Below are 72,089 nucleotides of genomic sequence, written 5' to 3' on the forward strand. Positions count from 1 at the left end.
ACTTAGCTTGTCTTGGAGAGACTGGGAGCAAGGTAGACACAAGGAATCTGAAGAGCACTGAATACATTGATAGCAGGCAAGGAACTGAGTCTCCAGGTGAGCTAAATAGGAAACCAACCAAGGATAATGAACCAGCTGATGCAGCCAACCTGCAGAAAGACAACACTACACAGTACCGCTTGTGACCACTAGAGGGAGCCCAAAAATGGAATTCACAACAGTACCCCCCCTTGAGGAGGGGTCACCGAACCCTCATCAAGACCCCCAGGGCGATCAGGATGAGCCGCGTGGAAGGCACGAACCAAATCGGCCGCATGAACATCAGAGGCGACAACCCAGGAATTATCCTCCTGACCACAGCCCTTCCACTTAACCAAATACTGAAGCCTCCGTCTAGAGATACAAGAATCCAAAATCTTCTCCACCACGTACTCCAATTCGCCCTCGACCAGCACCGGAGCAGGAGGCTCAACAGAAGGAACCACAGGTACCACATACCTCCGCAACAAAGACCTATGGAACACATTATGAATGGCAAACGATGCTGGGAGATCCAAATGAAAAGACACCGGGTTAAGGATTTCCAAGATCTTATAAGGACCGATGAAGCGAGGCTTAAATTTAGGAGAGGAGACCTTCATAGGAACATACCGAGAAGACAGCCACACCAAATCCCCAACACGAAGTCGGGGACCCACACCGCGGCGGCGGTTGGCAAAGCGCTGAGCCTTCTCCTGTGACAACCTCAAATTGTCCACCACATGGTTCCAAATCTGCTGCAACCTATCCACCACAGAATCCACCCCAGGACAGTCAGAAGGCTCAACCTGACCCGAGGAAAAATGAGGATGGAACCAGAATTGCAGAAAAAAGGCGAAACCAAAGTAGCAGAACTAGCCCGATTATTAAGGGCAAACTCGGCCAATGGCAAAAAAGTCACCCAATCATCCTGATCAGCAGAAACAAGACATCTCAAATAAGTTTCCAATGTCTGATTAGTTCGCTCGGTTTGGCCATTAGTCTGAGGATGGAAGGCCGACGAAAAAGACAAATCAATGCCCATCTTAACACAAAAAACCTGGACACAAACTGGGATCCTCTATCAGACACAATATTTTCAGGAATGCCGTGCAGGCAAACCACATTCTGAAAAAATAGAGGAACCAAATCGGAGGAAGAAGGCAACTTAGGCAAGGGCACCAAATGGACCATCTTGGAAAAACGATCACACACCACCCAGATGACAGACATTTTCTGAGATACTGGAAGATCCGAAATAAAATCCATGGAAATGTGCGTCCAAGGCCTTTTCGGAACAGGCAAAGGCAAAAGCAAACCGCTGGCACGAGAACAGGAAGGCTTAGCCTGAGCACAAATCCCACAAGACTGCACAAAGGAACGCACATCCCGCGACAAGGAAGGCCACCAGAAGCACCTAGCCACCAAATCTCTGGTACCAAAAATCCCAGGATGACCCACCAACACCGAAGAATGAACCTTGGAAATAACTCTGCTGGTCCATCTATCCGGGACAAACAGTCTCTCTGGTGGACAACGGTCAGGTCTATCTGCCTGAAATTTCTGCAGCACTCGTCGCAAATCTGGGGAAATGGCAGACAAAATCACTCCCTCTCTGAGAATACCAGCCGGCTCAGAAACTCCCAGGAGAGTCAGGCACAAAACTCCTAGAAAGTGCATCAGCTTTCACGTTCTTCGAACCAGGCAGGTATGAGACCACGAAGTTGAAACGGGAGAAAAACAACGACCAACGAGCCTGTCTAGGATTCAGGCGCTTGGCAGATTCAAGGTAAATCAGATTTTTGTGATCAGTCAAGACCACCACACGATGTTTAGCTCCTTCGAGCCAATGTCGCCACTCCTCAAATGCCCACTTCATAGCCAACAACTCCCGATTACCAACATCATAATTCCGCTCGGCAGGCGAAAACTTTCTTGAAAAGAAAGCACATGGCTTCATCACAGAGCCATCAGAGCTTCTCTGCGACAAAACAGCCCCTGCTCCAATCTCAGAAGCATCAACCTCGACCTGGAAGGGGAGAGAGACATCTGGCTGACATAAGGCTGGAGCTGAAGAAAACCGGTGCTTCAGCTCCCGAAAGGCCTCCACGGCCGCAGGAGACCAATTAGTCACATCAGAACCCTTCTTGGTCAAATCCGTCAAAGGTTTAACCACGCTAGAAAAATTAGCGATGAAACGACGGTAAAAATTAGCAAAACCCAAGAACTTCTGAAGACTCTTAACAGACGTGGGCTGAGACCAGTCATGAATAGCCTGGACCTTGACTGCGTCCATCTCCACAGTAGAAGGAGAAAAAATAAAACCCAAAAAGGAGACCTTCTGTACTCCGAAGAGGCATTTTGAGCCCTTCACAAATAAAGCATTAGCACGCAGGACCTGAAACACCATCCTGACCTGCTTCACATGGGACTCCCAATCATCAGAAAAGACCAAAATGTCATCCAGATAAACAATCATAAATTTATCCAGATATTCTCGGAAGATGTCATGCATAAAGGACTGAAACACAGAAGGAGCATTAGAGAGTCCAAAAGGCATCACTAAGTACTCAAAATGGCCTTCGGGCGTATTAAATGCTGTTTTCCATTCATCTCCCTGCTTAATGCGCACAAGGTTATACGCACCACGGAGATCTATCTTGGTGAACCAACTGGCACCCTTAATCCGAGCAAACAAATCAGACAATAGTGGCAAAGGATACTGAAATTTGACTGTGATTTTATTCAGAAGACGATATTCTATACAAGGTCTCAAAGAACCGTCCTTCTTGGCCACAAAAAAAAAATCCTGCACCAAGAGGGGAAGAGGATGGGCAAATATGTCCCTTTTCCAAAGACTCCTTTATATAACTCCGCATCGCGGCATGCTCTGGTATAGACAAATTAAAAAGTCGTCCCTTAGGGAATTTACTACCAGGAATTAAATTTATAGCACAGTCACAATCCCTATGAGGAGGCAGGGCACAGGACCTGGGCTCATCAAATACATCCTGGTAGTCAGACAAAAACTCAGGGACCTCAGAAGGAGTGGAAGAAGCAATAGACACCAACGGAGTATCGCAATGAATTCCCTGACAACCCCAACTTGACACAGACATAGCTTTCCAATCTAAAACTGGATTATGAGCTTGCAGCCATGGCAGACCCAAAACGACAACATCATGCAAATTATGCAGAACAAGAAAGCGAATCACCTCCTGATGTACGGGAGTCATGCACATGGTCATTTGCGTCCAATACTGAGGCTTATTCTCAGCCAATGGCGTAGCATCAATTCCCCTCAGAGGAATAGGAAATTCCAAAGGCTCCAGGACAAAACCACAGCGCCTGGCAAACGACAAATCCATCAGATTCAGGGCAGCACCCGAATCCACAAAAGCCATAACCGGGTAGGACGACAAAGAACAAATCAAAGTAACAGACAAAATAAATTTAGGCTGTATAGTACCAATGGTGACAGGTTTAGATTTTTTTCTTAAGCGTTTAGAGCATGCTGAGATAGCATGAGTAGAATCACCACAGTAAAAGCACAACCCATTTTGACGTCTATGACTTTGTCGCTCAATTCTGGTCAGAGTTCGGTCACATTGCATAGACTCAGGTCTCTGTTCGGAAAATATCGCCAAAGGATGAGCAGATTTGCGCTCCCGCAAACGCCGATCAACCTGAATGGCTAAAGCCATAGAATCACTCAGACTTGCAGGGGTGGGAAACCCCACCATAACATTCTTAACGGCCTCAGAAAGACCTTCTCTGAAATTTGCAGCCAGGGCACACTCATTCCATTGAGTAAGCACCGACCATTTCCGAAATTTTTGACAATACACCTCTGCTTCATCCTGACCCTGAGAGATAGCCAGCAACGCTTTTTCTGCCTGATTCTCAAGATTAGGCTCCTCATAAAGCAGTCCAAGAGCCAGAAAAAATGCATCTACATTAAGCAATGCAGGATCTCCTGGCGCCAGAGAGAAAGCCCAATCTTGAGGGTCGCCATGCAACAAGGAGATAACAATTTTAACTTGCTGAGCGGAATCACCAGAGGAACGAGGTCTCAGAGATAGAAATAACTTACAATTATTCTTAAAATTTAGAAACCTAGATCTATCTCCAGAAAACAACTCAGGAATGGGTATCTTTGGTTCTGACATAGGGCTATGAATAACAAAATCCTGAATACAAGACAAGCTCTAGGGAGGTGGCAAACTGGACTGACCGCAAATCTGAACCTTTCCAAACACACTAGAAGTAGCCGGTGAACGTGCCTAAAAATCCTAGACGTCTCGAGCCAGCCTGAGGAACTAACTACCCCTAGAGAGAAAGAAAAGACCTCTCTTGCCTCCAGAGAAATAATCCCCCAAGATATAGAAGCCCCCAACAGATAATAACGGTGAGGTAAGAGGAAGGCACATACACAGGGGTGAAAGCAGATTCAGCAAATGAGGCCCACTAATACTAGATAGCAGAAAATAGAAAAGGGAATCTATGCGGTCAGTAAAAAACCCTTACAAAATATCCACTCTGAGATTTCAAGAACCCCCACACCCACTAACGGTGTGGGGGGAGAAACTCAGTCCCCTAGAGCAACCAGCAAGCGAGGAAATCACATTTTAGCGAGCTGGACTAAAAACATAATGAACACTGATAATCAAAAAATGATCAAACAAAAACTTAGCTTGTCTTGGAGAGACTGGGAGCAAGGTAGACACAAGGAATCTGAAGAGCACTGAATACATTGATAGCAGGCAAGGAATTGAGTCTCCAGGTGAGCTAAATAGGAAACCAACCAAGGATAACGAACCAGCTGATGCAGCCAACCTGCAGAAAGACAACACTACACAGTACCGCTTGTGACCACTAGAGGGAGCCCAAAAATGGAATTCACAACACAATGGCTCCCGGTTACGGCGGTAAAGTCCAGGAGCCGCCGGAGAGGTGAGTATATCCCTATTTTTTATTTTAATTCTTTATTTTACACATTGATATTAATAGCGATTCCCGATACCACAAAAGTATCGGATCTCGGTATCGGAATTCCGATACCCGCAAGTATCGGCCGATACCCGATACTTGCGGTATCGGAATGCTCAACACTAATCTTAATCTAAAATAATGGAATAAAATAAAATGTTATTTAAGCAGTAAAAGCCTATGACCCAATAGCCTAATTTAAATTTGTAATAACAAAGGATAAAAACCTTGAATAATACAGATAATAAAGTTTGATGCCAACAAAAGTGTCTCCCAAACACATTAAGATACCCACACAGTGAATTCCTTCACAGTACCTTCCACACAAATGGTATGATGACCCTACTGTACCCCCTTCCTCATCCTCAAAAGGCAAAATATTGTAACCCCATCACAGTATGATTCCCCAACTGTAATCCTCACACAACCCTCCATAAAGTATGATGGCCTCAAAAAGTTCTCCATAAAGTATAATGGGCCCACAAAGTACTCCATACAGTATAACGAGGCCCACATTGCCTTCCATACAGTATAATGGACCCACATAGTTCCCTATACAGTGTAATGGCCACAAAAAGTGCTCCATGCAGTGTTATGACCTCACATAGTGCTCCATACAGGCCCCGCATAGTGCTTTATACAGGATAATGGGCCCACATAGTGCTCCATACTGGATCATGGGCCTACATAGTGCTCTACACAGTATAATGATGCCACATAGTGCTCCATACAGTATAATGGCTCCACGCAGTCCTCCACACAGTACAGTGGTCCCACATAGTGCTTCATACAGAAAAATGGGCACTACACTGAAAAAATGCTCATCTCTCTCAGCTCCCCTCAATGCTCCGGTCTCTTCATGGTGTCTTCTGATCCTCTGCACATCTCGGCACAGGGGCACATTGTAATGACATCAACATGCCCGCTGCACGGAGGCATCAGACGTAGAGGGGGACTGATGGGAGAGGGAGTTTCACCTGATGCTCCTTCCTCCATCATTGCTTTCAACTGTATCGGCATTAAGGATGCAATACAGTTGAAAGTGCACTAGAGCCTAGTCTATTGATTTTCATGATATTGTTTGCAAACTTGAGCTGATGCTTCTTATGACAATATTGAAGTTGAAGCGTCTTCACCTTTATTCGGGCCACCATTCCAGATTTGTGTAATGTGCATCACACGGTGCTTGCATCGACTTTTGTGATCTCACTATTATGAAGAATACAAGCCACCTCCACTACCGTGTTTGTCGAGCCAGAACTGATAGACTTTGGGATGAGCCGTCTTGTTGCCTGAATGTCCACCTTTTGGCTTCTGAATGGATGGACAGACTTAAATTCATAATCTTCCAACTGTCATGGCATTCACATGATGCAGTTTGGCAATTTTCTTGGCCAAGAGACCAATGTCGATGAGCTGGATGATGCTGTTTCTCTTTTCTTGGAAAATCATTTTCATGGCTGCTCCTCAATTCAAACCAATGATCTTTAACTTGGGAATCAACCTCATAATACACTGAGCTATTAGGAAATGTGAGAACAGGTTATATTTTGTAGTATTCAAGAAGAAAAATATTTTTCCACTACCAGGAGCATAACAGTAACAATGCAGTGACATGACAAGAATCTGCATAACTAGTCATATGGCAAATAGTTGCAAGTCAAATTTATGGATTCGATAGCCATGATGATTGACTATAAATTGATGGTGGTCTCATGATCAAAGCAGTAGTGGAAGGTGAGATATGAGGCCTGAAAATCAAAAGTTCAAAACATTATTACCCTTTTGCTCTTCATTGTATGTTAAAATACTACTTTTTAAACGTTATGAGGAGTAGAATGTGTGTAATAAATGAAAAAAAATAGAAAAAAAGCCTAAAAAATCTAAACAAAATAAACGATAATGCCATTCTGAATTTACTGTTTCTCATCTCGTTCCGGGGAAAATAATGTGTCCAATATATAAAAATAATTTATATGGAAAGTACAGTAGAATGGATTTTAAAATGTTTTATTGGTCATTTGTGATTGTAAAATAAATAAATAAATGTTAAAAATAGACAAGTATTTCCTGTTTTTCTTTACATTTTCACCAAATATCATGAGAAAAAGGAATATAAAAATTGCCAATTACATGAAAATTAAGCCACTTACATCAGTAAAAAGAGGGAAATATGACACAAAGGGGAGAAAATTGCTTATTCCTGAATTGGCAAAGGAGAACCATATAAATAGGGTCAAAACTGAGGGCACATAGGCCCCTTCTCATTAAGACTGTAATAGTAAATGACAGTTTCCATGAAGGAATATGGTGGAGTAATAGGCACCCGATTCATTGCTACGCGCACGCCACATTATGAATCAGTCACATCTTAAAAGTTGCATGTGCCTCTTCGGAAGCCAACACTGTGGGTGTCAAAGTGTCAGAAACTTTGCCGCCTTCACAAAAAAAACTGGAAAGTTTTATGCCAGAATAGGGACAGGTTATCGAAGATACCAGGTATCACTCATGGCATCAGGCATGAAATACCCACTGATCCTCACGCTCAGGTTAAAGGGAATGTGTCACCTACTTTTTCCTTTATAAGCTTCGGCCACCGCCATCAGGGGCTTATCTACAGCATTCTGTAATGCTGTTGATAAGCCACTGATGTATCCTGAAAGATAAGAAAAACAAGTTATATTATACTCACCCAGGGGCGGTCCGATGCGGTCCAGGTCCGATGGGCATTGCATTTCCGGTTCCGGCGCCTCCCATCTTCATGCCATAATGTCCTCTTCCTTGTTTCTGTCGCAGCTCCTGCCAGGTATACTTTATCTGCTCTGTTGAGGGCAGAGCAAAGAACTGCAGTGTGAAGGCACCAGGAAAGGTCCGAGAAGCCCAGCACCTGCGCACTGCAGCACTTTACGCTGCCCTCAACAGGACAAATAAAGTATCGCGAGGATTGGGAATGCTACAGGGACACCGGAAGGTGAGAATAACACAATTTTTTATTTTTTAAAATTATTTTAACCCCTTCATGACCCAGCCTATTTTTACCTTAATGACCTGGCCATTTTTTGCAATTCTGACCAGTATCCCTTTATAAGGTAATAACTCAGGAACGCTTCAACGGATCCTAGCGATTCTGAGAATGTTTCTTCGTGACATATTGGGATTCATGTTAGTGGTAAATTTAGGTCGATAATTTTTGCGTTTATTTGTGAAAAAAATGGAAATTTGGCAAAAATTTTGAAAATTTCACAATTTTCAAATTTTGAATTTTTATTCTGTTAAACCAGAGAGATATGTGACACAATAACATTACCCACATGTCTACTTTACATCAGCACAATTTTGGAAAAAAATTTTTTTCTTTGCTAGGAAGTTATAAGGGTTAAAATTTGACAAGCGATTTCTCACTTTTACAGCAAAATTTACAAAACCATTTTTTTAGGGAACACCTCACATTTGAAGTCAGTTTGAGGGGTCTATGTGGCTGAAAATACCCAAAAGTGACACCATCCTAAAAACTACACCCCTCAAGGTGCTCAAAACCACATTCAAGAAGTTTATTAACCCTTCAGGTATTTCACAGCAGCAGAAGCAACATGGAAGGAAAAAATGAACATTTAACTTTTTAGTCACAAAAATGATCTTTTAGCAACAATTTTTTTATTTTACCCAGGGTAAAAGGAGAAACTGGACACCAAAAGTTGTGGTCCAATTTGTCCTGAGTATGCCGATACCCTATATGTGGGGGGAAACTACTGCTTGGGTGCACGACAGGGCTTGGAAGGGAAGGAGCGCCATTTAACTTTTTGAATGAAAAGTTGGCTCCAATCTTTAGTGGAGTGTTTTTTGTGCGGATTTCACCAGTGGATTCCTATACAGGAGCAGGTGTAAAACGCTGCAGAATCCGCACAAAGAATTGACATGCTGCGGAAAATACAGAGCGGTATTTTCCGCACCATGGGCACAGCAGATTTGGTTTTCCATAGGTTTACATGGTACTGTAAACGCGATGGAAAACTGCTATGAATCCGCAGTGGCCAATCCGCTGCAGATCCTTATCCAAATCCGCACCATGTGCACATAGCCTAATTCTAACCCTAACCATAATTGTAACCGAAACCTTAACCCTAATTGCAACCCTAATCCTAATTACAATACAACCTTAACCCTAACCATAGTTCTAACCTTAACCCTAACCCTAGTTCTAACCCTATCCCTAACCCTAGTTCTAACCCTAACCCTAACCCTAGTTCTAACCCTAACCCTAGTGGAAAAATAAAAATAAAAATATTTTCTTTATTTTATTATGTTCCCTACCTATTTTTTTTATTTTGATCATTGTGATATGATCTATCACAGTGATCAAAATGAATAAATGAATCTGTCGGCCGGCAGATTTGGCGGGTGCACTGCGCATGCGCCCGCCATTTTGGAAGATGGCGGTGCCCATGCAGAAGATGGATGGACACCGGAGGTCGGTAAGTATGGAGGGTGGGATCGGAGCACGGGGGTGGGATCAGAGCATGGGGAAAGCAGACAGGAGGACAGAGAGGAGCAGAGGACAGGATGGAAGATGGAGGGGAGGAGATCAGTGGTGGTGGCGGTGGCAGATCGCAGTCTCCAGCCATGGCCGATGATATTGCAGCATCGGCCATGGCTGGGTTTTAATATTTCACCAATTTTCATTGGTGAAATATTACGATTATTCTGATTGAAAGTGAAAGTGAAACTTCACTTTCAACAGCCAATCAGAGTGATCATAGCCATGGGGTGCGAAGCCACCCTCCCTGGGCTCAAGTACCACTCCCCCTGTCCCTGCAGGTCTGGTGAAATTTCAGTTAACTCTTTTACCCAATCAACAGGAACGCGATCCTGCCATGACGCCACATAGGCATCACAAGTCGGATTGGCACCGACTTTCTTGACGCCTACGTGGTGTCACAGGTCAGGAAGGGGTTAAACATTACATGTTTTTACTATTGATGCTACATAGGCAGCATCAATAGTAAAAAGTTGGTCCCACTTATCAAACACTATGACAAGTGTAACCAACCTGTCAATCATTTTTCCAAGCGATGCTACAGATTGCTTGGAAAATGCTAGCATTCTGCAAGTTAATTAATTATGCTTGCGAAACGCTAGTGTTAAGCAGGAATACGCATGCTAATTCCACATGCGTATTTCCCATGGCAGGGAGTTGCAGAAATGCTGCGGAAATCTCCGCGGCAATTCTGCAACATGTGCACATAGCCTAATAGTTCATGTAGGTGGGCCTCAGCAAATAACCGTGCGGTTATTAAAGGGAATCTGTCACCCTAAAATTTTCCTATAAGCTAAGGCCACCAGCATCAGGGGCTTATGTACAGCATTCTGTAATGCTGTAGATAAGCCCCCATGTCACCTGAAAGATAAGAAAAACAGGTTATATTACACTCACCCAGGGGCAGTCCCAATGCGGTCCGGGTCTGATGGGCGTTGCATTTCTGGGTCCAGCGCCTCCCATCTTCATGCGATAACGTCCTCTTCCTTGCTTCTGTCGCAGCTCCTGCACAGGTGTACTTTATCTGCCCTGTTGAGGGCAGAGAAAAGTACTGCAGTGTGAAGGCGCTAGGAAAGGTCTGAGAAGCCCGACTGGAATGTAAGAGCAGAGCACAGCGGTGACGTCACTGCTGTGATCTACTTTCACTTTACGGCGGCACTCAGTCAGAGCGGGAAGCAGACTGCAAGGGACCTGACGGACACCTGAATGTGAGTATGTACTGTTTTTTTTTTTACTTTTACGATGGTAACCAGGGTAAACATCGGGTTACTAAGCGCGGCCCTGCGCTTAGTAACCCGATGTTTACCCTGGTTACCCGGGGCCTTCGGCATCGTTGGTCGCTGGAGAGCGATCTGTGTGACAGCTCTCCAGCGATCACACAACGACTTTCCAACGATCACGGCCAGGTCGTATCGCTGGTCGTGATCGTTGGAAAGTTGCAGAGTGTGACAGTACCCTTACTGTTGCTCTTATTCATTCTTATCTGCACTATTGTAACTTTCTATTTATCAGTCTCCCTCTTACCAAACTCTCCCCTCTCCAATCTGTCTTGAAGGTTGTAGCCTGGCTCATATTCCTCACCCACCGTTACACCGATGCCTCTACCTTGTGCCAGTCATTGCACTGGTTTCCCATCCACTCCAGCATTCAATATAAACTTATCACTCTCACCCACAAAATGCTCCATGGTTCAGCACCACCCTACATCTCCTCCCTCATCTCAGTCTAGCACCCTACTCATGCCTTCTGCTCTGCTATTGACCTGAGATTAACATCCTCAATAATCAGCACCTCCCACTCCCCTCTACAAGACTTCTCACTTGCTGCACCAATTCTTTGGAATGCACTACCCAAAATAATTAGATTAATCCCCAATATCTACAGTTTTCAACGTGCCTTAAAAATGCATTTCTTCAGACTGGCGTACCGCCTCAACACATTTATTTCACTATCTCTGTGTTCCCATTCAAAATCTTCACCAAAGCCAGGTTCCTCGTATCATGTTCTCACACGCTTTATGCATTTAACAGCCCTATGTGTCTGTACTTCTACATATTCTGGCTGATAACCAGTTCATGCAGCTTTACATGAACACCCGATTTCTTACATTGTGGCTGATCCATACAATACAAGCAATTGTTACCATCCACCTTTTGTGTCTCCCCTATTTCCCCTACTCTTCTCATTCTATACACTTGGCCTGCGACAACTCATAAAGTCCCATGGATTCCAGTACCACCTTTATTCTCATGACACTCAGATCTACCTTTCTGGCCCAGACGTCACTTCTCTGCTGTCCAGAATCCCAGAGTGTCTATAAGCCATATCCTCCTTCTTCTCCTCTCGTTACCTAAATCTCAATGTGGACAAATCTGAACTCATCATCTTTCCTCCATCTCATAGATCTTCCATACCTGACCTGTCTATCGCAATTAACGACATCAAGCTTTTCTCCCTACCGGAAGTCCGCTGCCTCAGAGTAACCCTGACTCTGCCCTGTCCTTCATTTCACATCCAAGCTCTTTCCACCTCCTGTCGCCTCCAGTTCAAAAATATCTCCAGAATCCGTCCTTTCCTCAACCGTCAATCTATTAAAATGCTTGTGCATGCCCTAATCATCTCCCGCCTTGACTACTCCAACAGCTTTTTCTGTGGCCTCCCTGCTAACACCCTTGCACCTCTCCAGTCTATCCTTAACTCTGCTTCCCGAATAATTAATCTCTCTTCTCGCTACTCCTCCACTTCCCCCTCTGCAAATCTCTTCACTGGCTTCCATTCCCTCAGCATATCCAGTTCAAATTACTAATATTGACCTACAAAGCCATCCATAACCTGTCTCCTCCATATATCTCTGAACTAGTGTTGAGCATTCCGATACCGCAAGTATCAGGTATCGGCCGATACTTGCGGTATCGGAATTCCGATACCGAGATCCGATACTTTTGTGGCATCGGGAATCGGAATTGGAAGTTCCCAGTGTATGGTTCCCAGGGTCTGAAGGAAAGGAAACTCTCCTTCAGGCCCTGGGATCCATATCCATGTAAAAAATAAAGAATTAAAATAAAAAATAGGGATATACTCACCCTCTGACGCGCCCTGGTAGTAACCGGCAGCCTGCTTTGCTTAAAATGAGGGCGTTCAGCACCTTCCATGACGTCACGGCTTCTGATTGGTCGCGTGCCGCTTATGTGACCACCACGCGACCAATCACAAGCCGTGACATCATCCCTCAGGTCCTAAATTCCCTTCTAGGAATTTAGGACCTGAGGGATGATGTCATGGCTTCTGATTGGTCGCGTGGCGGTCACATGAGCGGCACGCGACCAATCAGAAGCCGTGACGTCATGGAAGGTACTGAACGCGCTCATTTTAAGCAAAAAAGGCTGCCAGTTCACAGCGGTAAGGTCCAGGCTGCGTCGGAGAGGTGAGTATATCAATATTTTTTATTTTAATTCTTTATTTTACACATTCATATGGATCCCAGGGCCTGAAGGAGAGATTCCTCTCCTTCAGACCCTGGGAACCATCAGGGATACCTTCCAATACTTGAGTCCCATTGACTTGTATTGGTATTGGGTATCGGTATCGGCGAGATCCAATACTTTGCCGGTATCGGCCGATACTTTCCGATACCGATACTTTCAAGTATCGGACGGTATCGCTCAACACTACTCTGAACTAATCTCCCGATATCTTCCCTCACGTAATCTCCGGTCCTCCCAAGACCTTCTTCTCTCCTCCACACTTTTCCGCTCCTCACCCAACCACCTCCAAGACTTATCCAGGAAATCCCCCATCCTCTGGAATTCTTTGTCCCAACACATCCGACTATCAACCACATTCGGATCCTTCAGATGGAACCTGAAAACCCACCTCTTCAGGAAAGCCTACAGCCTGCACTGACCCTGCTGCCTCCTCACCACTACCGAAGCTACCGCCTCACCAAAACAGGAGCTCCTACAACCCTCAACCTATTGTCTCCATCCCCACCATCCTGTAGAATGTAAGCCCGCAAGGGCAGGGTCGTCACCCCTCTGTATCAGTCTGTAATTGTTAGTTTGCTTACTGTAAGTGATATCTGTAATTTATATGTAAACCCTTCTCATGTACAGCACCATGGAATCAATGGTGGAATATAAATAAATAATAATAATTAATAATAGATTGAAAGATTGCAAGCAGGGCCCTCATTCCTCTTGGTATCTGTTGTTTATGTGATTATTGTTATGCTGTATTGTCTTTTATTGTCTGTACAAGTCCCCTCTAAATTTGTAAAGTGCTGCGGAATATGTTGGCACTATAGAAATAAAATTATTATATTATTATTATGTCACGCTAGGAGCTGTCATGTCACAGGAGATCAGTTGGTAGTGTAGACCAGGTAAGCTACATGGAAAAGCAGATGCTCGGTCAAGGCAAGGGTACACTGTTTATGAGTGGACAGTGCCCAGTCCCCTGGCTTTGGGCAGGTCCTTGATGGCATATATGTGCCACCGAGGTGGTTGGCCTCAGTAATGTAAAATCTATATCAGTAACTCTGGAGGAGAAAAGGTCATTCCATTAATCCAGGATGGGGCTTACAGGCAACAGCAGTTGGGTTAGCTCAGCAGTGTTGAGTTGTGTTGAAGCTGAAGACAGGTGGGCTTGTCTGATTAACATGTTTAAGCTGCTTCAACTGATATGACCTGAAATATCGAGATTGATGGGCCTGCTACATTTACCTTGTTTCATTGTGCCTGAAAGAAGGACTGTTTATGTTACTCAATTGTACTGGAGAAATACTGTTTTTTTTGAAGCTGTAAAGTTTATGATGAACAATAAATTTTATGCTGTTTTGATATAAAACCCTGTGACTATGCCTATCTAAGCTGCTACCAGAGAGCTGAAACCCTCCAATAATTGCCTCGGATAATTTAGGAGAAATAAGTCGCTACATGGTGGTGATCTAAGTGAATGGCTGAAGATGTCATATAGTCATGCTGGGTCCTCTAGAGAAATGAAGAATTTATAAAATCTGATCACGGCTGTAAAAATGACCACCAATCGGATATATGCAACCGGTTGTTTAACTGTCTGTTTAGGCAAGCCAATAGTACACTCAAAGATCATTAATATTATTGTTCTCTACATTAAGAATATTATTGCTCTAGACAACACATGTCTTGTTTAAACATTCTTTGTCATGCTTAAAAATCTTGTTTACACAGGCTGGTTATCAGGAAACAAGCGAACAACAATTTCATTTAAATGCATTCTAAAAGTTGTTGTTTGCAACTGCAATGCTTTCTAATTTATAATGGAAGGGAGGATGGTGCTCTCAAAGGGCATATGGACAAAGGTTATCCTAACTATTTCAAGAATTCAATGCATTGCAATATTTGCATGTTTCATAAAATAATGACAAAAAAAACCCACAAGCTCAACAATTCACACAATTCACAGCTTCCTGTATAATGGCTAGCTGATGCCGTCTCATTGCTACCTCCTGGTTCTATCTTAACCTATTGGAAATGAGAGCTAATCACTGGTTGAGGTGGGCCACCATTGCATGCAGTGTCTAACCAAAAAGGCATTTCTTTACATGTCCTTTTTATCAAAATGAGACCAAGATGTAAAGTCCAGATGGAATTAGTAATTTATCAAAATGGGAGCTTCGAGGAGTCAATGATGTTGAGTAGTTTTACCTATAATTTAATTTTTTTAACCAGTCTTAGCTCTTTTATAAAGAAAAAAAATATCTGCCAGACAATCCATTTAGTTCACTATGAGCTCTTTACAAATTAATTACTGATTCAATTATAAATAATTTTTTTTAACTATTCTGTATTTGGCTATACGACATCATATAGAAACCAGTTTGATTTGTTGCTTCTTTCAAAGAAGTAAACAGAATTTTTACGTCTGGTGTCTTTCCTGATTGCTAGCTATTTTCAGTTATAACATGCAATTTATCTATGTTTTAGCTCATTTTTGAAAATGGCAAAACAGAGTCCCATGGGTCACTGAATATTATCCTTTCATTCCAGCTGCCTGTTTTAAGTCAGTGAAAACATTCCAGACTTCAAAAGAAAGGTCTGCCTGCTTACACCATTTGAGGTGTCCCCCCATGGTTGGTCTGGAAGGGACTGGTTATTTGGATAAATTAATTTGTGGAGCCTGCCGGTTTTTAAAAGTCAATGATGTCTGACTACAAATTAGTTCTACCTCTTCACATTTTATTTCATTTTCAGAGTATTAGCCTGTATGAAGTGGAACAATGAGTCTAGATTCATCCATATAACACGGTATTTAAACACCATGCAAAAGACAAACAAAATAAAAAGTTAATGCATTTACAATACCGCAGCCTGAGATCAAATGTTCCTTTAAGTTCAAAGGGCAAATCTGCCCACTAATTTCTTATAACACTTACTGTGATGGGCTCTCGTTTCTATTAATTACAGAACCATGGCCTTTCCATAAAGGTCAGCATGACCTATAAAAGCCCTTGCTTTTAACCTATGAACATGACATCTCATTGATTTAGTTCATTGTTGCTTGACATCTGTGGAAAGTAAAAAAATTGGACTGCAAAAATAGTACAACAGGGAAAAAATAGAGAATTTTAGAACGGGTAAATAAAAGAGTTTGTTTTTTTCACAGTCGGCTTAACATTTACGCAGCAGAGGTGTCCATCACCACTCTCTAGATATTTCTCTCCGAATCCAGGAAGTCACACACTTAAGCTGATGCAGTGAGTAAACTGTTACAAAGTCTTCTAATGCATATTTGCACTAGAGGTAAAGAATAGCTTAGCCTTTAAGGAGGATCAGCCTTAGTGCCAAAACCAACAAACATGGCACCTCAAGCGGAACAATGGTCTCAGGGAAAAACCAAGCAAAGTAAAATAAACTTCAGGAGCAGTTTGTGTTTTGCTGTAAGGACCCTGCTATATAAGTATGGTAATTCCAAAAAGAGATTTTAACACAGATGCTTCTTTTTTTCACGGCTGCTTGAAAATGAGTGTGTCAGTACAAGATGGTGGCTTTGAGTTAATATAAATTAGACAAAGTAGAAAGGCTAAGGCTTATTTCACAATGTATGAGATGTGTCAATTACAAGATACAAACTATGCATGTGTGTTTCTGAATATTTAGCACTTACACTATGATAATAGAAATTAGTATGGTGGCCACACTTGAATCAGCAGTTTGACTAGGTTGTGTTACCTTTTACTTGGTAATTTTTGTATCCATACACAGATCAATGTTGGTTGCACCATGTAACTTTGGCAGGACCGGCCCACCGCCTCAGTGTCTCGAGTTTCAACACACATCATCCTTTAGTAGTTACCTGAAATTAGAGATATCTGGCAGTTACTCAGGACACTATCCCTTTTAAGAACACGTGGGAGGTGTAAGAGGATCTATAGTCAAACTTTGACAATCGCAGGTTCAAGTCCTCTAACAAGACTATAAAATACAGTAAAAAGTAAAAATAATGTTTAAAAAAAAAAAGCATAAAACTCTGAATGATCCCACCTTTCCCCATTTAAAATAAAGATCTTAAAAAAAGTTTCAAAATATACACATCAGGACCATACAATCATGATCTCAGGGTGCCAATGGGGTTAAAGAGGAAGTCCCCACACTCTGTTAACCATCTAGATGCTTTAGTCACTATTGACAGAATTAGCATTTAAGGGGTTAAATGGCAATAGTTGGTGTCAACACTGATTATGGCTGATGCAGCAAGTTGTCAGCTATAGTGTACAGCTCACACCTACAGGATTGTGATCCATATGAGAATGCTAGTCTCTTACAGTCTATCGCAGGTCAGTAAAAAGACTTATTAGTGGTCACTAAAAAGTTAATACATGTTTAATTCCTTGTTGCTCTTATTAACTGTTGACTCAATGGCAAACTTCTCAAGGCCAGATTATGTCATCAGTAAATCTGTTTAGTGACATCATCCTGATAATCGCTCCAGTCCCCACTGCTCAGTGGATTAATTGATTTTCTATAAAAAGACGATAATAAAAAAAATAGAAGTGCAAATCCTTATTTTACATGCCATCTGCATAAGATCCATTATATCCATCCTCCAGGCAGCTGAAATCTCAGAACTATCTGAAGGATTCTAAATAGGAAGAGCAATCAGTTATTTTTTTCATTAACCATCCATTTATTGAGAGAAAATTGACTTGCTTGAAGGAAAAATTACATGGATTAACTGTTTCCAAGATATCCCACCAATTCACTGCTATGAGCACAATCCTAATCCAGCATACCCTAAGTCAATTTAACCCAAAAATCATACTATAATATACCTATAGATGTGATATACAACTACAAAATGTATAGTAGATCACAGTTTATTGAATCATAAAAACTTCATAATACATAGTAATCGTAAATGCAAGGGAAGACAACATTTTTTGGTGAAAAAATATAGGATAGTACGGGGTACATATAATAATATACAGTAATCATGATTCCAAGACTAATGAGTCCACAAACTCCTATATTAATAAATTAAACCGCATAGGTATCATAGTTTAAGAGTATGTGGACATGGAAATGTATTAGTAATATAATATTCCCTATATTAGATACACACATTAAGTAATCCTCAAAATAATAAAATAAAATACATAGCACATATATATAAAGGCAATTGCACCATAGTATGAACGTATGATGATAGTATAATTAAAGATGCATTAATATCTAGACGAAGTGTCATTGTGCAATAAAGTGCAAAAGAGGAAACATAATGGTATACTAACCAGTGAAGGAGCCCCGTAGCAGCGCGCACCTGCCTGACGCGCGTTTTGCCTGAGCTTTAACAAGGGAATGAAGTAGCGGGGATGTGAAGTGGTATTTAACTGAGAGATGACCAATCGGTGATGTAAGCTGTGATCGATCGCAAATTTAATACAGCCGTGGCTGAACGTGTATAACACCATGCATGGTATCGCTGGCGTCAGTAACCACCCACATGATGCGTCTCCATGGATTGCACCACATGAGAGGAAGCGATGCCAGCGTGCGTTCCACCATTAGCTGCACAATAATCCAGACATGACATCAACATGCAGAGGTTAAAGGACGGGAGTGACCTACATATGTGCTCCACACTGGAACGCACTTCATGGGGACGCATAAAATACAAGAATGAATAAGTTAAGAAATGAGAGGTGAAAATTTGTGATAATAATAACAAGTGAAGCACAACAGAGCATAAAACTGGCCAAAGATAAGTAAGAAACATAAAATACATTATAGTACATGTGTAATAAATATACATTAGCATATTCAATAATTTATTCAAATATATCAATAATTATCATAAATAAAGTGACAAGTGCAATATATGACATGAAATATGTATACAAAAACACATCATCATACAGTTAAATACAATTATAAATTTATAGCAATTATATCAACATGGCGAAAGATCTGAAAAATATGTAAAATAGTAAGATAATTAATAAAATATAATAATTAATAAACAACATGATCAGAATAAAAACAAGAATAATTTGAGAAAGACTTATATACCAAATTAGTTACAAACATATCAATATAAAAATTATATGGATATCTACTACATAATTGTCTAAGGGTCACTTCCGTCTGTCTGTCCTTCTGTCTGTCTTTCTGTCACGGATATTCATTGGTCGCGGCCTCTGTCTGTCATGGAATCCAAGTCGCTGATTGGTCGTGGCAAAACGCCCATGACCATTGCCATGACCAATCAGCGACGCGCACAGTCCGGAAGAAAATGGCCACTGCTTACTCCCCGCACTCACTGCCCGGTGCCCGCATACGCTGTCCGGTCACCGCTCACACGGGCTTAATGCCGGCGGTAACGGACCGCGTTATGCCACGGGTAACGCACTCCGTAACAGCTGCTATTAACCCTGTGTGTCCCCAATTTTTTACTATTGATGCAGCCTATGCTGCATCAATAGTAAAAAAATTTAATGTTAAAAATAATAAAAAAACAAAAAACCTGCTATACTCACCCTCCGTAGTTCGCCGAGCCGCTGGCGCCGGCCGCTATCTTCCGTTCCTGGCGATGTATTGCGAAATTACCCAGAAGACTTAGTGGTCTCGCGAGACCGCTAAGTCATCTGGGTAATTTCACAATGCATCTTGGGAAAGGAAGATGGCGGTCGGTGCCAGCGGCTCGGAGGAGCTTCGGTGGATCCCAAGCGTCGGTAACAGCTTCCTGCATCCAGGCGCCAATGGAACGTGAGTATATAACTATTTTTTATTTTAATTATTTTTTTTTAACAGGGATATCATGCCCACATTGCTATATACGTGGGCCGCGCAATATACAACGTGGCCTGTGCAATATATTACATGGGCTGGGCAATATACTATGTGGGCTGTGCAGTATAATACGTGGGCTGCACAATATACAACGTGGGCTGCACAATATACAATGTGGGCTGCACAATATACAACGTGGGCTGCGTAATATACAACATGGGCTGTGCGATATACTACTTGGGCTGCGCGATATACTACGTGGGCTGCGCGATATACTACGTGGGCTGCGCGATATGCTATGTGGGCTGCACGATATACAACGTGGGCTGCACAATATACTACGTGCCCTGCGTAATATACAACGTGGGCTGCGCAATATACTACGTGGGCTGCGCAATATACAACGTGGGCTGCGCAATATACAACGTGGGCTGCGCAATATACAACGTGGGCTATGCAATGTACAACGTGGGCTGCGCAATGTACAACGTGGGCTGCGCAATGTACAACATGGGCTGCGCAATGTACAACATGGGCTGCGCAATGTACTGCATGGGCTGCGCAATGTACTGCGAGGGCTGCGCAATGTACTGCGTGGGCTGTGCAATGTACTGTGTGGGCTGTGCAATGTACTGCGTGGGTTGCGTAATATACTACGTGGGCTTTGCTATGCACTACGCATACATATTCTAGAATACCCGATGCGTTAGAATCGGGCCACCATCTAGTGTATACATAATTATCTAAACTAACATCTAAAATCTAATAACAAAGGAGGAAGAAGACACACTTAGAGGAAAGGAACAAAACTAATGGTCTCATTAAGACCCTTTGGTGTCATGGTGTCCAAGATAGTAATCCATCTTAGCTCTTTTTGTGCTATAATCTTTTTCCAGTCGCCACCACGGTTATCGATAATGACTCTATCAATACCACTAACCTTAAAGAATGAAGGATCACAATTGTGGTATAGCTTGTAGTGCCGAGGAATTGTTTTTAGTTCTGTGATGTTAGTGATCTGCTGCTTCTTTGATATCCAGAACATGTTTTCTGACTCTTCTATGCAGCTCACGTGAAGTCAGTCCTATGTACAATTTATTGCAGAGACATTTAGCACTATATGTGACACCAATGGTTTTACACAAGATGTTATGTGTAATTTTGTAAATTTTTGAGTTGGAGGAATTAGTAAAAGACTTTGTTGTTTGTTGTCTCAATATTTGGGCATGCCACGCATGACCAACAGGATTTAAAACCCCAAGGAGGTCCCTTTGAATCAAAGATATTCTTCACTTTTGGCTCAAAAATGCTCTTAACAAGTATATCTCTTATATTTTGTGACCTACGGTAGGTGATTGTAGGGTGTTTCGCAATACACCCAGAGAGGGACTCATCTATTTTCAATATGTTCCAATATTTATTCGATGCCTCCCAGATTTCACCATTCCTAGCATTGAATGTAGAGATAAACCTGACTACCTCATTGTCCTTTGGTAATCTACATTGATAAAGGAGATCGGATCTTTTTGGGAATTTTGCTCGTCTATAACCCTTCTGTATTACAGTTTCAGAATATCCTCTGTTCAGAAATCTTTGTCTGAGATAACTAGCCTGCGCTTCAAATTTAGCATTGTCAGAACATATTGTTAGGTGTCGAGTTCCCGCCTCTGCACAGGGAGAATCTCGAGCCATCTCCGCTGCGGTCTCCCATCCTTCTCCAGCTGCAGTGGAGCCTGCTCAGCGGAGACGTCAGTCCCAGCGTCTGGCTCAGGCAGATATGCTGCACCTGATTACTGCTGTTCTTCCAGGTTCTGCCATTATAGCCAGTACTGGTCAGCGGCGAGGAGTCGTTTCTGGGACGAAGTCCTGCTGTCCTTCTACTGAGAATGCCCAAGGGAGGACCTTCCATTGGAGGTCTGGGGTCACACGCTCAGGTCCGGTAGCAGCTCCCATTGGACCACTTGGAAGGTCCTTGTCTGCTGCAGCTCTATAAGGTTTGCATGGCCGCACAGCCATGTTATGCTTGCCAGCTTATGTTATGAGCTTTAGCTATTCAGTGGTCTTGTCTGCTTGGGGTCAGGGTCCGGCTGAAATAAGCCACTAGAATACCGGCACCTCTGATGAGGAGTTTGTATGGTGAATTCAGGGCTGGCGTAAAGCCATTAGAATTCTGGCTCCACCAGAGATGAGGTGTTTGTGTGCTTGCTACTCCCTGACCACTGATTGCTTTTGCTCTGTTAGGCAGCTGTGTTCCCCTGTGACGCTAACAGGGCACAACGTTTTCCCTTCTGTGCGACTCTGTGAAGTAATAGAGTTCACTTATACTGCCATATTGTGCTGTCATTTGCTGGCAGCAGGTTCGTCTCCTGCACGGTGGACCCCGTGCTGCGAACGCACCAATAATAATAACTAAATATACTCGGTGTGTTCCGCCAGCCCTAACACATATCCTCCGCATTCTAAGAAACTGTCCTGTTGGAATGCTATTAATAAGATTTTTAGGATGTGAAGATTCAGCATGGAGTAAGGTTTTAACAGAAGTGGGTTTACGATGTACATCAGTTTGTATCCAGCCAAGATCATCAAACATAAAACATCCAAAAATTCCATATTCTATCTTCCTGACTTAAAAGTCAATCAGATATTCAAGTCATTCACGTTTAATGGCCCAATGAATTTACAGAGCTCTTCCTCCGTGCCCTGCCATAGAAAAAAGATATCATCTATGAATCTACTCCAAGAAAGCACTTTGTCACTAAAAGGTATGGTTTCTGATGCTAATTTGTCCCTCTCCCATAGCTGCAGGAACAATTTAGCATATGAGGGCACGCAGGATGACCCATAGCTGTTCCCTGGAGCTTTAGGAAGAAGGACCCTTTGAATATAAAAATATTGTGAGTTAGTACAAATTAAAGTAGTTCAAGAACAAAGTTGATCATACCTGCCTCCATATTGGACATCTCTAGGAAAAATTTTACTGATCTAATGCCATCATCATGTTTGATGGAGGTGTATAGTGATTCAACATCACACACCACCATGTATCTGAGTGATGTGTTGCATGCCCAAATATTAAGACAACAAAGTCTTTTACTAATTCCTCCAACTCAAAAATTTACAAAATTACACATAACATCTCGTGTAAAGCCACTGGTGTCATATAGAGTGCAAAATATTCCTGCAATAAATTGTACATAGGACTGACTTCACATGAGCTGCATAGAAGAGTCAGAGAACATGTTCTGGATATCAAAGCAGCAGCAGAAATCACTAACATCGCAGAACTAAAAAAAATTCCTCGGCACTACAAGCTATACCACAATTGTGATCCTTCATCCTTTAAGGTTAGTGGTATTGATAGAGTCATTATCGATAACCGTGGTAGCAATTGGAAAAGATTCTAGCACAAAAATAACTAAGATGGATTACTATCTTGGACACCATGACACCAAAGGGTCTTAAAGGGAACCTGTCACCCCCCCAGGCGTTTGAAACTAAAAGAGCCACCTTGTGCAGCAGTAATGCTGCATTCTGACAAGGTGGCTCTTTTAGTTCTGGGTGCTGTAACTGCAGAAATAATCCGTTTTGTAATTTGTAAGAAAACACCTTTCTTCAGTCCTGGAGGCAGGCCTTTCCCCCCCTGCTGCAGATGCCGTACAGCCATCACTCAAGTCTTCTTGGCACTGGGCGCCGCCTCCTCAGCACAGTTTTGAAATGAGCCGGCACCTGTGCTCTTTTCTCCTGCCTTGGGCAGGCGCAGTGAGCGCTGCCCGTCTGTCCTCATATGCAGTCTAGCTGACTGCGCCTGTGCGGCCGCCCTGCCTGTGAATCCCAGCCCTGCAATGTGAATTAATCAGAAGACACTGCGGGGCTGGGATTCACAGGCAGGGTGGCTGCACAGGCGCAGTCAGCTAGACTGCATATGAGTACAGAGGACGGGCAGCGCTCACTACGCCTGCCCAAGGCAGGAGAAAAGAGCGCAGGCACCGGCTCATTTCAAAACAGTGCTGAGGAGGCGGCGCCCGGCGCCAAGAAGACTTGAGTGACGGCTGTGTGGCATCTGCAGCAGGGGGGGAAAGGCCTGCCTCCAGGACTAAAGAAAGGTGCTTTCTGACAAATTACAAAATGGATTATTTCTGCAGTTACAGCACCCTGAACTAAAAGAGCCACCTTGTCAGAATGCAGCATTACTGCTGCACAAGGTGGCTCTTTTAGTTTCAAATGCCTGGGGGGGTGACAGGTTCCCTTTAATGAGACCATTAGTTTTGTTCCTTTCCTCTAAGTGTGTCTTCTCCCTCCCTTGTTATTAGATTTTAGATGTTAGTTTAGATAATTACATATACATATCCATATAATTTTTATATTGATATGTTTGTAACTAATTTGGTATGTAATTCTTTCTCAAATTATTCTTGTTTTTATTCTGATCATGTTGTTTATTATATTTTATTACTTATCTTACTATTTTATATATTTTTCAGATCTTTCGCCATGTTGATATAATTGCTATAAATTTATAATTGTATTTAACTGTATGATGATGTGGTTTTGTATACATATTTCATGCCATATATTGCACTTGTCACTTTATTTATGATAATTATTGATATACTAGATGGTAGCCCGATTCTAATGCATCGGGTATTCTAGAATATGTATGTAGTTTATTTATGAAGATTTTAGAATAATACATTGAATACACAGGATTCGGCCGGCCGCGACCAATTAGCGAAGCGTGGTTCAAATCCCGCGGCAATTCGCAGCCGGACTGCACCTGTCGCTGATTGTTCGTGGCTGGCCATGTAGTATATAACAGGCCACGTAGTATATTGCACAGCCACATAGTATATAGCACAGCCGCATAGTATATAGCACAGCCCACGGAGTATATAACACAGCCCACGGAGTATATAGCACAGCCACATAGTATATAACACAGCCCACAGAGTACATAACACAGCCACGTAGTATAAAGCACAGTCCACGGAGTGTATAACAGCCCACATAGCATATAACACAGCCACGTAGTTTATAACAGCCCACGTAGTATATAACAGCCAACGCACGCAGTATGTAGCACAGCCCAGGTAGTGTATAACACAGCCCACATAGTGTATAACACAGGCCACATAGTGTATAACACAGGCCACGTAGTGTATAGCACAGGCCACGTAGTGTATAGCACAGCCCACGCAGTACATTGCACAGCCCACGCAGTACATTGCACAGCCCACATAGTATATAGCAGCCCACGTATTTTATTGCACAGCCCACATATTATATTGCACAGCCTACGTATTATATTGCACAGCCCACGTAGTATATAGCACAGCCCATGCAGTATAGTGCACAGCCCACGTAGTATAGTGCACAGCCCACATAGTATATAGCAGCCCATGTATTATATTGCACAGCCCACATGTTATATTGCACAGCCCATGTAGTATATTGCACAGCCAATGCAGTATATGGCACAGCCCACGTATTATATTGCACAGCCCATGTATTGTATTGCACAGCCCACGTAGTATATTGCACAGCCCACATAGTATAGTGCACAGCCTACGTAGTATATAGCAGCCTACGAATTATATTGCACAGCCCACATATTATATTTCACAGCCCACATAGTATATTGCACAACCCACGCAGTATATGGCACAGCCCACTTATTATATTGCACAGCCCACATATTATATTGCACAGCCCACGTATTATATTGCACAGCCTACGTAGTATATTGCACAGCCCACGTAGCATATAGCACAGCCCACGTATTATATTGCAGAGCCCACGTATTATATTGCACAGCCCATGTATTATATTGCACAGACCACATAGTATATTGCACAGCCCACGCAGTACATAGCACAGCCCATGTATTATATTGCACAGCCCACGTAGTATATTGCACAGCCCATGTAGTATATTGCACAGCCCACATAGTATATAGCACAGCCCACGCAGTATATTGCACAGCCCACGCATTATATTGCACAGCCCACGTAGTATATAGCACAGCCCATGTATTATATTGCACAGCCCACGTAGTATATTGCACAGCCCACGCAGTATATAGCACAGCCCACGTATTATATTGCACAGCCCACAGATTTTATTGCACAGCTCACGTATTATATTGCACAGCCCATGTAGTATATAGCACAGCCCACGTATTATATTGCACAGCCCACGTAGTATATTGCCCAGCCCATGTAGTATATTGCACAGCCCATGCATTATATAGCACAGCCCACGTAGTATATAGCAATGTGGGCATCATATCCCTGTTAAAAAAAAGAATTAAAATAAAAAATAGTTACATACTCACCTTCCGTTGGCCTCGCATCCAGGCGAAGTGGTTACCGACGCTCCGGTGACCGCTCCATGCATTGCGTGTGGTCTCCCGAGATGATGATGTAGCAGTCTCGCGAGACCGCACGTCATCATCTCGCAAGACCGCAATGCATGGAGCAGTCACCGGAGCGTCGCGAGGAGCAGGGAAGGCCTGTTTCTGATCCGGGGGCCGACGGACGGTCAGTATATAGCGATTTTTTATTTTTTTAAATTATTTTTAACATTAGATCTTTTAACTATTGATGCCGCATAGGCAGCATCAATAGTTAAAAGTTGGTCACACAGGGTTAATAGCAGCGGTAACGGAGTGCGTTACACCGTGGCATAACGCGGTCCGTTACCGCTGCCATTAACCCTGTGTGAGCGCTGACTGGAGGGGATTATGGAGTGGGCACTGACTGCGGGGAGGAAGGAGCGGCCATTTTGCCGCCGGACTGTGCCCGTCGTTGATTGGTCGTGGCCGTTTTGCCGCGACCAATCAGCGACTTGGAATTCCATGACAGACAGAGGCCACAACCAATGAATATCCATGACAGACAGAAAGACAGAAGGACAGATAGAAAGATGGAAGTGACCCTTAGACAATTATATAGTAGATTTGATTAAATTATTGAATATGCTAATGTATATTTATTACACATGTGCTATAATGTATTTTATGTTTCTTACTTATCTTGGGGCAGCTTTATGCTCTGTTGTGTTTCACTTGTTATTATTATCACTAATTTTCACCTCTCAACTCCTCACTTATTCATTCTTGTATTTTATGCGTCCCCATGAAGTGCATTCCAGTGTGGAGCGCATATGTAGGTCACTCCCGTCCTTTCACCTCTGCATGTTGATGTCACGTCCGGATTATTGTGCAGCTCAGGGAGGAATGCATGCTGGCATCGCTTCCTCCCTGTGGTGCGCTCCATGGAGACGCGTCATGTGGGAGGTTACTTAATCAACATAAAACTTAGCACTCAACTTAGGATGCTGGAACAGAAGAATTTATTTTGCAGTGTACTCAAAATGTTTCGGTTCAACATGAACCTTCTTCAGTTACTACAAAATGAAAAAAGTGCAAATTAATACAAAAAAACAAAATAACCAAAGTATGTACAAAAAGGAGAAACAATCGGTCAATGTACAATGGTACATTGGTCAATTACAATGTAATCATACATGATACTCAGCGGAGGTGAATCTGGCAGAGAATATAAGCCAAAATCCCAGCACAATCAAATATAGGTGTAAGGAAGAGAGGAAGTGCAGGACAAACGTCAGATACGAGGAGGGGTTAAATTACCTTTAGGAGAGCGAGGTGTAGGCGTGCATGCCGCCAGACGCGGAGTCCACCGCTTGTCTGGGGATGTAGACTCCGAATGGAGTTTAACCCCTTTCTGCCATTGGATGTACTATTCCGTCCATGTGGGGTGGGCTCTACTTCCCAAGGACGGAATAGTACGTCCAGAGCGATCGGCCGCGCTCACGGGGGGAGCGCGGCCGATTGCAACCAGGTGTCAGCTGACTATCGCAGCTGACATCTGGCACTATGTGCCAGGAGTGGTCACGGACCGCCCCCGGCACATTAAACCCCGGCACACTGCGATCAAACATGATCGCAGTGTTCCGGCGGTACAGGGAAGCATCCCTGTGCGCTTCTCTGAGACGATCGGTACAAGGCGATATGCTCACCTTGTACCGAGCGTCTCCTCCCTGCAAGCCCTGGATCCAAAATGGCCGTGGGGCTGCATCCTGGTCCTGCAGGGAGGTGGCTTCACAGCGCCTGCTCAGAGCAGGCACCGGGAAACATCCTTGCTGTGCATGTCAGATCGCTGATCTGACACCGTGCACAGCAAAGTGTCAGATCAGCGATCTGTCACTTTACTGTGATGCCCCCCTGGGGCAAAGTAAAAATGTAAAAAAAAAAAATTACATGTGTAAAAAAAAAAAAAATCCTAAATAAATAATAATTAAAAAAAACATTGTTCCAATAATACATTCCTTTAGCTAAATAAAAAATACAAAAAAATAAAAGTACACATATTTAGTATTGCCGCATCCGTAACGACCCGACCTATAAAACTGTCCCACTAGTTAACCCCTTCAGTGAACACCGTAAAAAAAAAAAAAAAAACGAGGCAAAAAACAACGCTATATTATCATGCAAAAAGTGGAATAACACGCGATCAAAAAGACAGAAATAAATAACCATGGTATGGGTAAAAACGTCATCTTGTCCTGCAAAAAACGAGCCACCATACAGCATCATCAGCGAAAAAATAAAAAAGTTATAGTCCTCAGAATAAAGCGATGCAAAAATAATTATTTTTTCTATAAAATAGTTTTTATAGTATAAAAGCGCCAAAACATTAAAAAATTATATAAATGAGGTATCGCTGTAACCATACTGACCCGAAGAATAAAACTGCTTCATCCATTTTACCAAATGCGGAACGGTATAAACGCCCCCTCCAAAAAAAAATTCATGAGTAGCTGGTTTTTGGTCATTCTGACTCACAAAAATCGGAATAAAAAGCGATCAAAAAATGTCATGTGCCTGAAAATGTTACCAATAAAAATGTCAACTCGTCCTGCAAAAAACAAGACCTCACATGACTCTGTGGACCAAAATATGGAAAAATTATAGCTCTCAAAATGTGGTAACTAGTGTTGAGCGATACCGTCCGATACTTGAAAGTATCGGTATCGGAAAGTATCGGCCGATATCGGCAAAGTATCGGATCTGATCCGATACCGATACCCGATACCAATACAAGTCAATGGGACTCAAGTATTGGAAGGTATCCCTGATGGTTCCCAGGGTCTGAAGGAGAGGAAACTCTCCTTCAGGCCCTGGGATCCATATTAATGTGTAAAATAAAGAATTAAAATAAAAAATATTGATATACGCACCTCTCCGACGCAGCCTGGACCTTACCGCTGTGAACCGGCAGCCTTCTTTGCTTAAAATGAGCGCGTTCAGCACCTTTCATGACGTCACGGCTTCTGATTGGTCGCGTGCCACTCATGTGACTGCCACGCGACCAATCAGAAGCCGTGACGTCATCCCTCAGGTCCTAAATTCCTAGAAGGGAATTTAGGACCTGAGGGATGACGTCGCGGCTTGTGATTGGTCGCGTGGCGGTCACATGAGCGGCACGCGACCAATCAGAAGCCGTGACGTCATGGAAGGTGCTGAACGCGCTCATTTTAAACAAAGAAGGCTGCCGGTTACCAGCGTTGATGTCCAGGGGCCTCCGGACAGGTGAATATATCAATATTTTTTATGTTAATTCTTTATTTTACACATTCATATGGATCCCAAGGCCTAAAGGAGAGTTTCCTCTCCTTTAGACCCTGGGGACCATACACTGGAAACTTCCGATTCCGATTCCCGATACCACAAAAGTATCGGATCTTGGTATCGGAATTCCGATACCGCAAGTATCGGCCGATACCCGATACTTGCGGTATCGGAATGCTCAACACTAGTGGTAACGCAAAAAACAATTATTGCAAAAAAAAGTTTCTTTAAGTGTGTGACGGCTGCCAATCAAAAATCCACTAGAAAATGCGCTATAAATAGTAAATCAAACCCCGATTCATCACCCCCTTAGTTACGAAAAATTAAAAAAATGTATTTCCATTTTCCCATTAGGGTTAGGGTTAGGGCTAGGGTTAGGGTTAGGGCTAGGGTTAGGGCTAGGGTTAGGGTTAGGGCTAGGGTTAGGTTTAGGGCTAGGGTTAGGGTTAGGGCTATGTTTAGGGTTAGGGCTAGGGTTAGGGTTAGGGTTAGGGTTAGTGTTATGGACTGGTAATTTAGGAGCGACATGCGACTATCTCTGGGCAGGTGGTAACTATACAGACCGCAGATCCTGATCTCAACACAACACTAGCAGTAGCCGTGGAATGTTCCTGTCACTCCCTGGACATCTCGCCACAGCCGGAGAACTAGCTACCTAGCTACCCCTAAAGGTAGAAAACGGAAAGCTATCTTGCCTCAGAGAAAATCCCCAAAGGATAGGACAGCCCCCCACAAATATTGGCTGTGAGAGGAGAAGGAAATGACATACGTAGTATGAAACAAGATTTTAGCAAAGGAGGCCAATTCTAGCTAGATAGACAGTAAGGAAAGAAACACTGTGCATCAGTAATAAAAACTAGAAAAAGTCCACTGCAGAGATATGCAAAAATCTCCACACCTGACTAAAGGTGTGGAGGGCAAAATCTGCAGCCCAGAGCTTCCAGCTTAGCTAAATAGATCCATACTGATAAGCTGGACAAATGAGCAAAACATAGAATGTGCTGAACAATAAGTCCACAACAAGTGGACTGCAAAAGGACAAGCAAGGACTTATCTTTGCTGAACGGGTCAGAGTGTCAGGGAAATCCAAGAGCCGTGCCTCCAAGCCAGAACAATTGGCAACTGGCATTGATTGAGGGATAAAGCCAGACTAATATAGCCGAGCAGAAAGAAGATCAGTGGACGCAGCTGCTGATGCTAAATCCAAGAAGCAGCTATACCACTCAAAACCACAGGAGGGAGCCCAAGAGCAGAATTCACAAAAGTGCTACTTACAACCACCGGAGGGAGCCCAAGAGCGGAATTCACAACAGGTTAGGGCTAGGGTTAGGGTTAGGGCTAGGGTTAGGGCTAGGGTTAGGGTAAGGGTTAGGGTTAGGGCTGGGGTTAGAGCTAGGGTTAGGGTTAGGGTTGGGGCTAAAGTAAGGGTTAGGGTTTGAATTAAATTTACGGTTGGGAATAGGGTTGGGATTAGGGTAAGGGGTGTGTTAGGGTTAGGGGTGTGGTTAGGGTTACAGTTGAGATTAGGGTTAGGGGTATGTTTGGATTAGGGTTTCAGTTATAATTGGGGGGTTTCCACTGTTTAAGCACATCAGGGGCTCTCCAAACGCGACATGGCATCCGATCTCAATTCCAGCCAATTCTGCATTGAAAAAGTAAAACAGTGCTCCTTCCCTTCCGAGCTCTCCCATGCGCACAAACAGGGGTGTACCCCAACATATGGGGTATCAGCGTACTCAGGACACATTGGACAAAAACTTTTGGGGTCCAATTTCTCCTGTTACCCTTGGGAAAATACAAAACTGGGGGCTAAAAATAATTTTTGTGTAAAAAAAAAGGATTTTTTATTTTCACGGCTCTGCGTTATAAACTGTAGTGAAACACTTGGGGGTTCAAAGTTCTCACAACACATCTAGATAAGTTCCTTGGGGGTCTAGTTTCCAATATGGGGTCACTTATGATGGGTTTCTACTGTTTAGTTACATCAGGGGCTCTGCAAATGCAACGTGACGCCTGCAGACCAATCCATCTAAGTATGCATTCCAAATAGCGCTCCTTCCATTACGAGCTCTGCAATGCGCCCAAACGGTGGTTCCCCCCACAGATTGCATATCAGCGTACTCAAGACAAATTGGACAACAACTTTTGGGGTTCAATTTACACTGTAACCCTTGGAAAAATACAAAACTGGGGGCTAAAAAATAATTTTTGTGGAAAAAAAAGCATTTTTTAATTTCACGGCTCTGCGTTATAAACTGTAGTGAAACACTTGGGGGTTCAAAGTTCTCACAACACATCTAGATAAGTTCCTTGTGGGTCTAGTTTCCAATATGGGGTCACTTATGATGGGTTTCTACTGTTTAGTTACATCAGGGGCTCTGCAAATGCAACGTGACGCCTGCAGACCAATCCATCTAAGTATGCATTCCAAATAGCGCTCCTTCCTTTACGAGCTCTGCAATGCGCCCAAACGGTGGTTCCCCTTACAGATTGCATATCAGCGTACTCAAGACAAATTGGACAACAACTTTTGGGGTTCAATTTACACTGTAACCCTTGGAAAAATACAAAACTGGGGGCTAAAAAATAATTTTTGTGGAAAAAAAAAGGATTTTTTAATTTCACGGCTCTGCGTTATAAACTGTAGTGAAACACTTGGCGGTTCAAAGTTCTCACAACACATCTAGATAAGTTCCGTAGGGGGTCTACTTTCCAAAATGGTGTCACTTGTGGGCGGTTTCAATGTTTACGCACATCAGGGGCTCTCCAAATGCAACATGGCGTCCCATCTCAATTCCAGTCAATTTTGCATTGAAAAGTCAAATGGCGCTCCTTCCCTTCCGAGCTCTCCCTTGCACCCAAACAGTGGTTTACCCTCACCTATGAGGTATCAGCGTTCTCAGGAGAAATTGTACAACAACTTTTGGAGTCCAATTTCTTCTCTTACCCTTGGGAAAATAAAAAATTGGGGGTGAAAAGATCATTTTTGTGAAAAAATATGATTTTTTATTTTTACGGCTCTGCATTATAAACTTCTGTGAATCACTTAATGGGTCAAAGTGCTCACCACACATCTAGATAGGTTCCTTTGGTGGTCTACATTCCAAAATGGTATCACTTGTGGGGGGTTCAATGTTTAGGCACATCAGGGGCTCTCCAAACGCAACATGGCGTCCCATCTGAATTCCAGTCAATTTTGCATTGAAAAGTCAAATGGCTCTCCTTCGCTTCCAAGCTCTGTCATGCGCCCAAGCAGTGGTTTACCCCCACATATGGGGTATCTGCATACTCAGGACAAATTGTACAACAACTTTTGGGGTCCATTTTCTCCTGTTACCCTTGGTAAAATAAAACAAATTGGAGCTGAATAAAATTTTTTGTGTAAAAAAGTTAAATGTTCATTTTTATTTAAACATTCCAAAAATTCCTGTGATACACCTGAAGGGTTAATAAACTTCTTGAATGTGGTTTTGAGCACCTTGAGGGGTGCAGTTTTTAGAATGGTGTCAAACTTGGGTATTTTCTATCATATAGACCCCTCAAAATGACTTCAAATGAGATGTGGTCCCTAAAAAAAAATGGTGTTGTAAAAATGAGAAATTGCTGGTCAACTTTTAACCCTTATAACTCCCTAAAAAAAAAAAATTTGGGTTCCAAAAAAGTGCTGATGTAAAGTAGACATGTGGGAAATGTTACTTTTTAAGTATTTTGTGTGACATATCTCTGTGATTTAATTGTATAAAAATTCAAATTTTGAAAATTGCAAAATTTTCAAAATTTTTGCCAAATTTCAGTTTTTTTCACAAATGAACGCAGGTAATATCAAAGAAATTTTACCACTATCATGAAGTACAATATGTCACAAGAAAACAGTGTCAGAATGACCGGGATCTGTTGAAGCGTTCCAGAGTTATAACCTCATAAAGGGACAGTGGTCAGAATTGTAAAAATTGGCCCGGTCATTAACGTGCAAACCACCCTTGGGGTTAAAGGGGTTAAGAAGGGAAGGGGCGGGACACCTTAGCCGGCAACCAATGAGTGAGGAGCCCTGGTCGGGAGTGACATATCGCTACTGAGAAGAAAAAAAATGGATACAGCAATGTTGTAGATGGGGAGTGAAATAAAATAAAACCTGGCTGGAGGCTGGCAACCGCGAATAGACGGGAATATGAAAGTAGCTAGGGGAACAGGTGACATGAGATGTATGGTGGGGACTAATAGAGCCCAATGCAATAACTCCAAGCGTATACCATTTGTACATACATTCCATCCTTTCGCGTACATCATCCACAAGGCTATCCGTAAAAATTGGTCTCTTTTGTCTACTGCACATCCGGACGTCCCGGAGTTCGGACAACCCTTCCTCCCATGTTTCTAGCGACCACCCCATATTAAAGACAACCTTGTAAAGGCCGACATTGGCCCTAAACTTCCCCGTGAGAAACAGAGTTTTCTACACAGACCCAAAGTAGGGACCTTCCCGTGCTTAGACTGTGCCCAGTGTATCAATGTTCTCAAAGGGGAGAAATTTATACATCCCCTATCGGGCAAAGAGTTCAGTGTACAAGGTTTCTTTACTTGCGACTCGTCTTTTGTTGTCTATCTTATCAAGTGCCCATGTGGCCTGCTGTACGTGGGGGAGATGTCTCAACCCATTAGAGACAGAATTTCCAAACATAAAAGTACCATCAGATGTAAGAATCTTCTTCTCCCTATCTCGCATCACTTTATCACCAAGGGACATAATATCTCCCAGCTGAGATACCAAATTATTGAACACGTGCCACCCCCACGCAGGGGTGGTAACAGGATTCTTACTTTGAAAAAACGTGAAGCCTTCTGGATACACACTCTTGACACCATGAGTCCAAGGGGCCTGAATAGGGAATACGAAATATCAGCATTTATTTAACATGCTCTCTCCTTTGTTGTCATTTTGGTTATTTGTCATATTGATTAGGTGCTCTCTTTACATGCTTAATGCTTGTTGTGTTTGCATACTAATATATTGTTCTGTTCTCTACTAGGGCCGCTTATATTAATATGATTGGAAGTCACCAGCACAAATTTCCTCCTGCACGTCTACAGCATTGGGCACAGCTACTCCTCTCAACACCTGGATATTAGTTTGCACCTAGTTTCACCTCAGCAGACTATGGGCACTTCTTTTGCTATTCATGGTTCACATTTCTCCATAGAAGTGTATGCTCCGCCCACCCTCTTGCCCACAGCTGCACCCTGCAACACCCCTCTCACTTTGTCCCCACCATACATCTCATGTCACCTGTTCCCCTAGCTACTTTCATATTCCCATCTATTCGCGGTTGCCAGCCTCCAGCCAGGTTTTATTTTAGTTCGCTCCCCATCTACAACATTGCTGTATTTATTTATTTATTTTTTTTCTCTCAGTAGCGATATGTCACTCCTGGCCAGGGCTCCTCACTCTTTGGTTGCCGGCTAAGGTGTCCCGCCCCTTCCCCTCTTAAACTCCATTCGGAGTCTACATCCCCAGACTAGCGGTGGACTCTGCGTCTGGTGGCATGCATGCCTACACCTCGCTCTCCTAAAGATAATTTAACCCCTCCTTGCACGGTTAATGCTTTGACCTCCATTTCACCCACTTACTACCATTATTTTAATATCCTACAGCACTTCTCTCTGCATACCTCGGCTGTGGTGTAAGTTGCATATCCATCTATATTTCTCCCTCAGGAGTCCTTTGTTTAACCCTCTGGTTACCCCGTTATTTTCCACAGCCCCCAGCATAGAATTTGTGTGGCCCACTGACTTCCGGCCCCATTCATCACATGTATTCCATATACGGTATGTTCTCTAGATACCTTGTACCACACGGACACGTATCTAACGTTTGTCCTGCACTTCCTCTCTTCCTTACACCTATATTTGATTGTGCTCAGATTTTGGCTTATATTCTCTGTCAGATTCACCTCCGCTGAGTATCATGTATGATTACATTGTATTTGACCGATTGTTTCTCCTTTTTGTACATACTTTGGTTATTTTTTTTTGTATTTATTTGCACTTTTTTCATTTTGTAGTAACTGAAGAAGGTTCATGTTGAACCGAAACGTTTTGAGTATACTGCAAAACAAATTCTTCTGTTCCAGCATCCTAAGTTGAGTGCTAAGTTTTATGTCGATTAAGTATATGGTGTGGGAGCCTAACTATAGTACCACTTCGTAGCTGTGCTCATGGTGTTATTTCACATGTGGGAGGTTACTGATGCCAGCGATACCATGCATGGTGTTATACACATTCAGACACTGCGGTATTAAATTTGCGATCATGGCTTACATCACTGATTGGTCATCTCTCAGTTAAATACCACTTCAAATCCCCACTACCTCATTCCCTTGTTAAAACTCAGGCAAAACGCGCGTCGGGCAGGTGCGGGCAGCTACGGGGCTCCTTCACTGGTTAGTATACCATTATGTTTCCTCTTTTGCACTTTATTGAACAATGACACTTTGTCTAGATATTACTGCATCTTTAATTACACTATCATAATACGTTCATACTATGGTGCAATTGCCTTTATATACACAGTATGTGCTATGTATTTTATTTTATTATTTTGAGGATTATTTAATGTGTGTATCTAATATAGGGATTATTATATTATTAATTCATTTCCATGTCCACATACTCTTAAACTATGATACCTATGAGGTTTAATTTATTAATATAGGAGTTTGTGGACTCATTAGTCTTGGAATCATGGTTACTGTATATTATTATATGTACCCCGTACCATCCCGTATTTTTTCACCTAAAATTTTTTGTCTTACCCTGCATTTATGGTTACTATGTATTATGAAGTTTTTATGATTCAATAAACTATGATCTATTATACATTTTGTAGTTGTGTATCACATCTATAGGTATGTTATATTTGCTTGGATACACAACAACATTTATTTTGGTTCTGTGTGTCTATATTTACCATGAATCATACTGTTAAGTGGCTATAAATTACTCTATAGTGGTATTTTAGTGATTTTTATTGTTTTTAATGCATTTTCTCATACTTTTAGTTTGTAGTCTACATCTGCAATGTCTAACTTTTGGTTTCTTCTTTACCCTGGCAAGTATGCTGCACATAGCGTGTGCCTTCCTTTCAACATAGTGAGTTCATTTCAATTACAAGTAACAGTTTCATAGTTTTTGAGGTTGAAGGTAGAATTACAGTAAGTCCATCGAGTTCAACCTATATCCTAACATGATAATCCAGAGGAAGGCATATTGTGGGACTTGGAGGTAGAAAGGGCCAATGCCTGTGATCTGAAGCATTGACATGTCACTGAGCTTACGGATGGTAGACTAATTATGTCTGAAATGCCTATACTCCCTATCAATGTCAATCATTCGAAGGATGCACCGTCCTCTCAGGAGCGGAGTAATGTGCTAGTCTGTTTCCATACAATTCATGTGGAAAAAGAGAGGATAAAATGGCAGAAAGCAGTAACATGTGAGCGAATGGTCCTGTGACCCACTCAAAGATGTGCTGTCCGTAGAAGCACGTGTGATAAAAAAAAAGATATCACAAAGAGTATTGTTTTAGGACACATGAAAGGGATGCAAAACGTAGTAGAAGCCCTGAAAATAGATCGGAATTAGTCAACAGTACTTATTTTCTGTAGAAAATATGTTGGTAAAGAAATATTCCTTGTTAGGAAATGATTCTGTTTCTTATATTACTGCATTCTACTTAATAATATGCAAATAGCCTCTTCAGAGAAAAAGAGGACTTGAACCCTATAGCGCCACCTGTTGGAAGTAGTGATACTACAAGCCACAATCGACCCTTTAACAAGTCTTGCAATATGACTTAGGATAAAAGCCAAATCTCAATTCACAGACATGGTGTTTCGGGCTGTTGGCCCTCGTCAGTGCGAAGCATGAGCACTGATTTGGCTAGATGAGAGGCTCTGGACTGAGGTGTAAGGGGTAAGGTTTTTCCTTGTGGAGAGTGACATACCAGCTGGCTTGTCAAGGTAAAGAGACTTATTCGCTGTGCAATGCTCCTCTGGGAAATTTAATATGCAAATTGCCTCTTCAGTGAAAAGAGGACTTGAACTCTATAGCGCCACCTTTTGAAAGTAGCGAACCTACAAGTCACAATCAACCCTTTAACGAGTCGTGCAATATGACTTAGGATAAAAGCCAAATCAGTATCTCAATTCGCAGACACAGTGTTTCGGGCTGTTGACCCTCATCAGTGCAGAGAATGAATACTGATTTGGCTAGATAAATAAATAATAATATACATTTTCAAAGCAATTGCTTTTCATTAACTGGAGAATAGATGACACTGCTTGCTTTTACTCTGCTCTAGCTGTCATGCCATTAGAAAAGTTCTAGATATATTTCATGGAGGAGAAACACGTAAACCTGTCTTATGGGATATGTATGAGCTATGTACCTGATAGGAAGCCAATATATTATGTCCTATTGTGGAACGCTTTAGAAATTACAGCTTAGGATAGTAATAGATTATTGTGACTAGCAGGGGAATTCTCAACACAGGTCGAGGACTTTCCCTCATGAGGATAGAATATATTTCTTAATGTGGCAATTAGTGTTGAGCATTCCGATACCGCAAGTATCGGGTATCGGCCGATACTTGCGGTATCGGAATTCCGATACCGGGATTCCGATACTTGCCGCGCATCGGATACCGGAATCGGAAGTTCTAAGATTCAAAAAGCAGAAATTCAGCCAATGAGATTGATTCCAAGTGTGGGCACATCCTGTTTAGCATGGAGGGCATGAAACTACTGGCAAGGCTGTGATTGGCTGGTGTAATGATGTCATGATGCAGTTTAAAAGTCGCTGGCGCCATTTTGCGATCACTCTGCTGTGAATTCAGTTAGTGACAGGACGCTGTTTGCTGACTGAGGGACAGTTTAGAGATAGCGATTTGCTTCTTTGTGCTTTCCAAAGGCTAATTTAGCAACCGCTGTGTTCACCTACTATTCACCTTGCTTTTGCCTTGTAGCGCTGTTTTCACAGCGATCTGCAGGGTCTGTGTGTGTGTGTGTGTGAGTGCAGCCCAGTCTCCAGTCTGAGTGCAGCCACATAGGCCATCCATAGTTGGTTGTATTCAGTTCAGGGAGGGTGGTTCATTGCCTCATACTGTTCCTTTTTTTTTTTTTTTTCCCAAGTAGTGTAGTCTGCTGCTAATTTATTCAAAAAAATCCTATTAGTGTCTTTCCACCCGTCTCCAGCTAATTTGTGGAAAAACACTACATAGGATAAAGTAGAGGAGGGTTTTTGGGCCTTGCAGCGCCGTTTACGGCTGTCTGCACGGTCTCCGTGTGACTGCAGCTCGCCCTGTAATCTGTGAGCAGCTGTAGCCTGGTTGTCTCCAGCTCAGGGTTTTTCACTGCGTCATACCGCCAAATCAATTTTCTTTTTTTTCAAAGTAGTGTAGTCTGCTGCTAATTAATTTAAAAAAATCCTATTAGTGTCTTTCCACCCGTCTCCAGCTAATTTGTGGAAAAACACTACATAGGATAAAGTAGAGGAGGGTTTTTGGGCCTTGCAGCGCCGTTTACGGCTGTCTGCACGGTCTCCGTGTGACTGCAGCTCGCCCTGTAATCTGTGAGCAGCTGTAGCCTGGTTGTCTCCAGCTCAGGGTTTTTCACTGCGTCATACCGCCAAATCAATTTTCTTTTTTTTCAAAGTAGTGTAGTCTGCTGCTAATTAATTTAAAAAAATCCTATTAGTGTCTTTCCACCCGTCTCCAGCTAATTTGTGGAAAAACACTACATAGGATAAAGTAGAGGAGGGTTTTTGGGCCTTGCAGCGCCGTTTACGGCTGTCTGCACGGTCTCCGTGTGACTGCAGCTCGCCCTGTAATCTGTGAGCAGCTATAGCCTGGTTGTCTCCAGCTCAGGGTTTTTCACTGCGTCATACCGCCAAATCAATTTTCTTTTTTTTCAAAGTAGTGTAGTCTGCTGCTAATTAATTTAAAAAAATCCTATTAGTGTCTTTCCACCCGTCTCCAGCTAATTTGTGGAAAAACACTACATAGGATAAAGTAGAGGAGGGTTTTTGGGCCTTGCAGCGCCGTTTACGGCTGTCTGCACGGTCTCCGTGTGACTGCAGCTCGCCCTGTAATCTGTGAGCAGCTGTAGCCTGGTTGTCTCCAGCTCAGGGTTTTTCACTGCGTCATACCGCCAAATCAATTTTCTTTTTTTTCAAAGTAGTGTAGTCTGCTGCTAATTAATTTAAAAAAATCCTATTAGTGTCTTTCCACCCGTCTCCAGCTAATTTGTGGAAAAACACTACATAGGATAAAGTAGAGGAGGGTTTTTGGGCCTTGCAGCGCCGTTTACGGCTGTCTGCACGGTCTCCGTGTGACTGCAGCTCGCCCTGTAATCTGTGAGCAGCTATAGCCTGGTTGTCTCCAGCTCAGGGTTTTTCACTGCGTCATACCGCCAAATCAATTTTCTTTTTTTTCAAAGTAGTGTAGTCTGCTGCTAATTAATTTAAAAAAATCCTATTAGTGTCTTTCCACCCGTCTCCAGCTAATTTGTGGAAAAACACTACATAGGATAAAGTAGAGGAGGGTTTTTGGGCCTTGCAGCGCCGTTTACGGCTGTCTGCACGGTCTCCGTGTGACTGCAGCTCGCCCTGTAATCTGTGAGCAGCTATAGCCTGGTTGTCTCCAGCTCAGGGTTTTTCACTGCGTCATACCGCCAAATCAATTTTCTTTTTTTTCAAAATAGTGTAGTCTGCTGCTAATTTATTCAAAAAAATCCTATTAGTGTCTTTCCACCCGTCTCCAGCTAATTTGTGGAAAAACACTACATAGGATAAAGTAGAGGAGGGTTTTTGGGCCTTGTAGCGCCGTTTACGTCTGTCTGCACGGTCTCCGTGTGACTGCAGCTCTATCTGTTGTCAGTTCAGCCCCCAAAAAATAAATAAATAATAAAGTTCACCAAACACACCAGTTACACCACTTTACATTTCTGTAGGCCACATTAGCTCATATTTGTGTCTAGTCCACACTTTAGATAATTAGTGCTTCTTATACCTGTTAGGAGGAGTTGCTCAGGAATAAGCACACAAATCCGTTAGTACTTTTCTGCTTATCTTTATCAGTCAACCAAGATGAAGAAGGCAGTGAGTAAGGCACGGGGGCGTGGGAGCCGTCGCGGAGCAGGGAGGGGACGTGGGGATTCTGTGCCTGCTGCGGGCACCGGTGACTCATCAGCACCCACTTTCACCAGGCAACAGTCGTTCATGCGAAGCTTTGTGTCCGAGCGCCGTACACCGCTGCTGCGTGAAGAACAAATTGAAGCTGTTGTCGGATGGATGGCAGCTAATGCATCAACTTCCATTAGTGCCACATCCTCTCAGACACAGAGCACTGGAGAGCAGCCATCTGTCTCTTCACCACCTGCCAAATTGCCCAGGCAGACAGAGAGCCCAGGACAGGAGCCGTCTCTACTTCTGTTCTCTGAATCTCTTGGCTTGGAAACAGGGGGCCAGCCAAGCAGCATTGGAGAAATGGAAGAAGAGGCAGGGTGCAGTGATGCCCAACAGCTTTTTCTGTCTTCCTCTGAAGAGGCGGGTGGGCCAGTGGCTCCGGTCACCACATCGCAGGCCGCATCAGCTGATGATGACACTCAGGTGCCACTTACTGGTGCGTGCTCTGCTGCTGAGACTACCCAGGAGGAGCAGTTGGGGGCAGAGGGTAGTGTAGATGATGAGGTCCTCGACCCATCTTGGCGTGAGGGACAGGAAGGTGGTGGGAGCAGCTCTGAGGAAGAGATTCCCCGTACGGCCCAAAGAGGGAGAGGGAGGGGGAAGACTGCGGATCCTGCAGCCTCCGCTTTGGCACCCGTTAGGAGCATGTCTCTTCCAAAAGCCAAAAAGGGCGCTCCCAAGACTTGCAGTGCCTGGTCCTTTTTTGACACAGTTGCAGATGACATTTGCTATGTCAGATGCAACGTGTGTCATCAAAAAGTCAAAAGAGGTCGAAATGTCAGCAACCTCAATACCTCCAACATGTGGAAACATGTGCGCAACAGGCACCCGGCGGAGTTAGAAAAACACACTGAAGAGGTAGGCCAACCAACAGCGGCAGCTACCACCTCTTCAGCTCGTGTTGCCTCTTCCTCTACCTCACACGCAGCTGGTTCGGCGTCCTCCCAGGATCGCCGTGGAAGAACCTCTGCCCCTGTTGTCCAGAGACCCGCTGTAATTCCACCCGCAGCGCCACTTTCCCAGTCATCCACACACTCCCAGCCCAGTCTACAGCCATCGGTAGTACAGGCATGGGAGAAAAGGCGGCCTTTCTCGTCAAACCACCCACGAGCACAGGCTCTGACTGCAGGCATTGCCAAACTTCTGTCACTGGAAATGCTGTCATTCAGGCTGGTGGAGACTGACAGCTTCCGTGACTTCATGTCATTGGCAGTCCCACAGTACAAAGTGCCCAGCCGCTTTTACTTCAGCAGGCAAGCCGTCCCTGCCCTGCAGAAGCATGTGGAGGGACACATAAAACACGCGCTACTGAACGCCGTCAGTAGCAAGGTCCACCTCACCACCGATGCGTGGACCAGTCAACATGGACAGGGGCGATACCTTTCCCTCACTGCCCATTGGGTTAATGTCGTTGAGCCGGGTACAGACCGTGCGAGTGGCGCAGGACGTGTCCTGCCCACTCCAAGGATTGCAGGAATCCATTCTGTACGCATTGACTCCTCCTCTTACACCAGTTCCTCAGAATCATCGCTGCAGGAGCCGTCACAGTCCACCTCCACATGGACCCGTGATGAACGTGTACCTGTTACGACCGACATGAGCACAGCCGTGGCCAAACGTCAACAGGCCGTCTTGAAATTAATTTTCTTGGGGAATCGTAGCCACACAGCGCAGGAGCTCTGGAATGCCATCAAGCAGGAGAGCGATGTGTGGTTTGTGCCAGCGAATCTCCAGCCAGGCATGGTAGTGTGTGATAATGGCCGAAATCTGGTGGCAGCTCTGGGCCTCGGCAACCTCACTCACATCCCATGTCTGGCACATGTGCTCAATTTGGTCGTGCAGAGCTTTTTGAGGGACTATCCGGATCTTGATGCACTGCTGCACAAGGTCCGCCTAGAGTGTGCTCACTTGCGGCGTTCCAGCACGGCAAAAGCGCGCATTGCGGCTCTGCAGCGCCGACACCGCCTGCCGGAACATCGCATCATATGTGACCTACCTACCAGGTGGAATTCCACGTTACATATGTTGGAGCGGTTGTGTGAGCAGCAGCAAGCTGTAATGGAGTACCAGCTGCTTCAGGCGCAAAAAAGTCGCAGTCAGCGCCGTACAGACTTCACAACCACAGAGTGGGCCACTATGAATGACGTCTGCCAGGTTTTGCGTCCCTTTGATTATTCCACGCAGATGGCGAGTGCAGATGATGCACTAGTCAGCATGACTGTCCCCCTTATCTGCCTGCTTGAAAAATCACTGCAAGCGCTAAGGGATGATGTTGTGGAAGAGGTGGAGGATGAGGATTCACCATTTCCATCATCTTCTGGACAGTCAGCGCCACGTGGTTCCTCACAAACGCGTAGGCAGGGGACCGTTTGTGAGGAGGATGAGGAGGAGTCAATGGAGGAGGAAGACATCCGTCCAGAGGAGGGAGTTACACAATTGTCCAGTACTCAGTGTGTACAGCGAGGGTGGGGTGATGACGAGCGGGCAGAGATCACGCCTCCAGCAGGGGACAGCGTTTCTTGGGCAGTTGGCAGTCTGCAGCACATGGTGGATTACATGCTGCAGTGCCTGAGAAACGACCGCCGCATCGCCCACATTCTCAACATGTCTGATTATTGGGTGTTCACCCTCCTCGATCCTCGCTACCGGGACAACGTAGAAAGCCTCATCACACCGTTGAACCGGGAGCGAAAAATGCGGGAGTACCAAGACACACTGGTCAATTCCATCATCTTCTCCATTCCAACTGAGAGAAGTGCTGCTAGTGCATTCCAAAGCAGCTCAGTGCGTCCAGGCCGTGGTGGAGGCTCTGCACAAAGAGGGAGCAGAAGCAGTGCCTCTGCCCAAGGCAAGACCAGTATGGCCGAACTGTGGCACAGTTTTCTGTGCCCGCCACAAAAGTCTACACCATCACAGACGGCTCCAGTCAGCAGGAGGCAACGGTTCCGTCAGATGGTGACAGACTACATGTCTTGCCCTCTTGCTGTACTCCCAGACGGCTCTTCCCCTTTCAAGTTTTGGGTCTCAAAGCTGGATACATGGCCAGAGCTAAGCCAGTATGCATTGGAGGTGCTGTCTTGCCCTGCGGCCAGTGTATTATCGGAACGTGTCTTTAGTGCTGCAGGTGGTGTACTAACTGACCGTCGCATGCGACTATCCTCCGATAACGTTGACCGGCTTACTTTCCTGAAAATGAACAAGGCCTGGATCTCGCCGGAATTTGCCACTCCTCCTCCTGATTGAATAATTAGGTCACTGTATACGTTATCCAGGTCTCCTGTTGTGTTCATCTTTCTACCACCTGAACTTAAATTCCTGGGCTCCAACACCGCCAGTTGAGGCTCAGACGTGCCGTCTGCACAGTCAAAACATACGACCCAGTGTTATTGGGTTTCAGTAATGTCAGCTGATCCCCAGCTGTGTAGCCGGCAATGTGTCATGCGACCGCCACGCTGACACAACAACTGAAATGTAAGGGAATCTGTCCCCCCCCCCCCAAGGCGTTTGTTACTGAAAGAGCCACCTTGTGCAGCAGTAATGCTGCCCAAGGAAAAGGTAGCTATTTTTGTTTAGCTCCTTGCACACGCAGAACTTAACACTTATAAAATGTGTCCACTGATACCGTAAAACCGTCCCGGAGGTGGGACTTTACTTCGTAATGTGACGCAGCCCAGCCGTCATTCCTACCCCCCCGGCGCCGCGCACCGGCTCCTCAGCGTTGTTTTATTCCGTCCTGGAGCCTGCGCTGTTATGTTATCCCGTGGCCAGGCACACTTAGCGCTGCCCGTCTTCTGGCATCATTTGGTGTCTGGATGGCTGCGCCTGTGCGGCCGCGCTGGCAGAGAGCCCGCCTCGCAGTGTCTTCTGATTTAATCCCACTGGGGGCCTGGGATCCATGGACATGCGCAGTGCATATCTGAACCTCCACCTCTCACTCATTTCCCTATGGCTTCTTCAGACTGTTCGGTGTCAGCTGGTCCCTAACAGCATGCCACGGCCGTGACACCGCACAGTCTGAAGAAGCCATAGGGAGATGAGTGAGAGGTGGAGGTTCAGATATGCACTGCGCATGTCCATGGATCCCAGGCCCCCAGTGGGATTAAATCAGAAGACACTGCGAGGCGGGCTCTCTGCCAGCGCGGCCGCACAGGCGCAGCCATCCAGACACCAAATGATGCCAGAAGACGGGCAGCGCTAAGTGTGCCTGGCCACGGGATAACATAACAGCGCAGGCTCCTTGACGGAATAAAACAACGCTGAGGAGCCGGTGCGCGGCGCCGGGGGGGTAGGAATGACGGCTGGGCTGCGTCACATTACGAAGGAAAGTCCCACCTCCGGGACGGTTTTACGGTTGCAGGGGACACATTTTATAAGTGTTTAGTTCTGTGTTTGCAAGGAGCATGATGAAAAGAGCCACCTTTTCCTTTTGCATCTTTTGTGCTGCACAAGCTGGCTCTTTCAGCTACAAACGCCTTGGGGGGGGGTTAAAGGTTCCCTTTCGACTTTCTCAGGCTTCGGCCTACATTGTGTTCCTCTGCTTTTCCACCTGTCCCTGGGCTCCAACACCGCCAGTTGCCGTCCAGAAGTGCTGTACGCACAGTCAACAGTCCCTCCTCTGTTATTGGGGTTCAGTAACGTCAGCTGTTCCCCTGCTGTGTGTGTGGCAATCCCTCCTACCTCCTCCAACCTCCTCCTCCTCCACCCGTCCCTGGGCTCCAACACCGCCAGTTGCCGTCCAGAAGTGCTGTACGCACAGTCAACAGTCCCTCCTCTGTTATTGGGGTTCAGTAACGTCAGCTGTTCCCCTGCTGTGTGTGTGGCAATCCCTCCTACCTCCTCCTACCTCCTCCAACCTCCTCCTCCTCCACCTGCCCCTGGGCTCCAACACCGCCAGTTGCCGTCCAGAAGTGCTGTACGCACAGTCAACAGTCCCTCCTCTGTTATTGGGGTTCAGTAACGTCAGCTGTTCCCCTGCTGTGTGTGTGGCAATCCCTCCTACCTCCTCCAACCTCCTCCTCCTCCACCCGTCCCTGGGCTCCAACACCGCCAGTTGCCGTCCAGAAGTGCTGTACGCACAGTCAACAGTCCCTCCTCTGTTATTGGGGTTCAGTAACGTCAGCTGTTCCCCTGCTGTGTGTGTGGCAATCCCTCCTACCTCCTCCTACCTCCTCCAACCTCCTCCTCCTCCACCTGCCCCTGGGCTCCAACACCGCCAGTTGCCGTCCAGAAGTGCTGTACGCACAGTCAACAGTCCCTCCTCTGTTATTGGGGTTCAGTAACGTCAGCTGTTCCCCTGCTGTGTGTGTGGCAATCCCTCCTACCTCCTCCAACCTCCTCCTCCTCCACCCGTCCCTGGGCTCCAACACCGCCAGTTGCCGTCCAGAAGTGCTGTACGCACAGTCAACAGTCCCTCCTCTGTTATTGGGGTTCAGTAACGTCAGCTGTTCCCCTGCTGTGTGTGTGGCAATCCCTCCTACCTCCTCCTACCTCCTCCAACCTCCTCCTCCTCCACCTGCCCCTGGGCTCCAACACCGCCAGTTGCCGTCCAGAAGTGCTGTACGCACAGTCAACAGTCCCTCCTCTGTTATTGGGGTTCAGTAACGTCAGCTGTTCCCCTGCTGTGTGTGTGGCAATCCCTCCTACCTCCTCCAACCTCCTCCTCCTCCACCCGTCCCTGGGCTCCAACACCGCCAGTTGCCGTCCAGAAGTGCTGTACGCACAGTCAACAGTCCCTCCTCTGTTATTGGGGTTCAGTAACGTCAGCTGTTCCCCTGCTGTGTGTGTGGCAATCCCTCCTACCTCCTCCAACCTCCTCCTCCTCCACCCGTCCCTGGGCTCCAACACCGCCAGTTGCCGTCCAGAAGTGCTGTACGCACAGTCAACAGTCCCTCCTCTGTTATTGGGGTTCAGTAACGTCAGCTGTTCCCCTGCTGTGTGTGTGGCAATCCCTCCTACCTCCTCCTACCTCCTCCAACCTCCTCCTCCTCCACCTGCCCCTGGGCTCCAACACCGCCAGTTGCCGTCCAGAAGTGCTGTACGCACAGTCAACAGTCCCTCCTCTGTTATTGGGGTTCAGTAACGTCAGCTGTTCCCCTGCTGTGTGTGTGGCAATCCCTCCTACCTCCTCCTACCTCCTCCAACCTCCTCCTCCTCCACCTGCCCCTGGGCTCCAACACCGCCAGTTGCCGTCCAGAAGTGCTGTACGCACAGTCAACAGTCCCTCCTCTGTTATTGGGGTTCAGTAACGTCAGCTGTTCCCCTGCTGTGTGTGTGGCAATCCCTCCTACCTCCTCCAACCTCCTCCTCCTCCACCCGTCCCTGGGCTCCAACACCGCCAGTTGCCGTCCAGAAGTGCTGTACGCACAGTCAACAGTCCCTCCTCTGTTATTGGGGTTCAGTAACGTCAGCTGTTCCCCTGCTGTGTGTGTGGCAATCCCTCCTACCTCCTCCAACCTCCTCCTCCTCCACCCGTCCCTGGGCTCCAACACCGCCAGTTGCCGTCCAGAAGTGCTGTACGCACAGTCAACAGTCCCTCCTCTGTTATTGGGGTTCAGTAACGTCAGCTGTTCCCCTGCTGTGTGTGTGGCAATCCCTCCTACCTCCTCCTACCTCCTCCAACCTCCTCCTCCTCCACCTGCCCCTGGGCTCCAACACCGCCAGTTGCCGTCCAGAAGTGCTGTACGCACAGTCAACAGTCCCTCCTCTGTTATTGGGGTTCAGTAACGTCAGCTGTTCCCCTGCTGTGTGTGTGGCAATCCCTCCTACCTCCTCCTACCTCCTCCAACCTCCTCCTCCTCCACCTGCCCCTGGGCTCCAACACCGCCAGTTGCCGTCCAGAAGTGCTGTACGCACAGTCAACAGTCCCTCCTCTGTTATTGGGGTTCAGTAACGTCAGCTGTTCCCCTGCTGTGTGTGTGGCAATCCCTCCTACCTCCTCCAACCTCCTCCTCCTCCACCCGTCCCTGGGCTCCAACACCGCCAGTTGCCGTCCAGAAGTGCTGTACGCACAGAGCCAAACACCTCGCCAATGTGTTAGTGGGGTTCAGCACCGCCAGCTGTTCCCCTGCTGTGTATACGGCAACGTGTACTGCGACCGCCACGCAGGCACAACAAGTTAAATGTAAGGGAACCTGACCCCCCCCCCCCCCCAGGCGTTTGTTACTGAAGGAGCCACCTTGTGCAGCAGTAATGATGCAAAGGGAAAAAGTGCCTCTTTTCGTGATGCTCCTTGCACATGCTGAACCAAACACTTATGAAATGTGTCCCCACACAGCGTTAAACCGTCCGGTAGGTGGAACTTTCCTTTGTCGTGTGACGCAGCACAGCCATCATTTTTACCCCCTTGGCGCCGTGCGCCGCCTCCTCAGCGTTGTTTTAATCTGTCCCGGAGCCTGCGCTGTTAGGTTAGCCCTTGGCCATGCACACATGTTGCGCTGCCCGTCTTCTGACCTCATTTGGTGTCAGGCTGGCTGCGCCTGTGCGGGTGCGCTGGCCGAGATCCCGCCTCGCAGTGTCGTCTAATGTAATCCCACCGCGGGCCTGTGATCCGTGCCCGTGCGCAGTGCATATCCTCTCCTCTCACTCCCCTCCCTACGGCTTCTTCAGACTGTGCGATGTCAGCTGGTCCCTAATAGCATGCCACGGCCGTGACACCGCACAGTCTGAAAAAGCCGTAGGGAGGGGAGTGAGAGGAGAGGATATGCACTGCGCACGGGCACGGATCACAGGCCCGCGGTGGGATTACATTAGACGACACTGCGAGGCGGGATCTCGGCCAGCGCACCCGCACAGGCGCAGCCAGCCTGACACCAAATGATGTCAGAAGACGGGCAGCGCAAAATGTGTGCATGGCCAAGGGCTAACCTAACAGCGCAGGCTCCGGGACAGATTAAAACAACGCTGAGGAGGCGGCGCACGGCGCCAAGGGGGTAAAAATGATGGCTGTGCTGCGTCACACGACAAAGGAAAGTTCCACCTACCGGACGGTTTAACGCTGTGAGGGGACACATTTCATAACTGTTAGGTTCCGCATGTGCAAGGACCATAATTAAAAGAGCTAAGTTTACCTTTTCCAGCATTAGTGCTGTACACAATGGCTCTTTCAGCTACAAACGCCTGGGGGGGGGGGGTTAAAGGTTTCCTTTCAACTTGCTCGAGTGCAGGCTTCGGCCTACACTCCGCTCCCCCTGCTCCTCCTGCTGACCCTGGGCTCCAACACCGCCAGTTGGGGCCCGGTACTGCTAGCTGCACAGAGAAAAACACCTCGCCAATGTGTCAGTGGGGTCCAGCACCGCCAGCTGTTCCCCTGCTGTGTAGCCGGCAACGTGTCCTGCAAAAGTCACGCAGACACAAGAACTGAAATTGAAGGGAACCTGTCCCCCCTCCCCCAGGCGTTTTTACGTTATCCAGCCACCTTGTACAGCGGTAATGCTGCATGTGTGCAAGGTGGCTCAGAAACGTATTCTCCTCGCACATGTGGAACTGAAAACACGTCTGCAATGTGTCCTCTGTGTGACCATTTAACCGTCCCGGTGGTGTGACTTTCCTTTGTAATGACACGCTGCAACCCCCTTGGTAGCGCTGCCCGTCTTCTGGCATCATGGTTTGGCTGCCTGCGCCTCTGCGGCCGCCCTGACCCACACAACGCCCCTCGGTGTCTTATTTATTGGGACTGCGAGGGTGTGATTGATGGGCAGGATCAGTGCATCAGTTCGCCTGTCCCTCCTCTCCTTCCGCCTTCTTCGGACTGTGCGGCTTCATGGCCGTGGCATGCGATAAGGGATCAGATGACGCCGCACAGTCTGAAGCGGGTGTAAGGACCCGAGTGTGAGAGGCGAACATATGTGCTGCGCCAGGCCCTGAATCCCAGCCCCGCAGTGTTTTAACAATGTTAAGACACTGCGGGGCTGGGATTCATGGGCATCGCGAACCGCACCGGCCGACATTACATGATGCCAGAAGATGGGCAGCGCTAACGGCGCTAGGCCAGGGGATAACACGACAGCGCAGACTCCTGTACAGCAAATAACAACGCTCGGGAGGCTGCACCCAGCACCAAGGTGGGATTCTTGACACCTGTGCTGCGTCTCATTACAAAGGGAACTCTCGCCTCCATTACACAGTTTGACTGTCTAAAGGGCTGAATGTTATACGTGTTCCATTCAGCGTGTGCAAGGAGAAAAATTACAAGAGCAACCTTTGACTTGCGCAGCACTGCTGCTGCATAAGCTGTGGCTCTTCTACTTTGTAACCCCTGAGGGGGGGTTAAAGGTGACTTTTGAAATCGGTTCAATTAGGCTTCGGCCTACACTCTGCTCCACCTGCAGAGCCCGGGCTCCAACAACGCTAGTTGCTGTCCGGAAGTGCTGGCTGCACAGAGCCAAACACCTCGCCAATGTGTCAGTGGGGTCCAGCACCGCCAGCTGTTCCCCTGCTGTGTAGCCGGCAACGTGTCCTGCAAAAGTCACGCAGACACAACACACCCAAAGCTGCCGCCTGTGCAGGCTTCGGCCTACACTCCCCTCCCCCTGCTCCTCCTCCTCCTGCTCCTCCTCCTGCTGTCCCTGGGCTCTAACACACCGCCAGTTTTTGCCCAGATGTGCTAGCTGCACAGAGAAAAACACCAGCCAATGTGTCAGTGGGGTCCAGCACCGCCAGCTGTTCCCCTGCTGTGCAGCCGGCAACGTGTCCTGCAAAAGCCACGCAGACACAAGAACTGAAATTGAAGGGAACCTGTCCCCCCTCCCCCAGGCGTTTTTACGTTATCCAGCCACCTTGTACAGCGGTAATGCTGCATGTGTGCAAGGTGGCTCAGAAACGTATTCTCCTCGCACATGTGGAACTGAAAACACGTCTGCAATGTGTCCTCTGTGTGACCATTTAACCGTCCCGGTGGTGTGACTTTCCTTTGTAATGACACGCTGCAACCCCCTTGGTAGCGCTGCCCGTCTTCTGGCATCATGGTTTGGCTGCCTGCGCCTCTGCGGCCGCCCTGACCCACACAACGCCCCTCGGTGTCTTATTTATTGGGACTGCGAGGGTGTGATTGATGGGCAGGATCAGTGCATCAGTTCGCCTGTCCCTCCTCTCCTTCCGCCTTCTTCGGACTGTGCGGCTTCATGGCCGTGGCATGCGATAAGGGATCAGATGACGCCGCACAGTCTGAAGCGGGTGTAAGGACCCGAGTGTGAGAGGCGAACATATGTGCTGCGCCAGGCCCTGAATCCCAGCCCCGCAGTGTTTTAACAATGTTAAGACACTGCGGGGCTGGGATTCATGGGCATCGCGAACCGCACCGGCCGACATTACATGATGCCAGAAGATGGGCAGCGCTAACGGCGCTAGGCCAGGGGATAACACGACAGCGCAGACTCCTGTACAGCAAATAACAACGCTCGGGAGGCTGCACCCAGCACCAAGGTGGGATTCTTGACACCTGTGCTGCGTCTCATTACAAAGGGAACTCTCGCCTCCATTACACAGTTTGACTGTCTAAAGGGCTGAATGTTATACGTGTTCCATTCAGCGTGTGCAAGGAGAAAAATTACAAGAGCAACCTTTGACTTGCGCAGCACTGCTGCTGCATAAGCTGTGGCTCTTCTACTTTGTAACCCCTGAGGGGGGGTTAAAGGTGACTTTTGAAATCGGTTCAATTAGGCTTCGGCCTACACTCTGCTCCACCTGCAGAGCCCGGGCTCCAACAACGCTAGTTGCTGTCCGGAAGTGCTGGCTGCACAGAGCCAAACACCTCGCCAATGTGTCAGTGGGGTCCAGCACCGCCAGCTGTTCCCCTGCTGTGTAGCCGGCAACGTGTCCTGCAAAAGTCACGCAGACACAACACACCCAAAGCTGCCGCCTGTGCAGGCTTCGGCCTACACTCCCCTCCCCCTGCTCCTCCTCCTCCTGCTCCTCCTCCTGCTGTCCCTGGGCTCTAACACACCGCCAGTTTTTGCCCAGATGTGCTAGCTGCACAGAGAAAAACACCAGCCAATGTGTCAGTGGGGTCCAGCACCGCCAGCTGTTCCCCTGCTGTGCAGCCGGCAACGTGTCCTGCAAAAGCCACGCAGACACAAGAACTGAAATTGAAGGGAACCTGTCCCCCCTCCCCCAGGCGTTTTTACGTTATCCAGCCACCTTGTACAGCGGTAATGCTGCATGTGTGCAAGGTGGCTCAGAAACGTATTCTCCTCGCACATGTGGAACTGAAAACACGTCTGCAATGTGTCCTCTGTGTGACCATTTAACCGTCCCGGTGGTGTGACTTTCCTTTGTAATGACACGCTGCAACCCCCTTGGTAGCGCTGCCCGTCTTCTGGCATCATGGTTTGGCTGCCTGCGCCTCTGCGGCCGCCCTGACCCACACAACGCCCCTCGGTGTCTTATTTATTGGGACTGCGAGGGTGTGATTGATGGGCAGGATCAGTGCATCAGTTCGCCTGTCCCTCCTCTCCTTCCGCCTTCTTCGGACTGTGCGGCTTCATGGCCGTGGCATGCGATAAGGGATCAGATGACGCCGCACAGTCTGAAGCGGGTGTAAGGACCCGAGTGTGAGAGGCGAACATATGTGCTGCGCCAGGCCCTGAATCCCAGCCCCGCAGTGTTTTAACAATGTTAAGACACTGCGGGGCTGGGATTCATGGGCATCGCGAACCGCACCGGCCGACATTACATGATGCCAGAAGATGGGCAGCGCTAACGGCGCTAGGCCAGGGGATAACACGACAGCGCAGACTCCTGTACAGCAAATAACAACGCTCGGGAGGCTGCACCCAGCACCAAGGTGGGATTCTTGACACCTGTGCTGCGTCTCATTACAAAGGGAACTCTCGCCTCCATTACACAGTTTGACTGTCTAAAGGGCTGAATGTTATACGTGTTCCATTCAGCGTGTGCAAGGAGAAAAATTACAAGAGCAACCTTTGACTTGCGCAGCACTGCTGCTGCATAAGCTGTGGCTCTTCTACTTTGTAACCCCTGAGGGGGGGTTAAAGGTGACTTTTGAAATCGGTTCAATTAGGCTTCGGCCTACACTCTGCTCCACCTGCAGAGCCCGGGCTCCAACAACGCTAGTTGCTGTCCGGAAGTGCTGGCTGCACAGAGCCAAACACCTCGCCAATGTGTCAGTGGGGTCCAGCACCGCCAGCTGTTCCCCTGCTGTGTAGCCGGCAACGTGTCCTGCAAAAGTCACGCAGACACAACACACCCAAAGCTGCCGCCTGTGCAGGCTTCGGCCTACACTCCCCTCCCCCTGCTCCTCCTCCTCCTGCTCCTCCTCCTGCTGTCCCTGGGCTCTAACACACCGCCAGTTTTTGCCCAGATGTGCTAGCTGCACAGAGAAAAACACCAGCCAATGTGTCAGTGGGGTCCAGCACCGCCAGCTGTTCCCCTGCTGTGCAGCCGGCAACGTGTCCTGCAAAAGCCACGCAGACACAAGAACTGAAATTGAAGGGAACCTGTCCCCCCTCCCCCAGGCGTTTTTACGTTATCCAGCCACCTTGTACAGCGGTAATGCTGCATGTGTGCAAGGTGGCTCAGAAACGTATTCTCCTCGCACATGTGGAACTGAAAACACGTCTGCAATGTGTCCTCTGTGTGACCATTTAACCGTCCCGGTGGTGTGACTTTCCTTTGTAATGACACGCTGCAACCCCCTTGGTAGCGCTGCCCGTCTTCTGGCATCATGGTTTGGCTGCCTGCGCCTCTGCGGCCGCCCTGACCCACACAACGCCCCTCGGTGTCTTATTTATTGGGACTGCGAGGGTGTGATTGATGGGCAGGATCAGTGCATCAGTTCGCCTGTCCCTCCTCTCCTTCCGCCTTCTTCGGACTGTGCGGCTTCATGGCCGTGGCATGCGATAAGGGATCAGATGACGCCGCACAGTCTGAAGCGGGTGTAAGGACCCGAGTGTGAGAGGCGAACATATGTGCTGCGCCAGGCCCTGAATCCCAGCCCCGCAGTGTTTTAACAATGTTAAGACACTGCGGGGCTGGGATTCATGGGCATCGCGAACCGCACCGGCCGACATTACATGATGCCAGAAGATGGGCAGCGCTAACGGCGCTAGGCCAGGGGATAACACGACAGCGCAGACTCCTGTACAGCAAATAACAACGCTCGGGAGGCTGCACCCAGCACCAAGGTGGGATTCTTGACACCTGTGCTGCGTCTCATTACAAAGGGAACTCTCGCCTCCATTACACAGTTTGACTGTCTAAAGGGCTGAATGTTATACGTGTTCCATTCAGCGTGTGCAAGGAGAAAAATTACAAGAGCAACCTTTGACTTGCGCAGCACTGCTGCTGCATAAGCTGTGGCTCTTCTACTTTGTAACCCCTGAGGGGGGGTTAAAGGTGACTTTTGAAATCGGTTCAATTAGGCTTCGGCCTACACTCTGCTCCACCTGCAGAGCCCGGGCTCCAACAACGCTAGTTGCTGTCCGGAAGTGCTGGCTGCACAGAGCCAAACACCTCGCCAATGTGTCAGTGGGGTCCAGCACCGCCAGCTGTTCCCCTGCTGTGTAGCCGGCAACGTGTCCTGCAAAAGTCACGCAGACACAACACACCCAAAGCTGCCGCCTGTGCAGGCTTCGGCCTACACTCCCCTCCCCCTGCTCCTCCTCCTCCTGCTCCTCCTCCTGCTGTCCCTGGGCTCTAACACACCGCCAGTTTTTGCCCAGATGTGCTAGCTGCACAGAGAAAAACACCAGCCAATGTGTCAGTGGGGTCCAGCACCGCCAGCTGTTCCCCTGCTGTGCAGCCGGCAACGTGTCCTGCAAAAGCCACGCAGACACAAGAACTGAAATTGAAGGGAACCTGTCCCCCCTCCCCCAGGCGTTTTTACGTTATCCAGCCACCTTGTACAGCGGTAATGCTGCATGTGTGCAAGGTGGCTCAGAAACGTATTCTCCTCGCACATGTGGAACTGAAAACACGTCTGCAATGTGTCCTCTGTGTGACCATTTAACCGTCCCGGTGGTGTGACTTTCCTTTGTAATGACACGCTGCAACCCCCTTGGTAGCGCTGCCCGTCTTCTGGCATCATGGTTTGGCTGCCTGCGCCTCTGCGGCCGCCCTGACCCACACAACGCCCCTCGGTGTCTTATTTATTGGGACTGCGAGGGTGTGATTGATGGGCAGGATCAGTGCATCAGTTCGCCTGTCCCTCCTCTCCTTCCGCCTTCTTCGGACTGTGCGGCTTCATGGCCGTGGCATGCGATAAGGGATCAGATGACGCCGCACAGTCTGAAGCGGGTGTAAGGACCCGAGTGTGAGAGGCGAACATATGTGCTGCGCCAGGCCCTGAATCCCAGCCCCGCAGTGTTTTAACAATGTTAAGACACTGCGGGGCTGGGATTCATGGGCATCGCGAACCGCACCGGCCGACATTACATGATGCCAGAAGATGGGCAGCGCTAACGGCGCTAGGCCAGGGGATAACACGACAGCGCAGACTCCTGTACAGCAAATAACAACGCTCGGGAGGCTGCACCCAGCACCAAGGTGGGATTCTTGACACCTGTGCTGCGTCTCATTACAAAGGGAACTCTCGCCTCCATTACACAGTTTGACTGTCTAAAGGGCTGAATGTTATACGTGTTCCATTCAGCGTGTGCAAGGAGAAAAATTACAAGAGCAACCTTTGACTTGCGCAGCACTGCTGCTGCATAAGCTGTGGCTCTTCTACTTTGTAACCCCTGAGGGGGGGTTAAAGGTGACTTTTGAAATCGGTTCAATTAGGCTTCGGCCTACACTCTGCTCCACCTGCAGAGCCCGGGCTCCAACAACGCTAGTTGCTGTCCGGAAGTGCTGGCTGCACAGAGCCAAACACCTCGCCAATGTGTCAGTGGGGTCCAGCACCGCCAGCTGTTCCCCTGCTGTGTAGCCGGCAACGTGTCCTGCAAAAGTCACGCAGACACAACACACCCAAAGCTGCCGCCTGTGCAGGCTTCGGCCTACACTCCCCTCCCCCTGCTCCTCCTCCTCCTGCTCCTCCTCCTGCTGTCCCTGGGCTCTAACACACCGCCAGTTTTTGCCCAGATGTGCTAGCTGCACAGAGAAAAACACCAGCCAATGTGTCAGTGGGGTCCAGCACCGCCAGCTGTTCCCCTGCTGTGCAGCCGGCAACGTGTCCTGCAAAAGCCACGCAGACACAAGAACTGAAATTGAAGGGAACCTGTCCCCCCTCCCCCAGGCGTTTTTACGTTATCCAGCCACCTTGTACAGCGGTAATGCTGCATGTGTGCAAGGTGGCTCAGAAACGTATTCTCCTCGCACATGTGGAACTGAAAACACGTCTGCAATGTGTCCTCTGTGTGACCATTTAACCGTCCCGGTGGTGTGACTTTCCTTTGTAATGACACGCTGCAACCCCCTTGGTAGCGCTGCCCGTCTTCTGGCATCATGGTTTGGCTGCCTGCGCCTCTGCGGCCGCCCTGACCCACACAACGCCCCTCGGTGTCTTATTTATTGGGACTGCGAGGGTGTGATTGATGGGCAGGATCAGTGCATCAGTTCGCCTGTCCCTCCTCTCCTTCCGCCTTCTTCGGACTGTGCGGCTTCATGGCCGTGGCATGCGATAAGGGATCAGATGACGCCGCACAGTCTGAAGCGGGTGTAAGGACCCGAGTGTGAGAGGCGAACATATGTGCTGCGCCAGGCCCTGAATCCCAGCCCCGCAGTGTTTTAACAATGTTAAGACACTGCGGGGCTGGGATTCATGGGCATCGCGAACCGCACCGGCCGACATTACATGATGCCAGAAGATGGGCAGCGCTAACGGCGCTAGGCCAGGGGATAACACGACAGCGCAGACTCCTGTACAGCAAATAACAACGCTCGGGAGGCTGCACCCAGCACCAAGGTGGGATTCTTGACACCTGTGCTGCGTCTCATTACAAAGGGAACTCTCGCCTCCATTACACAGTTTGACTGTCTAAAGGGCTGAATGTTATACGTGTTCCATTCAGCGTGTGCAAGGAGAAAAATTACAAGAGCAACCTTTGACTTGCGCAGCACTGCTGCTGCATAAGCTGTGGCTCTTCTACTTTGTAACCCCTGAGGGGGGGTTAAAGGTGACTTTTGAAATCGGTTCAATTAGGCTTCGGCCTACACTCTGCTCCACCTGCAGAGCCCGGGCTCCAACAACGCTAGTTGCTGTCCGGAAGTGCTGGCTGCACAGAGCCAAACACCTCGCCAATGTGTCAGTGGGGTCCAGCACCGCCAGCTGTTCCCCTGCTGTGTAGCCGGCAACGTGTCCTGCAAAAGTCACGCAGACACAACACACCCAAAGCTGCCGCCTGTGCAGGCTTCGGCCTACACTCCCCTCCCCCTGCTCCTCCTCCTCCTGCTCCTCCTCCTGCTGTCCCTGGGCTCTAACACACCGCCAGTTTTTGCCCAGATGTGCTAGCTGCACAGAGAAAAACACCAGCCAATGTGTCAGTGGGGTCCAGCACCGCCAGCTGTTCCCCTGCTGTGCAGCCGGCAACGTGTCCTGCAAAAGCCACGCAGACACAAGAACTGAAATTGAAGGGAACCTGTCCCCCCTCCCCCAGGCGTTTTTACGTTATCCAGCCACCTTGTACAGCGGTAATGCTGCATGTGTGCAAGGTGGCTCAGAAACGTATTCTCCTCGCACATGTGGAACTGAAAACACGTCTGCAATGTGTCCTCTGTGTGACCATTTAACCGTCCCGGTGGTGTGACTTTCCTTTGTAATGACACGCTGCAACCCCCTTGGTAGCGCTGCCCGTCTTCTGGCATCATGGTTTGGCTGCCTGCGCCTCTGCGGCCGCCCTGACCCACACAACGCCCCTCGGTGTCTTATTTATTGGGACTGCGAGGGTGTGATTGATGGGCAGGATCAGTGCATCAGTTCGCCTGTCCCTCCTCTCCTTCCGCCTTCTTCGGACTGTGCGGCTTCATGGCCGTGGCATGCGATAAGGGATCAGATGACGCCGCACAGTCTGAAGCGGGTGTAAGGACCCGAGTGTGAGAGGCGAACATATGTGCTGCGCCAGGCCCTGAATCCCAGCCCCGCAGTGTTTTAACAATGTTAAGACACTGCGGGGCTGGGATTCATGGGCATCGCGAACCGCACCGGCCGACATTACATGATGCCAGAAGATGGGCAGCGCTAACGGCGCTAGGCCAGGGGATAACACGACAGCGCAGACTCCTGTACAGCAAATAACAACGCTCGGGAGGCTGCACCCAGCACCAAGGTGGGATTCTTGACACCTGTGCTGCGTCTCATTACAAAGGGAACTCTCGCCTCCATTACACAGTTTGACTGTCTAAAGGGCTGAATGTTATACGTGTTCCATTCAGCGTGTGCAAGGAGAAAAATTACAAGAGCAACCTTTGACTTGCGCAGCACTGCTGCTGCATAAGCTGTGGCTCTTCTACTTTGTAACCCCTGAGGGGGGGTTAAAGGTGACTTTTGAAATCGGTTCAATTAGGCTTCGGCCTACACTCTGCTCCACCTGCAGAGCCCGGGCTCCAACAACGCTAGTTGCTGTCCGGAAGTGCTGGCTGCACAGAGCCAAACACCTCGCCAATGTGTCAGTGGGGTCCAGCACCGCCAGCTGTTCCCCTGCTGTGTAGCCGGCAACGTGTCCTGCAAAAGTCACGCAGACACAACACACCCAAAGCTGCCGCCTGTGCAGGCTTCGGCCTACACTCCCCTCCCCCTGCTCCTCCTCCTCCTGCTCCTCCTCCTGCTGTCCCTGGGCTCTAACACACCGCCAGTTTTTGCCCAGATGTGCTAGCTGCACAGAGAAAAACACCAGCCAATGTGTCAGTGGGGTCCAGCACCGCCAGCTGTTCCCCTGCTGTGCAGCCGGCAACGTGTCCTGCAAAAGCCACGCAGACACAAGAACTGAAATTGAAGGGAACCTGTCCCCCCTCCCCCAGGCGTTTTTACGTTATCCAGCCACCTTGTACAGCGGTAATGCTGCATGTGTGCAAGGTGGCTCAGAAACGTATTCTCCTCGCACATGTGGAACTGAAAACACGTCTGCAATGTGTCCTCTGTGTGACCATTTAACCGTCCCGGTGGTGTGACTTTCCTTTGTAATGACACGCTGCAACCCCCTTGGTAGCGCTGCCCGTCTTCTGGCATCATGGTTTGGCTGCCTGCGCCTCTGCGGCCGCCCTGACCCACACAACGCCCCTCGGTGTCTTATTTATTGGGACTGCGAGGGTGTGATTGATGGGCAGGATCAGTGCATCAGTTCGCCTGTCCCTCCTCTCCTTCCGCCTTCTTCGGACTGTGCGGCTTCATGGCCGTGGCATGCGATAAGGGATCAGATGACGCCGCACAGTCTGAAGCGGGTGTAAGGACCCGAGTGTGAGAGGCGAACATATGTGCTGCGCCAGGCCCTGAATCCCAGCCCCGCAGTGTTTTAACAATGTTAAGACACTGCGGGGCTGGGATTCATGGGCATCGCGAACCGCACCGGCCGACATTACATGATGCCAGAAGATGGGCAGCGCTAACGGCGCTAGGCCAGGGGATAACACGACAGCGCAGACTCCTGTACAGCAAATAACAACGCTCGGGAGGCTGCACCCAGCACCAAGGTGGGATTCTTGACACCTGTGCTGCGTCTCATTACAAAGGGAACTCTCGCCTCCATTACACAGTTTGACTGTCTAAAGGGCTGAATGTTATACGTGTTCCATTCAGCGTGTGCAAGGAGAAAAATTACAAGAGCAACCTTTGACTTGCGCAGCACTGCTGCTGCATAAGCTGTGGCTCTTCTACTTTGTAACCCCTGAGGGGGGGTTAAAGGTGACTTTTGAAATCGGTTCAATTAGGCTTCGGCCTACACTCTGCTCCACCTGCAGAGCCCGGGCTCCAACAACGCTAGTTGCTGTCCGGAAGTGCTGGCTGCACAGAGCCAAACACCTCGCCAATGTGTCAGTGGGGTCCAGCACCGCCAGCTGTTCCCCTGCTGTGTAGCCGGCAACGTGTCCTGCAAAAGTCACGCAGACACAACACACCCAAAGCTGCCGCCTGTGCAGGCTTCGGCCTACACTCCCCTCCCCCTGCTCCTCCTCCTCCTGCTCCTCCTCCTGCTGTCCCTGGGCTCTAACACACCGCCAGTTTTTGCCCAGATGTGCTAGCTGCACAGAGAAAAACACCAGCCAATGTGTCAGTGGGGTCCAGCACCGCCAGCTGTTCCCCTGCTGTGCAGCCGGCAACGTGTCCTGCAAAAGCCACGCAGACACAAGAACTGAAATTGAAGGGAACCTGTCCCCCCTCCCCCAGGCGTTTTTACGTTATCCAGCCACCTTGTACAGCGGTAATGCTGCATGTGTGCAAGGTGGCTCAGAAACGTATTCTCCTCGCACATGTGGAACTGAAAACACGTCTGCAATGTGTCCTCTGTGTGACCATTTAACCGTCCCGGTGGTGTGACTTTCCTTTGTAATGACACGCTGCAACCCCCTTGGTAGCGCTGCCCGTCTTCTGGCATCATGGTTTGGCTGCCTGCGCCTCTGCGGCCGCCCTGACCCACACAACGCCCCTCGGTGTCTTATTTATTGGGACTGCGAGGGTGTGATTGATGGGCAGGATCAGTGCATCAGTTCGCCTGTCCCTCCTCTCCTTCCGCCTTCTTCGGACTGTGCGGCTTCATGGCCGTGGCATGCGATAAGGGATCAGATGACGCCGCACAGTCTGAAGCGGGTGTAAGGACCCGAGTGTGAGAGGCGAACATATGTGCTGCGCCAGGCCCTGAATCCCAGCCCCGCAGTGTTTTAACAATGTTAAGACACTGCGGGGCTGGGATTCATGGGCATCGCGAACCGCACCGGCCGACATTACATGATGCCAGAAGATGGGCAGCGCTAACGGCGCTAGGCCAGGGGATAACACGACAGCGCAGACTCCTGTACAGCAAATAACAACGCTCGGGAGGCTGCACCCAGCACCAAGGTGGGATTCTTGACACCTGTGCTGCGTCTCATTACAAAGGGAACTCTCGCCTCCATTACACAGTTTGACTGTCTAAAGGGCTGAATGTTATACGTGTTCCATTCAGCGTGTGCAAGGAGAAAAATTACAAGAGCAACCTTTGACTTGCGCAGCACTGCTGCTGCATAAGCTGTGGCTCTTCTACTTTGTAACCCCTGAGGGGGGGTTAAAGGTGACTTTTGAAATCGGTTCAATTAGGCTTCGGCCTACACTCTGCTCCACCTGCAGAGCCCGGGCTCCAACAACGCTAGTTGCTGTCCGGAAGTGCTGGCTGCACAGAGCCAAACACCTCGCCAATGTGTCAGTGGGGTCCAGCACCGCCAGCTGTTCCCCTGCTGTGTAGCCGGCAACGTGTCCTGCAAAAGTCACGCAGACACAACACACCCAAAGCTGCCGCCTGTGCAGGCTTCGGCCTACACTCCCCTCCCCCTGCTCCTCCTCCTCCTGCTCCTCCTCCTGCTGTCCCTGGGCTCTAACACACCGCCAGTTTTTGCCCAGATGTGCTAGCTGCACAGAGAAAAACACCAGCCAATGTGTCAGTGGGGTCCAGCACCGCCAGCTGTTCCCCTGCTGTGCAGCCGGCAACGTGTCCTGCAAAAGCCACGCAGACACAAGAACTGAAATTGAAGGGAACCTGTCCCCCCTCCCCCAGGCGTTTTTACGTTATCCAGCCACCTTGTACAGCGGTAATGCTGCATGTGTGCAAGGTGGCTCAGAAACGTATTCTCCTCGCACATGTGGAACTGAAAACACGTCTGCAATGTGTCCTCTGTGTGACCATTTAACCGTCCCGGTGGTGTGACTTTCCTTTGTAATGACACGCTGCAACCCCCTTGGTAGCGCTGCCCGTCTTCTGGCATCATGGTTTGGCTGCCTGCGCCTCTGCGGCCGCCCTGACCCACACAACGCCCCTCGGTGTCTTATTTATTGGGACTGCGAGGGTGTGATTGATGGGCAGGATCAGTGCATCAGTTCGCCTGTCCCTCCTCTCCTTCCGCCTTCTTCGGACTGTGCGGCTTCATGGCCGTGGCATGCGATAAGGGATCAGATGACGCCGCACAGTCTGAAGCGGGTGTAAGGACCCGAGTGTGAGAGGCGAACATATGTGCTGCGCCAGGCCCTGAATCCCAGCCCCGCAGTGTTTTAACAATGTTAAGACACTGCGGGGCTGGGATTCATGGGCATCGCGAACCGCACCGGCCGACATTACATGATGCCAGAAGATGGGCAGCGCTAACGGCGCTAGGCCAGGGGATAACACGACAGCGCAGACTCCTGTACAGCAAATAACAACGCTCGGGAGGCTGCACCCAGCACCAAGGTGGGATTCTTGACACCTGTGCTGCGTCTCATTACAAAGGGAACTCTCGCCTCCATTACACAGTTTGACTGTCTAAAGGGCTGAATGTTATACGTGTTCCATTCAGCGTGTGCAAGGAGAAAAATTACAAGAGCAACCTTTGACTTGCGCAGCACTGCTGCTGCATAAGCTGTGGCTCTTCTACTTTGTAACCCCTGAGGGGGGGTTAAAGGTGACTTTTGAAATCGGTTCAATTAGGCTTCGGCCTACACTCTGCTCCACCTGCAGAGCCCGGGCTCCAACAACGCTAGTTGCTGTCCGGAAGTGCTGGCTGCACAGAGCCAAACACCTCGCCAATGTGTCAGTGGGGTCCAGCACCGCCAGCTGTTCCCCTGCTGTGTAGCCGGCAACGTGTCCTGCAAAAGTCACGCAGACACAACACACCCAAAGCTGCCGCCTGTGCAGGCTTCGGCCTACACTCCCCTCCCCCTGCTCCTCCTCCTCCTGCTCCTCCTCCTGCTGTCCCTGGGCTCTAACACACCGCCAGTTTTTGCCCAGATGTGCTAGCTGCACAGAGAAAAACACCAGCCAATGTGTCAGTGGGGTCCAGCACCGCCAGCTGTTCCCCTGCTGTGCAGCCGGCAACGTGTCCTGCAAAAGCCACGCAGACACAAGAACTGAAATTGAAGGGAACCTGTCCCCCCTCCCCCAGGCGTTTTTACGTTATCCAGCCACCTTGTACAGCGGTAATGCTGCATGTGTGCAAGGTGGCTCAGAAACGTATTCTCCTCGCACATGTGGAACTGAAAACACGTCTGCAATGTGTCCTCTGTGTGACCATTTAACCGTCCCGGTGGTGTGACTTTCCTTTGTAATGACACGCTGCAACCCCCTTGGTAGCGCTGCCCGTCTTCTGGCATCATGGTTTGGCTGCCTGCGCCTCTGCGGCCGCCCTGACCCACACAACGCCCCTCGGTGTCTTATTTATTGGGACTGCGAGGGTGTGATTGATGGGCAGGATCAGTGCATCAGTTCGCCTGTCCCTCCTCTCCTTCCGCCTTCTTCGGACTGTGCGGCTTCATGGCCGTGGCATGCGATAAGGGATCAGATGACGCCGCACAGTCTGAAGCGGGTGTAAGGACCCGAGTGTGAGAGGCGAACATATGTACTGCGCCAGGCCATGAATCCCAGCCCCGCAGTGTTTAAACTATGTCAATACACTGCGGGGCTGTGATTCATGGGCATCGCGAACCGCACCGGCCAACATTAAATGAGGTCAGAAGATGGGCAGCGCTAACGGCGCTAGGCCAGGGGATAACACGACAGCGCAGACTCCTGTACAGCAAATAACAACGCTCAGGAGGCTGCACCCAGCACCAAGGTGGGATTCTTGACATCTGTGCTGCGTCTCATTACAAAGGGAACTCGCGCCTCCAACACAGTTTGACTGTATAAAGGGCTAAATGTTATACGTGTTTCATTCAGCGTGTGCAAGGAGCGAAATTAAAAGAGCAACCTTTGACTTGTGCAGCACTACTGCTGCATAAGCTGTGGCTCTTCTACTTTCTAACCCCTGAGGGGGGGTTAAAGGTTACCTTTGAAATTGGTTCAAGTAGGCTTCGGCCTACACTCTGCTCCCCCTGCAGAGCCCGGGCTACAACACCGCTCGTTGCTGTCCGGAAGTGCTGGCTGCACAGAGCCAAACACCTCGCCAATGTGTCAGTGGGGTCCAGCACCGCCAGCTGTTCCCCTGCTGTGCAGCCGGCAACGTGTCCTGCAAAAGCCACGCAGACACTTGCTCTTGGACCTTCTGCTCCACATCCTGGTTCCAGTACCGTCAGCTGGTTCCGGGCAGAGCCTTTGGCTTAGGTGCCTCCCTCTGGGTATCCGAGTTCCACCAACGTCAGGTGGTCCTTGGTAGTGCTTTCAGGCACGGGTACCTCCTGCTTAGTAACCGGGTTCCAGTAACGTCAGCTGGTCCTCGGTAGTTCCATTGGCTCTTGGACCTTCGGCTACCCATCCGGGTTCCAGCACCGTCAGCTGGTTCTCGGCAGTGTCTTTTGCTCTTGTACCTTCTGCTCCCCATCCTGGTTCCAGTACCGTCAGCTGGTTCCGGGCAGAGCCTTTGGCTTAGGTGCCTCCCTCTGGGTATCCGAGTTCCACCAACGTCAGGTGGTCCTTGGTAGTGCTTTCAGGCACGGGTACCTCCTGCTTAGTAACCGGGTTCCAGTAATGTCAGCTGGTCCTCGGTAGTTCCATTGGCTCTTGGACCTTCGGGTAGCCATCCGAGTTCCAGTTCCATCAGCTGGTTCTCGGCATTTTCTCAGCCTTCTTGTACCTTCTGCTACATTTCCAAGTTCAAGAGACTAAACACGATGACCCGGAAGAACACCCCTAAGATGACGACGACACCAGAGACGACAACCACCGTGATGACGACGACCCTGGAGACGATGACCCTGAAGACCACCCCGATGACGACGACCCCGGAGACCACCCCGATGACGACGACCCCGGAGACGACGACCCTGGAGACGACGACGACCTGGAAGACCGAGAAGCAGAAGAACAAGAGGCTGCAGAACAAAGAGCAGAAGGACATTAAGCATAACACAAAATATCAGAGCAAAAAAATATTATGTAAATTATAAGCAGAAGAAGACTAAGCAGTGTATGGGGGTGAGTCCGTTCCTCCTCGTGGTGCCCCTGGATAAAGCCTGATGCTGCAGGCCAAACTGAACGCGGACAAATGTAACTGGTTTGTGACAGGCAGAACGGAAGGTGTAATCTTCAAACTTTTATAGATAACAACTACGGGAATGCCTGTCACAAATAAGAATATGATGAAGAAGTTGAATATGATGAAGATAATAGTAAAATAAAAAGAATATGAACAATGTAACCCAAAAAATAATAGGTAGAAGATGAAGAAGAAGATGAATAAGGTGAAGAAGTTGATGTCAAAGAAGCTGATGATGAGGATAATTAAGAAGAAAGCGTGGGAGAAGTAAAAAAGAAGGTGAAGGGCGTGGAAGTAGTGAAACATCAATATCTGACATAAAAAAAAAAAAAAATAACATAGTCAAATTCTTTCTAACGCCGAACTTCATAAAAAAAAATTAAAAATCCTGCTATTCTATTACATTGGGCTAAACCTCTGTCCCTTTAATATCTCCGCCACGTCCCCCAATACATCCTACATTATTCTTAGTTGTTTTCCTTCATGTAGAATGAACCTACAAGTTTATAAAGGGTTTATTTTAATTCCGATATTTTCGTCCCATTGACTTGCATTGGGATCGGGTATCGGTATCGGATTGGATCCGATATTTTGACGGTATCGGCCGATACTTTCCGATACCGATACTTTCCGATATCGGAAAGTATCGCTCAACACTAGTGGCAATGTATTATCATGGACGTGGAAGAAATGCTAAAACGTAGGAGTAATATATAGTAGTATATTATCGTGTTTAAGATATAACCCAAAAGAAAAAAAGTATTGACCTCTATTAAAGGAAATGTACTAGATATTTCTTATATGATTATTATACAGATTGTGTCTTTGTCATGGGAAATACTGGAAAAGCGTATTTATAATAAATATGATATGTAAAATTACATAACCCCATTGCTCGTCATGTAAAAGCACACAGGATATATTTTATAGCAGCATTACATATATATGCTGTCATAGAAAATTAAATAGATACATTGAAGGACCAAAGAATGTTCATGTGAAAAGAATATGCACAATATATTAACATTAGGAAAATAGATATGTTGGACATTTTACACAATGGGCAAGACTGACTAAGGAAAGGGCAGAGATTTGGACCATTTTAAGACCAACGGGCATAACAAAGTGTCTAATATAGGTTATAAATGTATTATCATTTATTTAAGACTTGCTGCATTATTTTTTTCGAGTACATTATAAGAACACCAGCTATGAGGTACACCTAAAAACACCAAACGTGCACCAAACTTATTATGGTACTTGTGCTATTACTTTCTAGTGCAAGTAATACCATTGTAGTGCAATATAAAAAAACAGCTCACCCTTGTAGGGGCTATTACGAGAATCTCGGCATGCTGGATACCAAACGGAAACCATTCCTGCCTGGTATGGCACAACAAAGATTCAAAGAAGAAAAGTCCTCCAGCCGTCTTCCAAGTTAAAAGAAACTTTATTCCAACATGAAACATCCTCAAGTAGATTCCAGTGTAATTATTCTTCCCTATGCATTTCAGACTGTAACTCAGGCTTTTTTTTATAGATAAATGCATGCATGAATAAGGACAGACTTAAAGTCTGAACCGCGTAGGAAAGGAAAGCGTTATTACACTGTGATAAAATTGAAGATGTTTCATACTTTTAACATGTTGGAATAAAATTTAACTTTTTACTTGGATTACGGCTAAAGGACTTTTCTTCTCAAGTAATGCCACCTTAACCCCTCCACCCCGAAGCCTGTTTTCACCTAAGTGAAAGGGCCAATTTTTAGAATTCTGACCACTGTCAGTTTATGAGGTCATAACTCTAAAACGCTTCAATGGATCCTGGCGATTCTGACTTTGTTTTCTCGTGACATATTGTACTTCATGATAGTGGTAAAACTTCTTTGATATGACTTTCATTTATTTGTGAAAAAAACAAAAATTTGTCAAAAATTATGAAAAATTAGCAATTTTCAAACTTTTAGTTTTTATGCCCTTAAATTAGAGAGTTATATCTCATAATATAGTTAATAAACAACATTTTCCACATGTCTGCTTTACATCAGCACAATTTTGGAAACATCATTTTTTTTTGTTAGGGAGTTATAAGGGTTAAAAGTTGACCAGCGATTTCTCATTTTTGCAACAAAATTTGCAAAACCATTTTTTTTACGGACCACCTCACACTTGAAGTGACTTTGAGGGGTCTATATGACAGAAAATGCCCAAAAGTGACACCATTCTAAAAACTGCACCCCTCAGGTACTCAAAACCACATTCAAAAAGTTTATTAACCCTTCAGGTGCTTCACAGGAATTTTTGGAATGTTTAAAAAAAATTGAACATTTAACTTTTTTTCTCACAAAATTTTTACTTCAGATCCAATTTGTTTTATTTTACCAAGCGTAACAGGAGAAATTGGACCAAAAAAGTCGTTGTACAATTTGTCCTGAGTACGCCGATACCCCACATGTTGGGGTAAACCATTGATTGGGCACATGGCAGAGCTCGGAAGGGAAGGAGCGCCATTTGACTTTTCAATGCAAGATTTGCTGGAATTGAGATCGGAACCCATGTCGCGATTGGAGAGCCCCTGACGTGCCTAAACAGTGGAAACCCCCACAAGTGACACCATTTTGGAAAGTAGACCCTCTAAGGAACTAATCTAGATGTGTGGTGAGCACTTTGAACCTCCAAGTGCTTCACAGAAGTTTATAATGTAGAGCCGTAAAAAAAAATTCATATTAATTTGCACAAAAAATGATATTTTTGCCCCCAATTTTTTATTTTCCCAAGGGTAACAGGATAAATTGGACCCCAAAAGTTGTTATGCAATTTGTCCTGAGTACGCTGATACTTCATATATGGGGATAAACCACTATTTGGGCGCATGGCAGAGCTCGGAAGGGAAGGAGCGCCATTTGACTTTTCAATGCAAAATTGGCTGGAATTGAGATCGGAACCCATGTCGTGTTTGGAGAGCCCCTGACGTGCCTAAACAGTGGAAACCCCCACAAATGACACCATTTTGGAAAGTAGACCCTGTAAGGAACTAATCTAGATGTGTGGTGAGCACTTTGAACCTCCAAGTGCTTCACAGAAGTTTATAATGTAGAGCCGTAAAAAAAAATTCATATTAATTTGCACAAAAAATGATCTTTTTGCCCCCCAATTTTTTTATTTTCCCAAGGGTAACAGGATAAATTGGATGCCAAAAGTTGTTGTGCAATTTTTCCTGAGTACGCTGATACTTCATATATGGGGATAAACCACTGTTTGGGCGCATGGCAGAGCTCGGAAGGGAAGGAGCGCCATTTGACTTTTCAATGCAAAATTGTCTGGAATTGAGATCGGAACCCATGTCGTGTTTGGAGAGCCCCTGACGTGCCTAAACAGTGGAAACCCCCACAAGTGACACCATTTTGGAAAGTAGACCCTGTAAGGAACTAATCTAGATGTGTGGTGAGCACTTTGAACCTCCAAGTGCTTCACAGAAGTTTATAATGTAGAGCCGTAAAAAAAAATTCATATTAATTTGCACAAAAAATGATCTTTTTGCCCGCAATTTTTTATTTTCCCAAGGGTAACAGGAGAAATTGGATGCCAAAAGTTGTTGTGCAATTTTTCCTGAGTACGCTGATACTTCATATATGGGGATAAACCACTATTTGGGCGCATGGCAGAGCTCGGAAGGGAAGGAGCGCCATTTGACTTTTCAATGCAAAATTGTCTGGAATTGAGATCGGAACCCATGTCGTGTTTGGAGAGCCCCTGACGTGCCTAAACAGTGGAAACCCCCACAAGTGACACCATTTTGGAAAGTAGACCCTCTAAGGAACTAATCTAGATGTGTGGTGAGCACTTTGAACCTCCAAGTGCTTCACAGAAGTTTATAATGTAGAGCCGTAAAAAAAAATTCATATTAATTTTCACAAAAAATGATTTTTGCCCCCAATTTTTTATTTTCCCAAGGGTAACAGGATAAATTGGACCCCAAAGGTTGTTGGGCAATTTGTCCTGAGTACGCTGATACTTCATATATGGGGATAAACCACTGTTTGGGCGCATGGCAGAGCTCGGAAGGGAAGGAGCGCCATTTGACTTTTCAATGCAAAATTGGCTGGAATTGAGATCGGAACCCATGTCGTGTTTGGAGAGCCCCTGACGTGCCTAAACAGTGGAAACCCCCACAAGTGACACCATTTTGGAAAGAAGACCCCCTAAGGAACTTATCTAGATGTGTGGTGAGCACTTTTAACCCCCAATTGTTTCACTAAAGTTTAGAATGTAGCGCTGTGAAAATTAAAAAATCATTTTTTGTTTCCACAAAATGATGTTTTAGCCCGCAATTTTTTTTCCCAAGGGTAACAGGAGAAATTGGACCACAAAAGTTATTGTCCAATTTGTCCTGAGTACGCTGATACCCCATATATGGGGGGAACCACTGTTTGGGCGCACGGCAGAGCTCGGAAGGGAAGGAGCGCCGTTTGAATTGCAGACTTAGATGGATTGGTCTGCAGGTGTCATGTTGCATTTGCAGAGCCCCTGATGTACCTAAACAGTAGAAACCCCCACAAGTGACCCCATATTGGAAACTAGACCCCCCAAGGAACTTATCTAGATGTGTTGTGAGAACTTTGAACCAACAAGTGTTTCACTACAGTTTCACGCAGAGCCGTTAAAATAAAAAATATTTTTTTTTCCACGAAACTGATATTTTAGCCCCCATGTTTTTATTTTCCCAAGGGTAACAGGACAAATTGGACCCCAAAAGTTGTTGTCCAACTTGTCCTGAGAACACTGATACCCCATATGTTGGGGGGAACCACTGTTTGGGCGCACAGGAGAACTCGGAAGGGAAGGAGCACTGTTTTAGTCTTTCAAAGCAGAATTGGCTGGAATTGAGATCGGATGCCATGTCGCGTTTGGAGAGCCCCTGATGTGCCTAAACAGTGAAAACGCCCCAATTCTAACTGAAACCCTAACCCCAACCCTAACCCCAGCCCTAACCCTAGCCCTAACCCCAGCCCTAACCCTAGCCCTAACCCCAACCCTAACCCTAGCCCTAACCCTAGTCCTAACCCTAGCGCTACTTTCACACTAGCGTTTTTTTGCATACGTCGCAATGCGTCGTTTTGGCGAAAAAACGCATCCTGCAAAGTCATCTGCAGGATGCGTTTTTTCCCCATAGACTAACATTGGCGACGCATTGTGACGTATAGACACACGTCGCAACCGTCGTGCGACGGTTGCGTCGTGTTGTGGCGGACCGCCGGCAGCAAAAAACGTTACATGTAACTTTTTTGTGCCGACGGTCCACCATTTCCGACCGCGCATGCGCGGCTGGAACTCCGCCCCCACCTCCCCGCACCTCACAATGGGGCAGCGGATGCGTGGAAAAACAGCATCCGCTGCCCCCGTTGTGCGGCGCATGAACAGTATGCGTCGGTACGTCAGGCCGACGCAGCGCGACGGCCCTGTACCGACGCTAGTGTGAAAGTAGCCTAAAGGGAAAATGGAAATAAATATATTTTTTAAAATTTTGCTATTTTTCCCTAACTAAGGGGGTGATGAAGGGGGATTTGATTTACTTTTATAGCGTTTTTTGGGCGGATTTTTATGGTTGGCAGCCATCACACACTAAAAGACGCTTTTTATTGCAAAAAATAGTTTTTGCATCACCACATTTTGAGAGCTATAATTTATCCATGTTTTAGCTCACAGAGTCATGTGAGATCTTGTTTTTTGCGGGACGAGTTGACGTTTTTATTGGTACCATTTTCGGGCACATGACATTTTTTGATCGCTTTTTATTCCAATTTTTGGGAGGCGGAATGAATAAAAACCAGCAATTCCTGAAATTCTTTTAGGGGGGGCGTTTATATCATTCCACGTGTGGTAAAATTGATAAAGCAGTTTTATTCCTCAGGCCAGTACGATTACAGCGATACCTCATTTATGTAATTTTTTTATGTTTTGGCGCTTTTACACAATAAAAACTATTTTATATAAAAAAATAATTGTTTTTGCATCGCTTTATTCTGAGAGCTATAACTTTCTTATTTTACTGCTAATGATGCTGTATGGCAGCTTTTTTTTTCCGGGACAAGACGTCGTTTTCAGCGGTATCATGGTTATTTATATCCGTCTTTTTGATTGCGTGTTATTCCACTTTTTGTTTGGCGGTATGAGAATAAAGCGTTGGTTTTTTTTGCTTCGTTTTTTTTTTTTTTTACGGTGTTCACTGAAGGGGTTAACTAGTGATATAGTTTTATAGGTGGGGTCGTTACGGACGCGGCGATACTAAATATGTGTACTTTTATTGTGTGATTTTTTTTAAATTTAGATAAAGAAATGTATTTATGGGAATATTTATTTATTTTTTCTTTATTTAGGAATTTTTTTTTTCTTTTTTTTTTACACATGTGGACATTTTTTTTTTTTTACTTTTTTACTTTGTCCCAGGGGGGGACATCACAGACCGGTGATCTGACAGTGTGCACAGCACTCTGTCAGATCACCGATCTTACAGGCACTTTACAGAGGCTTGCCGGCGCCTGCTATTAGGAACGCTCAGCAGGCGCCGGCAAGCTAGGTCATCTCATGACCCGGAAGGAGTCCCGCGGCCATCTTGGATCCGGGGACTCCTTCCAGGTCACCGGAGCAGCGCGATCTCATCACGTTGCTCCGGTGGGAGAGCGCAGGGAGCCCCCGTCCCTGCGCGATCCCCCTCTATGCCGCTGTCACTATTGACAGCGGCATCAGAGGGGTTAAATGCCCACGATCGGCGATAGCGCCGATCGTGGACATTGCTGCGGGGTGTCAGCTGTCATATACAGCTGACACCTGCACCCGATCACAGCGGCGCTCAGCGCGAGACCGCGGTGATCGATGCGCCGTACTAGTACTGCGGCTGGCACTAATGCAGGGTTAATAACTGGCAGCCTTTACCAGTCTTTACAATACTTCAGTCCCTCAAGTCACAATATTAATTTGTCCTGAGATGACCTTTGTATTTTGAAAATATTATAACTCGAGGCTATAATTCTATGAAAGTCAGAAACAAGTTAGCACAATATAGGAAACTAATGAAAATGAAAAATAAATAAGAAAATAAATAATACAGATAATGCAAGCCCTATATCATTGCTGAAAAATGCAAATCTCTTGATATTGTATATAGAGGACAGGAACTACTGTGGGGTCCTGTACAGAATATACACTCACTGGCCACTTTATTAGGTACACCTGTCCAACTTCTTGTTAACACTTAATTTCTAATCAGCCAATCACATGGCGGCAACTCAGTGCATTTAGGCATGTAGACATGGTCAAGACAATCTCCTGCAGTTCAAACCGAGCATCAGTATGGGGAAGAAAGGTGATTTGAGTGCCTT

Source organism: Ranitomeya variabilis, chromosome 6 (assembly GCF_051348905.1).
Source record: "Ranitomeya variabilis isolate aRanVar5 chromosome 6, aRanVar5.hap1, whole genome shotgun sequence".
Lineage (NCBI taxonomy): Eukaryota > Metazoa > Chordata > Amphibia > Anura > Dendrobatidae > Ranitomeya > Ranitomeya variabilis.